Source organism: Lygodium microphyllum, chromosome 5 (genome assembly GCF_053477565.2).
Source record: "Lygodium microphyllum isolate KBCC chromosome 5, Lygodium_microphyllum_v1.1.10, whole genome shotgun sequence".
In the NCBI taxonomy this organism is placed as follows: Eukaryota; Viridiplantae; Streptophyta; class Polypodiopsida; order Schizaeales; family Lygodiaceae; genus Lygodium; species Lygodium microphyllum.
The window spans coordinates 120,599,982-120,672,070 of NC_141139.1; the positions used below are offsets into that span (position 1 = coordinate 120,599,982).

The following is a 72,089-nucleotide window of genomic DNA, read 5'->3' on the forward strand; positions in this document are numbered from 1 at the left end:
CTTCGGCTTTGCTCTGCGGGCTTGGAGCGCTGCGATGTCTTCTTAGCTTTCATAAACTCATCTTCTTCCTTCTTCTGCAACTATGTCGCCTTCCGTCACATCTTCTTCAGCTCACTGCGACATGTTGTCGATGCATCCCGTAGCATCTTCTTCTCTTCATCTATGATCTTTGTCTTCATCACCTTGTGCGTGCCACTCTGAATTTGCTATTGCCGTTGACTCCCTCCTTTACATCCTCCCTTGGCATCATGATTCCTATCGGCCTCCTGCAGCATTGTCTCTTCTTCTTCACTTTCAATCTGCGTCCTCTCGTCTTTACTCATGATCATCTTCGTCGAATTCTTGTTGAAGAAAGAGAACCGAGATATAAGTCACCTATACCTTTGACTTGACAAGTTGTGTTATCAATAATATAAATCAATTTCTTAATAAGACTAGAATGATAATAAAGTAACCATTGGGACTGATATGTCATGTTTCTCATAGCCTTAGAATCAATAATAAAAAGAGATCCATCATGAACATGAAGTATCCTTTCTGGAGAGATAGAATAACTTACACAATTTGTTTCTTCAGTAGTGTTGTCATATGTAGCAGCATATACTCTATTACGATCTGAATCAAAACACCTCTTGAAACATAGATGGGTTGGATGATCACCCTTTTTACAAGAGTCATCACAAGGAGAATAATATCTAGAAAAATGTGGTTGTTTATTTGTAATACTATGTTCTTCATCATATTGTTTTGCCCAACAATCATCTGTAGTGTGACCATTTCTATTGCAATAAGAACAATGTCTATTAGGAAACTTGAGACAAGAGAAGTTACTACCATGATGACTCCTACGTGTAAAGCGTGGAAAGGAATGCCTTCGAGCAAGTAAAGTGATGCCATGAGGCATATTTCACGGTGGATTCCATGCCACAGTGGATTCCGTGAGGTTTTACGGTGGATTCTGTAAACTTTGTTGACCGGGGCTCATACACAAAGTGGATTCTTTGTGCGAGAAGTTAATGGGGACGCCTATCCTTTTCGAGCGTTTCATTAATTTAGTATGTACATGGGTGATTCCATAGCGGGTGATTCCGCAAAATACATATTAAATTAATAAACGTTTATGAGTTTAGAGTGCGCACTCGTGATAAATTAAGGTTAGGATTAATTTCTAACCAGTTGATTTATTTATGTAGCTGAAGACTGCTAGGTATTCACTTTTGTCGGTTTAATTGTATTATTTTACTAACGATTGTGAATGCTTCAGTTGATGTATAGAGATAGCAGCAGTGGTGGAGGATAGCGTGTATTCGAGTTATCACTTATATTTTGATGGGCACATACCTTAGGCATGGCGCCTATTTATTGAGGCCTTGGATATTTATTTATTATTTTGTATGCGCATGGGCGCACGATTATTATATTTGTATTTGGACATTGTATTGGGTATGGTTGACTCTTTGGGCGCCCGTGGTGCGCAGATCGGTCGCAGATAGCTCACGTGGTGAATCCCGGAAGGTCCCCAAGAACAAAGAACTCTACCTTTTTGCACAAAAAACCATGTAAAAGCATGCACGACAAGAGGCAAGAGACAAATTGGGTTCAATCTCCCCCATGCCTTGTGTGAGCGCTTCACAAAGCATGTATTTAATGTATATTTCCAATCTTCATGCTCAATAATAGCCCAATTACAAAAATATGACAAGCTTTTAGCTTTTGAGTTTGCTTTCTACAAAAATAGGAAAATAAAGCTAATGGACGGTGCCCATAGAGTCTGGCACGCCCAATCTCAATGTCCAAATAGAAATAACATATCCGGCGCATAGACGCATACAAAATAATAATAAATAATCGATGTCTCAATAGACATAACAAAATATAGGCATGGCGCCTATCAAAATATAGTTCAAAAGTCGAATACCCGCTAAACTCCAATGCTTTCCTCCGCCACTGCTGCTATCTCTACACATCAACTGAAGCATTCACAATCGTTAGTAAAATAATACAATTAAACCAACAAAAGTGAATACCTAGCAGTCTTCAGCTACATAAATAAATCAAATAGTTAGAAATAAATCCTAACCTTAATTTATTACGAGTGCGCACTCTAAACTCATAAACATTTATTAATTTAATATGCATTTTGCGGAATCACCCCGCTATGGAATCACCCATGTACACACTAAATTAATGAAACTCCCGAAAAGGACAGGCGTCCCCATCAACTTCTCGCACAAAGAATCCTCTTTGTGTATGAGCCCCGATCATCTAAGTTTACGGAATCCACCGTAAAACCTCATGGAATCCACTGTGGAATATGCCTCCTGGCATCATACCCCCGGGGTGGGATAGCAATTGACCTCAATTGCTATTAGCTCAATGTGGAGCTAACAGAGTGGGGAAAGCATTTAAGTCTCTAGCATGCATCCATTGTGCTTCCTCTACAGGATGGTTCTTAAATTTTACTAAATATCTAGAATACCTTCGGCTAGTTCTAGTGGTCATGTAGTCAGTGTCTATGATGGCTTCTGGTTCAAGTATTTCAGTCTGTTCTTCTAGTAAAGGTGGGTTTTCATAAACAGGGTGGATAGGTAATTGGCCTCTAAATGGTCTCAATAAACTAATGTGAAATGTATTATGAATTTTCCAATGAGATGGCAATTCTAACTTGAAGGCATTGTCATTAATCTTATGAATAATTCTAAATGGTCCATAGAATCTAGGAGCTAATTTGACAACTGGATGTCTATCGACACTTTGCAGTCTATGTTTTTCTATTCTAAGCCAAACATAATCATCAACTTTGAAATTCATGGCTTGTCTTTTCTTATTGGCTTGTTTGGTATATGATTGTTGGGCTTTAGCAATCATATCCTTAACCTCATCAAAAATAGTGTTATGCATAACAGCAATATCATCAGCACTCTGAATTCTATTAGACAAAGATGCAACAGGTGTAGATAATCTATATCCATAAATGACTTCAAAAGGTGCTTTCTTTGTAGATGTGTGCGGTGTATTATTATATGCAAACTGTAATAAATGCAAATGAGTATCCCATGTCTGAGGTTTAGAGATAGTATATGCACGTAAAAGATCTAAAATGGTGCTATTTGTGGCTTCTGTTTGTCCATTTGTTTCTGGATAAAATGCAGATGAGAAATCAATCTTTGTGCCTAGATTTGCAAACAGTGTAATCCAAAAATTATTACAAAATCTAGAATCACGATCTGAAATAATCACTTTTGGCAATCTATGGTTAGTAAAAACAGTTTTCAAAAATAACTGTGCTGCTTGTGATGCTGTTAAAGTTTTCTTACATGCAATGAAATATGCTTGCTTACTAAATCTATCTACAATTGTCCAAATCATGTCATGGTTAGATTTAGTATTTGGTAAACCAGTAATGAAATCCATAGATATATGTTCCCAAGGTTTAGATGGAATAGACAAAGGCATTAATAATCCATACTGTTTACCATGATGTCTCTTTATTCTTTGACAAATCAAACATTCAGAAATGAAATTAGATACATCTGCATCCATATGCGACCAATAAAAATCTTCAGTTAACATGCGTAATGTAGAAATGATACCTCTATGACCTTGATATGGGGGACAATGAATTTCATTCAAAACAAAAGATCGGAATGGAATAGTAACACACAGTCTCTTTTCAAAAAATATAAATCCATCATTATATGACAATGAATCAACAGGAATGAAATTATTTTGAACTAATTTTTGCTAATCAGAATGAAAAGTAATATCCTGGTGATATGTGTCTTTCATAGCAATCAAAGAATCAAAAGATATGATGGAAATATTATGAATTGCAGGTCTTCTACTCAATGCATCAGCAACTACATTTTCTTTTCCAGGTTGGTATTGAATGATAGGATGAAAACTTTGAATGAAGGAAGCCCATTTGATATGACGGTCAGAAATTTGGGGTTGGCTAAGTAGATGTCTAATGCTTTGCTGGTCAGTCTTTATCATGAATTCTGAACCCATTAAATAATGCTTCCATTGTTTTAATGCTTGTACAACTGCTAATAGTTCTTTGTCATAAGTGGAATATTTGAGCTCAGAGGGTTTCAGCTTAGAACTAGAATATGCTATTGGATGGTTGTCTTGCATTAATACGGCTTCTATTCCTGATCTGCTAGCATCCGTCACAACTAGAAAGAATGGTCTATTAAAGTCAGGCAATTGTAAAACAGGGGCATTGGTTAATGCACGTTTCAGTAAATCAAAGGATTTCTGCTGAGTTTCAGTCCATTGATAAACAATTCCTTTCTTAAGAAGTTTGGTTAATGGTAAAGCAAGTAATAAAAAATTACGTACAAACTTCCTATAGAAACTAGCAAGACCAAGGAATGAGCGTAATTCATGTACATTTTTAGGAACAGGCCAATGCAATATTGCATCAATTTTCTTAGGATCAACTTTAATTCCTTCTTTTGATACAATATGACCTAAATATTCTATTTCTGTCTTAAAGAATTCACTCTTTTCAGGATTTGCAAACAATTGATTTTCTTTTAGTAATTGAAAAACTAATGATAAATGCTCATAATGCTCTTTTTCACTTTGACTGAACACTAAAATATCATCAAAGAAAACAATCACACAATATTGATATTTCAGAAAAATACGGTTCATCATTCTACTGAAAGTAGCAGGTGCATTAGTTAATCCGAATGGCATGACTAAGAATTCGTAATGGCCAAACTGTGTCCTGAATGCAGTCTTAAATATGTCGGATCTATCTAGCCTCACTTGATGATATCCAGACTTAAGGTCAATTTTGCTAAATATAGAAGATCCTTGCAGTTTGTCCATAAGGTCATCAACTCTAGGTATAGGATACCTATTCTTAACAGTGATCTTATTTAATGCTCGGTAGTCAATACACATACGATAGGTATTATTCTTTTTCTTGACTAAGAGCACAGGTGCACCGAATGGGGAACTGCTAGGTCGAATTAGGCCTCTATTTAGTAATTCTTCAACTTGACTCTGGATTTCTTTTTGCTCTATTTGATTGTGCCTATATGGTGCTTTGCAAGGTGGTTGTGTGCCAGGTATTAGATCAATCTTATGGTCTTCTGGACGTGATGATGGTAAACCTGGTGGTAGGTCTTCGGCAAAACAGTCCTTAAAATATGCAAGAAATTCCTTATGCCTAGGGTGCATATGATTTTCCTTTGCGTGCAATTCATTCACCCAAATGAGATATGATTTAGTATTCTTGCGTAGTGCACGTTTTGCTTGAGTATGTGAAAGCAGTGGAAAAATATGAGATGCATGCATACCATATAATGTAATAGATTTTCCTTGAAAATTAATATTCATTGTGTGCGTAGAATAATCTATATTTGGATTATGTTGGTGTCTCCATGGCATTCCTAAAATAATGTCGCTTGACTGTAATGGGACAACTAAGAAGTTTCTTCTTTCAATATATGGACCAATTTGAATTTCTAAATCTTGTACTTCTTGTGTGCCATTGTACCTAGTGCCTAAAAATGTAGCTTTTATGCGATAATGCGTAGGTACAGTATGCAATTTTAATTCCTTTACCAATTTTGCTGAAATAAAGTCATGGGTACTACCGTCATCATGCAAGATAGTTCTTTCTTTTCCATGCACCATACATTTCATAGTCAACAATGAATGTGAAGTAGGCATACCTGGTAAAGTGTCGGAAGTAGTAGAAGGATCATCCTCATCTTCAGTGAAATCCGGCATATCCTCATGCTCGTCTTCGTCCATAGCTCCAAGGTAGTTGATATGTGCTGATGGCTTCTTTGAATGACAATTTGCTGCGAGATGCCCTGGCTGGTGACACTTGTAGCATACTATTGGCTTGGCTTTGGTCACATTATTTGCAATGGCTGGGAGTCTGGGTACATTTGGATTTGCTTGTGGAATAGGCTTTGGATTTGGATTGACAGTGGATGGTAATGCAGGTGGTTTAGGCCAATTCTTGCGGAAAGATGGTGATGAGAAACAACCTGGATTAAACCTTCTAAAATTGGAATTGAATTGTTTAGATCCATAATTACCGTTAACTTGGAATGGCTGTGGTCGTCTATCTCTTCCGCGTAACTTATCTTCAGTGTCGTGAGCTAAGGAGATGGCGTCTTCAAGGGTAGCAGGCTTGAACATGTTCACTTCAGCGTAGTAATGTCCAAGAAGTCCAGACATATACTTCCGCTTATGTGTCGTCTCTGGTACGTCTTCAAGCATGCGTAACTGTAGGAGTGCATTCCAAAAACGCTCTGAATATTGTGGGATAGGCTCACGATCTCGCTGTTGAAGTAAATCCCATTGTTTGATAGCCTTCTCATGAAATTGCGGTGGGAGGAAATTTTGCATGAACTTCTTCTTGACATCTTCCCAAGTAGCAGGACATTCTATGCTCTTGCGGACTACAGTCCACCAAAGTGATGCTCTGTCTATCAGATGATTAGTAACACACTTGATTTTATCTTTTTCGGGATAAGTTTCCTCATGGAAATAGTCATCAAACTGGCTAATGAATGATAAAACAGTCTTTCCTTCTCTTATGCCATTGAAAGTGCGAAACTTGAAACTTTGTTTACTTATCTTGGATTCCTTGCGAATGGTTTGTGCTTCAAGAGTGGCGTCGATGGTACGTCGAATCAAATCTTCAGCTTGAAGTTCTTCTTTGTCGGTGGACGCTCTTTGAAGTTTTGTCAATTGCGCTTGCAATGCTTGCCTAGCTCTTCGCTCTTCTTCCAATTGTAGCATGATTAGATCCAACTTTTGTTCCATGGTAGGCTCAGGTAAGTCGTCTTCAGCCATAGGATCATCCATGTGTGGGGTAGTCATCCTGTAAAACTCAACAAACCTTTCTCACTCAAAATCAGGTTAGCAGGATGAGCGTAGCTCAAATTTGGGGTTACAAGGCTATGTATTTTTGGGTATTTCTTTGTATATTTTCTGAAAATCTGCAATATTTCTGTATCCATTTGCTGAAAGTACTTCAACGAACTTGTAGATAGGTAGAACAGCTTGCTGCGAACAACTTTCTAGTTCAGAGTTTTTGCATACGAACAAGTCTTCTAGGAGTTTTAAGCATTAGTCAGTTCTGATTTAGTCTGACTTGCAGAGTTGCAGACTTAGTAGACTTGCAGAGTTGTTGACTTGCTGAACTTAGGCCGACTTACAGAACTTGGAGAACTTGATTACCGTCGACTTGCAGAACTTAACTTCAGAAGTGCGAGACCTGGAGTATATCAACTTGTTTGACCTGTGTAACTTGCAGAAAGCCTTAAGCTTAAGTGATTAAGCTTAAGCTTATGAAGCTTAAGGAAGGAGTTACAGGCGGCATCGATTTCGTGAGGGGGGGGCCGTTTTTGATCACGCGGAAATTTCGGAGCCACTTCTTGATACCTCGAAGTGAGTTTTGAAGCACTAAGCTTCCTTAAGGCTTATAAAGCTTTGTAATTAAGCTTTTAATTGAGAAGATTAAGAATTGTCTCACTGTTTTTCAACGACTTATTGAAGAAGATGTATGCGTGGTCCTCCGCCTGCAGAGCCTGGTCCTTCGCGATCTGACAGTGGAAACAGGGGTTCTTGATCGCCAGAAGTCTGCCTGTATCGACGGTTCGCGACGAGATTGACTGTAGAGCCCGTTTGTTCCTGGAGCTCCGCCTTCGCCCGAGATTAGTAGCGATTGGAAGCTCTTGATCTCTGCTCCGCTCTGATACCACTGGTGCGTAGATCGGTCGCAGATAGCTCACGTGGTGAATCCCGGAAGGTCCCCAAGAACAAAGAACTCTACCTTTTTGCACAAAAAACCATGTAAAAGCATGCACGACAAGAGGCAAGAGACAAATTGGGTTCAATCTCCCCCATGCCTTGTGTGAGCACTTCACAAAGCATGTATTTAATGTATATTTCCAATCTTCATGCTCAATAATAGCCCAATTACAAAAATATGACAAGCTTTTAGCTTTTGAGTTTGCTTTCTACAAAAATAGGAAAATAAAGCTAATGGACGGTGCCCATAGAGTCTGGCACGCCCAATCTCAATGTCCAAATAGAAATAACATATCCGGCGCATAGGCGCATACAAAATAATAATAAATAATCGATGTCTCAATAGACATAACAAAATATAGGCGTGCGCCTATCAAAATATAGTTCAAAAGTCGAATACCCGCTAAACTCCAATGCTTTCCTCCGCCACTGCTGCTATCTCTACACATCAACTGAAGCATTCACAATCGTTAGTAAAATAATACAATTAAACCGACAAAAGTGAATACCTAGCAGTCTTCAGCTACATAAATAAATCAAATAGTTAGAAATAAATCCTAACCTTAATTTATTACGAGTGTGTACTCTAAACTCATAAACGTTTATTAATTTAATATGCATTTTGCGGAATCACCCACTATGGAATCACCCATGTACACACTAAATTAATGAAATGCCCGAAAAGGACAGGCGTCCCCATCAACTTCTCGCACAAAGAATCCTCTTTGTGTATGAGCCCCGGTCATCTAAGTTTACGGAATCCACCGTAAAACCTCACGGAATCCACCGTGGCACGGAATCCACCGTGGAATATGCCTCCTGGCATCAGCCCGCCCATTAGCTTTATTTCTATTTTGTGCTAAAGCAAACTCAAAAGCCAAAAGCATGCTATTTTGTAATTTGGGCTATTATTTGAGCTTGAAGATGATTGATACATAAAATACATGCTTTGTGGAGCGCTCACACAAGGCATGGGAGGAGATTGTATCCAATTGATCTCTTGTTCATGTCGTGCATGCTTTCTACCTTGAGTTTTGTGCAAAAAGTAGAGTTCTTTTGTTCTTGGGGACCTTTCGACGTTCACTACACGAGCATATAGCATCCGATCTATGCACCAATGGTATCAGAGCGAAGCTGAGATCGAGAGCTTCCAATTGCTATCCATCTTGTGCGAAGGTGAAGCTCCTGGAACGATCGAGCTCTACGGTCAGTCTCATCGTGAACGTTCGATACGGGTGGATTCTTGGCGGTCAAGAACCTCTGTTTATAGCCTCTGATCGCGAAGGACCGGCCTGTAAAGGCGGAGGACCCCTCCTATATCCTCTTCTCCAAGACGTTTTCTTACAGTCAACAGATAAGCCCATATCTTTCATAAAGCTTAAAAGCTTAAGTTAAAAGCTTAATAAGCTTACTTAAAAGCTTAATAAGCTTACTTGAAAGCTTAAAAGTCCAAATTTCATCGTTTGTTATCGCAGCATGTTGACGCCGTGATCAGCGGCGGCGCAAAAAACGCCCCCCCTAAAATTCGTCGTTTAATTCATACTAAGCTTTAATCTTAGTCAAGCAAGTCTTCAGTCACACAAATCTTCCAAGTTGATCAAGTTTCGTAAGTTTGCAACTCTGCGAGTCAGTCAAGACACTACAAGTCAAAACTGACTTGTGCCCAAAACTCCCATAAGGACTGTTCCTGCACAAAAGCACCGAGCTGCAAAGTTGTTCCCTGGAAGACTCTGTTCGCATATGCAGACTTACTGAACCAGTTTCAACACATGCAGAAGGACAAACGCAGATTTTACAAAGATTTCAAATCCCACAATTGCCAAAGACGAAGACCATGAAAGCCAAACAAAAATCTATAAGCCTTCTACACCCGATCTTGAGCTACGCTCATCCCACTAATTGGATTTTGAGAGTGTGAGGTCTTTTGAAGTTTTGCAGGATGACGGAACAAAATATAGATGATTTAATGGCTGAAGGCGATCTTCCTGAACCTACGGTGGAACAAAAGTTGGATTTAATTATGATGTAGTTGGACGAAGAACGAAGAGCCCGGCAAGCCTTGCAAGTTCAATTGGCCAATTTACAAAGATGGACCACAACCTGAAGATCTTATCCAACGAACCATTGATGCGACTCTCGAAGCTCAATCAATTCGCAAAGAAACAAAGATAAGTAAAAGAAATTTCAAATTCCATACTTTCAATGGCACTCAAGATGGAAAAACTGTTATTGCATTCATCAGTCAGTTTGATGATTACTTTCATGAGGAAACATACGCTGAAAAAGATAAAATCAAGTGTGTTGCTAATCATTTACTGGATAGAGCATCTCTTTGGTGGACAGTGGTTCGTAAGAGCATAGATTGTCCCACTACCTGGGAGAATTTCAAGAAGAAGTTTATGCAGAATTTCCTTCCTCCACAATTCCATGAAAAAGCCATAAAGCAATGGGACCTTCTTCAGCAAAAGATCGTGAGCCTATTTCTCAGTACACCAAACGCTTTTGGAATGCCTTACTTCAATTACGCATGCTTGAAGATGTACCTGAAGCGACTCACAAGTGCAAGTATATGTCTGGATTACTTGGGCATTACTATGCTGAAGTCAATATGTTCAAGCCTGCAACTCTTGAAGATGCAGTTTATTTAGCTCATCACACTGAAGACAAGCTTCGAGGAAGAGACAAACGTCCACAACAATTTCAAGCAAATGGTAACTAATGGTTCTAAGCAATTCAATTCAAATTTTAGAAGATTCAATCAAAGTCGATTTCCTTCATCATCTTTCCGTAAGTCTTCTACAAAACCACTTGCTTTGCCATCAAATACCAATCAAAACCCTAAGCCATCTTCACAGCCAAATCCTAATATTCCTAAGCTTCCTGCCATTGTAAACAATGTATCTAAAGCCAAACCTATAGTGTGTTACAAATGCCATCAACCTGGACATCTAGCACCCAATTGCCAATTGAAGAAGCCACCTGTCCATATCAACTATCTTGGAGCAATGGAAGATGAAGAACATGAGGAAATGCTCGACTTTACGGAAGATGAGGACGACATTACTACTCCTTTGGATACTTTACCAGGTATGCCAACTCCACATTCTTTGTTGACAATGAAATGTTTAGTGCATGGAAAAGAAAAGATTATTTTACATGATGATGGTAGTACACATGATTTTGTTTCTGCAAAGCTAGTGAAAGAATTGAAATTATAAATTGTTCCTACGCATTATCCTATTAAAGCAGCATTCTTAGGCACAAGGTATAATGGAACACAAGAGGTACATGATCTAGAAATTCAAATTGGTGAATATACTGAAAGAATGAATTTTCTAGTTGTACCATTACAGTCCAGTGATATTATTTTAGGTATGCCTTGGCATCATCAGCATAATCCTGATATAGATTATTCCATGCATTCAATTAATATTCATTTTCAAGGAAAACACATTACATTGTATGGTATGCATGCATCTAATGCTTTTCCACTACTTACTCATACTCAAGCTAAACGTGCATTACGCAAAAGTAGTAAATCTTATTTAATTTGGGTGAATGAACTGCAAGCTAAAGAAAAACATATGCACCCTAGGCATAAAGAATTCCTTGCATAATTTAAAGATTGTTTTGCTGAAGATCTACCACCTGGATTACCTCCTTCATGTCCTGAAGACCACAAAATAGATTTAATTCCTGGTACACAACCATCCTGTAAAGCACCATATAGGCATAACCAGATAGAGCAAAAAAAAAAAAATCAAGTTGAGGAATTATTAAACAGAGGATTGATTAGACCTAGTAGTTCTCCATTTGGCGCACCTGTTTTGTTGGTAAAGAAGAAGAATAATACTTATCGTATGTGCATTGATTATCATGCCCTAAATAAGATTACTGTAAAGAATAGATATCCAATTCCTAGGGTCGATGATCTTATGGATAAACTACAAGGTTCTGCCATATTTAGTAAAATAGATCTTAAATCTGGTTATCATCAGGTGAGATTAGATAAATCTGACATATTCAAGAGTGCATTTAGAACACAATTTGGTCATTATGAATTTTTAGTGATGCCTTTTGGATTAACTAACGCACCTGTTACATTTAGTAGAATGATGAATCGCATATTTTTGAAATATCAACATTGTGTTATAGTATTCTTTGATGATATCTTGGTATTCAGTAAAAATGAGAAAGAACATTATGAACATCTATCTTTGGTTTTCAAGTTGTTGAAAGATAATCAATTGTATGCTAATCCTGAAAAGAGTGAGTTCTTTCAAACAGAAATTGAATATCTAGGTCATATTGTGTCATCAAAAGGTATTAAAGTTGACCCTAAGAAGATAGAAGCAATATTGAACTGGCTAATACCTATTAATGTGCATGAGTTACGTTCTTTTCTAGGTCTTGCTAGTTTTTACAGGAAATTTGTGCGAAATTTTTCATTACTTGCTGGAATAAACTTTTAAAGAAAGGTATTGTTTATCATTGGTCTGATAATCAACAGAAATCTTTTGATTTATTGAAACATGCATTAACCCATGCTCTTGTATTACAACTACCTGATTTCAATAGACCATTCTTTTTAGTAGTTACTGATGCTAGCGGATCTGGAATAGGAGCCGTACTTATGCAAGATAATCATCCCATAGCCTATTCTAGTTGTAAACTGAAACCCTCCGAACTTAAATATTCCATATATGATAAAGAATTATTAGCCGTTGTACAAGCTTTAAGACAATGGAAACATTACTTAATGGGTTCTGAGTTTATGCTTAAGACTGATCAACAAAGTATTAGACATTTACTTAGTCAACCTCAAATATCTGACCGACATATCAAATGGGCAGCTTTTATTCAGAGTTTTCATCCCCTTATTCAATAGCAACCAGGTAAAGAAAATGTAGTGGTCGATGCATTAAGTAGAAGACCGACCATTCATAATATCTCTGTTATATCATTTGATTCTCTAACCCCTATGAAAGATACTTATCATCAGGACATTACTTTTCATGCTGATTGTAATAAATTAGTTGGAAATAACTGGATTCCTATTGATTCACTGTCTTACAATGATGGATTCATGTTATATGAAAAGAGATTATGTGTTACAGTTCCATTTAGATCTTTTGTTTTGAATGAGATTCATTGTCCTCCATATCAAGGTCATAGAGGTATCATATCTACTTTACGTACATTGACTGAAGATTTTTATTGGCCACATATGGACACTGATGTATCTAACTTTGTTTCTGAATGTTTGGTTTGTCAAAGAGTTAAGAGACATCACGGTAAACAGTATGGTTTACTTATGCCTTTATCTATTCCATCAAGACCATGGGAACAGATTTCTATAGATTTTATTACGAGTTTACTTAATACTAAAGCTAACCATGATATGATTTGGACTGTAGTAGACAGGTTTAGTAAACAAGCATATTTCATTCCATGTAAGAAAACTTTAACAGCATCTTAGGCAACACAATTGTTTTTTAAAACAGTTTTCACTAATCATGGATTACCAAAAGTTATTATTTCTGACCGTGATTCCAGATTTTGTAATAACTTTTGGATTACTTTGTTTGCTAACCTAGGAACAAAGATTGATTTTTCATCTGCATTTCATCCTAAAACTAATGGACAAACAGAAGCCACTAACAGTACTATTTTAGATCTTTTACGTGCTTACACTATTTCTAAACCACAAACATGGGACACACATTTGCATTTATTGCAATTTGCATATAATAATACACCACACACATCTACAAAGAAAGCACCGTTTGAAGTAATTTATGGTTATAGATTGTCTACACCTGTTGCATCTTTATCAAATAGAATTCAGAGTGCTGATGATATTGCCAATATGCACGCTACTATTTTTTATGAGATTAAAGACATGATTGCCAAAGTCCAGCAATCATATACAAAACAAGCCAATAAGAAAAGACATGCCATGAATTTCAAAGTTGATGACTATGTTTGGTTGAGAATAGAAAAACGTAGATTACAAAGTGTAGATAAACACCCAGTTGTGAAATTAGCACTTAGATTCTATGGACCATTTAAGATCATTCACAAAATCAATGACAATGCATTCAAGTTAGAACTACCACCTCACTGAAAAATTCACAACACATTTCACATTAGTTTATTACGATCCTTTAAAGGCCAATTACTTGTACACCCTGTTTATGAAAACCCACCTTTGTTAGATGAAGAGACAGAAATACTTGAACTTGAAGCTATCATAGATACTGATTTTATGGCCACTAGAACTGGCCGTAGATATTCTAGATATTTGGTCAAGTTTAAAAACCATCCTATTGAAGAAGCCTAATGGATGCACGCTAGAAACTTAAATGCTTTCCCCACTCTGTTAGCTCCACATTGAGCTAATAGCAACTAAGGACAATTGCTATCCCACCCCGGGGGTATGATGCCAGGAGGCATATTTCACGGTGGATTCCATGCCACGGTGGATTCCGTAAACTTTGTTGACCGGGGCTCATACACAAAGTGGATTCTTTGTGCGAGAAGTTGATGGGGACACATATCCTTTTCGGGCGTTTCATTAATTTAGTGTGTATATGGGTGATTCCATAGCAGGTGATTCCGCAAAATACATATGAAATTAATAAATGTTTATGAGTTTAGAGTGCCCACTAGTGATAAAATTAAGGTTAGGATTAATTTCTAACCAGTTGATTTATTTATGTAGCTGAAGACTGCTAGGTATTCACTTTTGTCGGTTTAATTGTATTATTTTACTAACGATTGTGAATACTTCAGTTGATGTGTAGAGATAGCAACAGTGGCGGAGGAAAGCATTGGAGGATAGCGTGTATTCGAGTTATCACTTATATTTTGATGTGTAGAGATAGCAGCAGTGGCGGAGGAAAGCATTGGAGGATAGCGTGTATTCGAGTTATCACTTATATTTTGATGGGCGTATACCTTAGGCATAGCGCCTATATTTTGTCGCGCCTATTTATTGAGGCGTTGGATATTTATTTATTATTTTGTATGTCCTCTTGTGAAATCATAGCTATTTTGTGATTTGTGTGTTGTCGTTCATATCGTTGTGAATATTCAATCAAAGATATACAAGCTTGATCAAAATTGATCCCGTCATTGTTTGATAATATGGTAACAATATTATCATAAGTAGGATCCTTTACAGTGTCAAGAAGCTATGTTACCAATTACTTTCGTGGAATGGCATCTCCAATTGTAGCAAGCTGATTGATAATGTTCTTGAATGATTCAATATCTATTGTCATAGAAGTTCCAATGTTGTATTGTAACTTAGTGAGCTGACTACAAAGATAAAGTATTTTTGTAGTAATAGATTTTTTCTCAAAATTTACTATCAAATACTCCCATATAGCTTGTGAGGTTGAACTATTACATATATCAAGCATAAGAGAGTCTTGACAAGAAGAAAGAATATACTGACGAGCTGCTTTGTCGCGTCTGACCCACTCATTATAAAGAGTTTACCATTTTTCAAAGATAGGCCCATCAATTATTACAAGGGTATTATCATGAGTCAAATCAATTGGTTGAGGTGGGCATTCATAATTACCAAGAACAATATCATGCAAGTCATCGCCTTCAAGGATTAGCAACATCTTGACTTTCCATCAAAGGAATCTTTGTCCTTGAAAGTGAGGGATAGAATATTGTCCAGAAGGAAACTCGTTGACGATGATAGAATTTGACATATCTGGTTGAGAAAATACGTACAATATGAGATCACAGAATTTTCACACTATATATGAAACGAGGATGAAAGTACAGCACAACAAGTCATACACAGAAGCTATGCTATAAAGAAAGAAATTTAGTTCAAAAAGCATACTTCAAAAGAAAGATATCCATGATAGAAAAAATGTGGGCAAGAGTAAAGTGACCTAGAATAGACGAAATGTGTGCAATAATAAATCAGCTCAACATAGATGAGAAATATGAAAAATGATCAAAACGTGGATAGATGTTGATCTCGCTAATTTTGACAAAAAGGCAAGAGTGAGTAATCATGATGAAACATGTGTCGTAGACGTCTGCACGAAAAGGTGTTGTCTTGTTTGTTTGCCTATTTCAAGTCTAGTTTACCTGAACTGACATAACTTTTGATATAGAACTCCAAATTTATCCTGGATTTGCTATGAAGAAAGCTTGTGAGTCATAGCACATCATGAAAACTGGTTTTCTTGAGAAAGGCATTTCCTCAAGAGTTTCCCAAATAGAAACGTTAAGGGTGTCCAAGCAAGGCATATCTATAATTCAACATATCTGCAATCTAAATGATGATCGATGATGATTGAGTGAACTTCTTCTATGCTTAAAATTCATAACATAGGATGCTCATAGCAAGGCATATCTACAATTCAACATGTCTGCAATCTAAATGATGATTGATGATGATTGAATGAACTTCTTCTATGCTTAAAATTCATAACATAGGATGCTCATAGCATACACAATACATCAAATTTAAGCATGAAAAGAACACAAATCAAGAATTGAAGAGATACTACATAAATATATTTTATGATTATCTTCTACAGGGAATTGGTTGTAGTTAATCATGATAGCTCTAATACCATGTTGAGATGTAGAGAGAGAATATATGTAAAGATGAGTGAGGGAGAGAAGAGACACATTATATACACTCCCAAAGACTATTTCATATTGATCACAATCTACATATATATAGGTGAGACCTAGTCTAGATAGGGTGAGCTACATATAGCTCCAACACCTCATCCCCATGGAAAGGTGGTCGAGCATGGATGCTCATGATATTTGGGCACTTGAACGCATTTAACTCACACTTAGAATCCTCCATAACAACTTTAAAGATTCTATTAACTTATTTACTAATGAGTAATCAGTTGATTCTACAGTTGCTTTGATGGATTGGTTTCTACAATCCTTCTCATTTCCAAATCAGAAGTTGATTTCTACAAACCTTCTCATGTCTCAATTCAATTCAATACATTGTACTTTGCCACCCAATTTTACACATGCCCCTTGAATGATATATATAATGCCATATATACCCACAATGTCTAGGAAAAAGTATGCTTTTTGGTAACTTTTAGCCAATCTCTATTCGTATCATCTTGAGAAATTTGCATTCTTATAGTAGGTTTTGGGTATCTCTTTGCAAATTGTCTAGAAAATAGTTACGTCTCATAGTTTTGGGCCCTAATTGTTGCATATATTGTTTGAAGTTATTTGCATACATAAGATGTGAAGTCTTATAGTTGAGTGCTTCACGAATCATTGCAACAATGCTTTTAAATATGAAGACTATAGGACTTGCACTTCCAATTGAATCACCTTAATGATTGTTGATGGGACTTGCATTGCATCACATGATTTGATAGATTTGAGATGATACAATTGAGGTGGAAAAAAATATTATATAGCTTTGGATACCATTATGAAACACCTAATGGGTATTTAATATAATCAATATACCCATGGGCCTTACAAAATATGGGGGTTTTTCTTGGCAATGTTTTCAAACAATGATGTTTCATAAAGGAAACATACATCAAGGTGAATCGTCATAATGATGGATTCTTGCACGAAGCTTACTTTACGATGAGGGGCCAATAGAGTGACACTAAAGGATGCATTGTTTGAATGTATTACAAAAATAAAGACATAGAAAGTGGGAATTCCTTATTTTGCATAAAACCTATCCTAAACCCTAAACTTACTTCTTGCAATATATAGAGAATATATATACTTCATGTTGTACATTGAAGTAGCTTTTAAAAATGCATCCAAATCTATTGCTCTCTTGCATCTACCTCTATCCTCACCTACCTCTTTGAATGCCTCTATGGCAACAACTTCCTTGACCTTAACACACTCTTCTTAGAGGGACATGATCTCATCTATGCCCTGACAACATTCTACATCTGGCCTCTTTTTTAGGAGCATGCAGATCTCAATGTATGAACACATGCATTAAGACCCCTATCAAGCATCATATGTGGCCTCCATGACGTGTCCACTTCTATTGTTAACAATGTAGCAAACTTGGTACAATATTCGTCCAAGTGAGTGAAGTGTTGAGTCTCTCACAAAACAATCTAGAAGTGAAGCCTCAAGGTATTAGAACACCTAGACTTGCAATTCAATGTGCTAATGTGGCCTTGTTGTGGGTGGCGTGGGGAGCTTGTCCATCATTGACATGAGTAGGAACCTTCTAGAGGGGATCATACAACCCTTGTTGGGTGGGGGCTTAGGATACATTTCAAATGGCTAGCTTTGTCGTGTTATGAGACAAGTGTCACTGGCTAGAACGTAGGGCAAGAGATATGATGATATTTAAAATCAGTACATCAAAAATTTTTATACATTCAAACATTCAAGCAATGGTGTCTTTAGTCACTTTGGCAAATATAGCATTGTCCGATGCTTCGATTCTCAGCTTCTTTGTATAGGGAAGATTAATGCTATTAGTTTTAGAATTAGAATGTGCATGCATTTGTCATGGTACTTATATTTACTCTTTAAAAGTGTTAATGACAAGTGACAATTTTTACGATTGGATAATCTTAGATATAAATGATTTTCATTAAGGTTGTTTTCATCGTTTATATATCTGAAGGATATGTGTGAAATTAAGATATGGGGCATTTTCCTCTCTCCCCTTTTATTAGTCCTCTCCTCATCCTCACAAAGCTTAACATATGCTTTACATTCAAGTCTTCCATCTATGATGAGTTGTGACTTGCCCTTTATCATATACATGTAATTGCTTGCCCAAATAGCACCAAAGATTCTTCATGGATAAAGATGGTGTGCACTTGACCTCTACATGTATCACGCATGCACACACACACACCAAATTACTATGCACACAGGTTTTTTCACACGTTAGATGTGAAGCACCTTGAATTTTGCATGGAAGAATGTGATTACTTCTTTAGTGAGCAAAGGGACCCCATGGCTGCTTCGCTTTGCTCACAAAAGTGCAAAGTGAATGAGGCAAAGCCTCATGAGAGCTTTGCAAGTTCACAAACCGTGCAACACGTAATTAACGGGCCTGGCCAATACCGTCAGCTAGATCGGCTTATTCTTTACTAGGCATTCTGTGCCCACATTGAATTTCTATGCTCTATGTCAAAACTAGCTAGGGCACTTCACATCCTAAAGCACCTTTAAAAATAGTTTGGAAATATTAAAGCTTAAAATTCATGCCTTTGTGCGTGCAACACGCCTTTAAAAAATAAGTGTATGGGAAAAAATTTGCAAAGCGAGCAAGACCATCACAATGATTCACACGGGCGAAGCGCATTAGCCGATGCCGGCTATGCCAGCTAGTTGTATTAAAGTATGAAAATGTTATTTACAGAAATAGGAACTTTACACTCACGTGATAATATATAGTATATATTCTCTCTTTTTTTTTCGTAATGGATGTTAATAGTTATATTTATAAAGTACTAAACGACAAAAGAGTTACAAAAGTCATGGCAAAGACACACACACACACACACTCTCTCTCTCTCTCTCTCCATATATAGAGATAATATATAGTAGAAACAGAAATACAGAGGCGTTGAGGTTCTATTAAGCCCAGTGGTCCCTTTGCAAATGGACATGCAAGGCATCGCGTCAATCGCACTTCTGCCTTCGGGTTCAATCTCGGGGCATTTTGTGGATTCCTGCACCTCCAAATGCTTCGGCCTCTTTGGAACTCGTAAGCTTTCTTTTTTATCCTTACAGAAACGGAGAGAGAGAGAGAGAGAGAGAGAGAGAGAGAGAGTGTGTGTGTGTGTGTGTGTGTTATATGAAGCTAGCTCTATGAAATCCTCCCTCATGTTGCTGAGATAGGGCGACAAATTGTTCATCTGAGGGGCAAGTCCTGGTTAAGGAGTATATCAGTTTCTTATTTAAGTGTTGCATATATAGAAATGTACATAAGGATGGCCCGCATAGCTTGCCTTATCCAAAAGCATTGTCAAAACAGTGCTAAAACACAACCCCAGACACATATGGACACCTTGCATGTTTGAAGCCCAAGTCGTAGTCAACGTGCACATGAATTGCTTTTTGAAGCACTGGGATAGGGGCAGATTGGATACTCGAGGAACAAGTCGTGGTGAAGGAGCACACGAATTTCTTTCTAAGTATTGAGATAGGTCCTAATTGCATCTTTGAGGAGCTAGTCGTGTTTAAGGACCTATGAATTCTACATGAATAAAAATGAGCACATACATGTTTAGACTCATACATATCCAATAGCCACAGGCTTAGGCAACTCAAAACAACATTGTGCTGAAGGGGGAAAAGAGTGCAAGATGGAGGAGGGTGACAAACCTGTAAACAGTGTAAATGTGAAACCAAGACCTTTAAGATGCCTGTTTTGCAAAACAAAGCATCCTTTGTGACTACGCAGGAGCTCATATTGGTGTGGCCTTTTAATGCACCTATCAAATGTGTATAACCTATGGTAACTCGTTAGAGGTTCTTGATAGTTATCTCGTGCTACACATCACCACAACCACAAAGATCTGGACAAGCAGGGATAGAGAAGAAAAATAAGGTGGGGATGGTCCATCCTTGGAATAAAGATGTTGGGTAGCTCATTTTTTATTTCTCAAGAATTAGTGAGGAGAAAGTGAAAGGATTTGGTGAAGCAAATCATGTTTGGTGGACTTTACCTCCCATAGACCAAAGTCCTCTTAAATGAGCTTTGAAGGCTTGATCTTTGAAGTAGGCATGAAATCCAATTCTATAGAGCTGAAAAAGATAATAAATGTGAGCCTTTGGACAGCTCCAATAACAAAACTGCTATAAACAATTGATTCAGAATGCTGAATCTGGCATAGTCACAAGTGACGGTCATTTTTGGACTTGAGGGTTGCGGGGATGGCAGCTTCCTTTTGTTCCATGTCCCATTCCATCTGACTATATAGTCACAAGTGATGGCCATTCCTCCCCATTCCTGCCATGTTTGCATCCCATGTGGCCATGGAATCTGGCCAGGTACAACCTCACCTAATGAAAATAAAATGAGAGAAAGAAATCTGTGCGACAGGTCAAATAGTCCAGCTTGGCTGGATCAAAACTGTAAGATATTACATAACCTTGTGCTTTGGGACAATCTTGCCATTGATGAAAATGTAGTAGTAGCTCTGCTGGTAAAAATAGTGTTGTTTATCCTTCGTCATCATAAGAAACTATGCAAAAGTTTTGTGTGATGGTACTAGATGACCTTCCTTGGTCTACTCAATCTTTGGAAATCTTTGCTTGGTGTGAAACACGGCTAGAAATGGCTGAGAGATCCATCAAGCCAGGAGATTTTAAGGCATTCCTCGTAGCTTAACACATGTCATGCTTTTCAGTTTTATGTTCAGCCCTTTCCTTTTTAGGGGATTTTCAGCTTTCCCCCAAACTTTTGGCTTTATTTTAGCATTTTTTGTATGCAAGAAGTTAGCAATTGTTTTATGCATCTTCCTTAGCTAGGATTTGTTAGTAGACATGGTTTACATTGTCTTCTTCTATGTGCATCTCCTGCTTGTGAGCCTCAGTTCGAGTTAGACGGGAACTTTGGGAGCTATATCACTGTCTTTGTATGTCATTGTTTCTCACAGTCACCTTCTACCCTTGCTTTGCATGTGTGCGCATGTTCTTGATTTTCCATTGTACACGTTCACGTGGTATCAGCATCAAATGAGAGGAATCGGACCTGCTATGAAGAGGAGACCTTCACAAAGTGCTGCTACTCGTCAGAGTGCAACATTTGGGAAATAGATTGCATGGACTTTGTGAGAGAGAGAGAGAGAGAGAGAGAGAGAGAGAGAGAGAGAGAGAGAGAGAGATGGTGTCGAAGAGATGATGGAGCCCCCGTCCCCGTCGCCTGAGCGCCCGTCGCTGGCCTGTGCCCCCGTCGTCCGTGCCCTCGTCGCCTGAGCCTCTCGGCCCCCGTCGCCTGGGCCCCCGTCGTTCTGGTCTGCGTCCCCGTCCGCCGTGCCTTCGTCGCCTGAGCTCCTCAGCCCGCGTCGCCTGGGCCCCCGTCGTCCGTCAAAGGCTCCGTCGTCTGCGCCTCCATCGCCTGAGCTCCCGCCCTCGGCCCGCGTTCCATCAGTTGCTCGTCTGAGACCACGGCTGTTCTGTCCGCCCCCTGCCCTACGCCTGCTGCCCGCGGGTGCCTGCCCTCTGCATCTTGCGGTGCCGTGACAGGGAAAGGAAACCCTAATCTGGCAGCGTGTGACAGCAACCCTGCTCGCCTCCGAGATCTGAGCTACTCTTGTACAGAGAGAGAGAGTGAGAGAGGGAGAGAGAGAGAGAAGAGAGAGAGAGAGAGCGAGCCCTCTGGGACTTGCACAGAGCGAAAAAGAGAGAGAGTGAGGGAGCGAGCGAAAGCGAGAAGACAGCAGTATGGCTGGCCTGGATATGGATTTTCTCGACTGGACGGTGGCAGCCCTTGGCCCTGATTCCGATACAGAGGAGCCGGAGGATATGGTGCCATGCACGGAGGAGCCGCCTCCGGGTTCTGAATTGCCGCCTGGAGGCAAACGCTCCAAGCACACTTCAGACGAGCCAGTGGGTCCTCAGGACCGTTCCTATGCGCAGGTTGCCTCTGAGCCTGTGGATTCGCAGGAAATTGACTGGGAACATCTGCGGGACTTTGCCAATACTCTGCTTGGCGATTATGTCCAGCATAACAATGATACTTTCTCTGCTGCGGCTGCGGATGATGTGCTGGAAGCCACGGTGGACCCAAAATCAGTCTTGCGGTCCTTCTCGGTGTTCTACGACCGTGCAGTTATACTTTTTTTCACCGGCAGGATCCCAGTGCTCTCACATATTCGCCAATGGATGCACCATTTACTGCAAGGGGAATGTGTTGAGGAGATATTCCTTGGACCTCGCGGTTTTTATGAGGTGCTGTTGAAATCGGAATCGCATCGAGCTAAGCTCCTGTCCAAGTTGCCACTATTCTTTGATCGCCGCTTAGTCCATGTGGTACCATGGCGCCCTATGGCTGACTTCCAGCGTCTGCTTCAACGAGAATGCCCGGTGTGGGTGGAAGTGGAAAACTGTCCAGCGGTATACTGGCCATTGTTGAAGGACGCGATGGCGGTTGTGGGCACAGTGTTGGTTCCCCCGAGCCTCAGGGCCATGAACCGCAACCGTTTATGCATGCTATGGGATACGGCCAGGAAAAGGCCTGCGTGGCTTCGCCTCAATTGTTCAGGCATGCATCCTTTGCATTTTCGCCTGAAATGGGGCAATTTTGCCGGACACTGCTTTTCATGTGGTAAACTAGGGCATTTTGTGGCCGAATGCCCGGAACGGCAACCGTCTTCTGAGGAGGCGCAGGTTGTGCAGCCCAAGGATGACATGGTGCTCGATGCCCCGGCACAGGAGACCCTTCAGCCACCTACTGTCATGGATAAAGGCAAACAACAGGTCCGGGGTTTGGATTCTCCTAACACTGACTGGATTGAGGCACGACAAAAAAAAGGTAAACAGTTGGACGCAGGCCTGGCTGATGCTGGGCCTAATGCTTCTCTGGATTCTGTGCGCACGTACACGCGCAGGAAAGACATGGTCACCCCACAGCAGGATGCGCGTACTATGGCCCCGTCCGCCCCCCGTTATCCGTCTTCAAGGAAAGGCTATTCAGCAGGCCCCAAGGGCCCACCTGCTAAGCTGGCATTTGATGCAAAAGGTAATGTGATTACACCTTGGGATAGGCGTTATCCCCGCCCTACTCCCAAGGCAGTGGATTTCCCTTCTACCTCTAAAGTAGGTCGCCCGAATTCGTTTGCAGTATTGGTTGATTTTCTGGATGAGGGTGTCCTGGATGCCCTCGCGGAAAAGGTGCACTCGAGGCAACAGGCGCCTCGTTCCTGACTTCCTTTTTTGAAAATATATGAAGATTGCCACGTGGAATGTGCGAGGCATTTGCTCTCGCCATAAGCAACATACCATGTGGTCTGTCTTGCATGAGAACCAGTGGGATGTATTGTGTGCAGTGGAGCACAAAAGTCATGGTGAGGCAGGAAAAGTTGTGGATTGCCATGGATTCCGTCTGTTTTATGCAGGGACACCTGCTAAGCACTACTCGGGCGTGCTGATGATTGTCCATGAGAAATACCAGCTTGTTCTTGTTAAAAACGATGTGCACGGCCGATTTCTGGTGATTGAAGTCTTATTTGAAGGAGAAATTTTCTGGTTGCTGGGGCTCTATGCTCCGAATGATCCCGCATCCCGACGGGATCTATGGTCGACTTTGCAGGGCTCCATGGCACTTGGTCGCAGGGGATTTTTGATGGGAGATTTCAATATGTGTATTGACTCTTCTCAGTCCACCTCAGGGCATTCGGTTATGGATACGCCAGAAAGCCGGGTGTGGAACTCCTTTGCTTTGCACGTACTTAAGCAAGATCTTTGGTCGTGGCTTCACCCTTCTGTTTCAGGTTTCACTTTTCATTCTGCACAATATGCGACCACCTGGTCGCGACTGGACAGAATGTATATCATGCAGGGGGATGATTTTCTTCCCGAGATGCTGGAGATGAAGGTCTTGCAGCAGTATGCGTTGTCAGATCATTTCCCCCTCCAGCTTGAGATGCGGGCTCAACCCATTGCACCTTTTAGGCAGTTGCTGAATAAGCTTCCTTTACGCTTCAATTCCTCTTATTTGAAGCATCCAATTTTTCAGGGTTATATGCAGCAATTGATTGAGAGGTTCTTATTGGACTTCGCCTCTGAGGGCTTGGCTTCGTTCGCACGCCTGCTCTCTAATGTGCAGCGGGTTGCTCGGCAGTATGGGATTCATAATGCCTCTCTTTGTCGCCGTCGTCGACATGCAGCAGAGGACTTATTGGCCTTGGTCCGTTCCTTGCTCCTGAGCTCCCCAGATGATGATTTTCTACTGTCCCTGGAGAGGCGTTTGGCCCATCTTATTCAAGTATTTAGCTTGAAATCTTATCAGCAAGCCAAGCTGCAAAACTTGACTGACACATTGCAAGATAGTGCCTGCCAGTCTCATAAGTTCTTTCGCCTTGCATGCTTCTCCGGCCCGCGAAAATATGACGCGACTCCAGGATTCGGAAGGTCGTATGGTCACTGATCCACAGACCATTATCGATATGTGCAGAAATTATTTTATGGATCTTTTTGGTTCCTCTTCCTTGCCGTCCAGCCAGGTTATGCATGCCCGCTCGGTCTTCTACCATCTGGTCCACCAGCAGGTCCCATTTGATATGCAAGCCACTTTGGAGGCGGATATTTGCGAAGAGGAGGTTATGGATGTCTTGTTGCACCTGCCTAAGGATAAAAGTCCTGGTTGGGATGGTCTCACTAATGAATTTTTTGAGCACTCGGCCACGCAGTTGGTAAAGCCTTTGGTGGTCATGTTTCAGCAGGTTTGGGAAACAGGGGTCATGCCTTCTTCATGGAAAGAAGGCCTTATCAAACTGATTCCCAAGGTCCCTTCGCCGTCAAAGCTGCAACACTGGAGACCAATTTCGTTGATGGGCGCGATGTATAAAATCTTTTCCAAAGTACTGGCAAATAGGCTTCACAAGCACCTTCCAGCTATTGTGCACCCTCTCCAGTATGGGTTCATTAAGGGCCGCAATATTTTGCATAATATCTTAAATGTGCAAATGGCTATTGACTATGCGCGGCACTCCAATCAGCAAGTGGTCTTGATTCAATTGGACCTGGAAAAGGCGTTTGATTGTGTGGACTGGTCTTTCCTTGCCGATCTTATGTCTGCTATGGGCTTTGGTATCCGGATGTCTCGATTGATTTACACCATCAGTACTGAGGCTTCTTCAAGAGTTATGCTTAATGGTGGGGTTACAGAGCCATTTGTCCTTGCACGCTCGGTCAGACAGGGTTGCCCTTTGAGCCCTCTCTTCTTTGCCCTCGCGACTCACCCGGTCCTTTCAATGCTATCCTCCATGGCGGCTTCTGCCCAGCTGGCAGGGTTATCTCTTCCTTTGGGGCAGCACTTCATTAGCCAATCTTTGGCTGACGACTCCTTTATGATTTTGCAGGCGGACAGGGACAACATTCGCAAGGCATTAGATGTTTGGACGCTCTTTGGTCAAGCCTCTGGTCTTCGCATCAATGCCTTTAAGTCGGCCATTCTCAGTTGCACGGAGCCGGATTTACAGTCGTTAGGTTGGCAGGGCCAGGTGGTTTCCCGTGGCTCCATTGTCAGGCATCTTGGATACCCATTGGGGGTGGATGTACGGCCAAAGGACCTGTTGGAGTGGATTTCACAAAAACTGGCCGCGAAGTTTATGTATTGGAAGTCGCAAGCCTGGCCGTTCCATGTCCGCCTCAAAGTGGCTCAGACAATTATGCTACCAATGCTGACGTATTTCCTGCCATTACTGCCATGGACGCCCACTACTTTGAAGGCTCTCACCCATCCCATTCGTTTCATGCTATGGAAGAAAGATTCACTACAGGCAGGCATTTCTTGGATTTCATGGTCACATGCATGTACCCCTAAGCGCATGGGTGGTGGAGCTATTTTGGATGCAGAAACTCATATGCTGGCTCTTCGTTGGTCTCTTTTTCGTGCCATGTGTGCGGATCATCACCCGTGGACCATCATAGCCCGTTATTTTCTTGAGGATAGCGGCCTCCGCCAGGGCAATACACGGCTTCGGGCCTCATGGTGGCATGTCCTTAATGCTGACTCTCGATTTTCCAGTCCCTCTTCCTTTTTGTTACAGCACTTGGTCGGATCTTGGAAAGTGGTGCTCCAAAAGACCCGTTGGCATCCAGTAGGGGATCGCTTGCAGACTAATTCTTTCCAGCTGGAATTGTTGGCAGTATCCAGATTACTTTCATGGGAAGATAAACATCAGCTCAGACCAAGATTTAATCGCATGGCCCGTTTGGGTGTGACTTCGATTGCGGATGCTACCCTTGCTACTCGCAATGTCCTCGCATCGTTTCGGACCGCTAGGAGACTTTTCAGGATCCCGCGCGGATACCGTGATTTATGGGAGAAGCTTTCGTCGGAACTTCAGGGTAGGCAACCCTTTCCTGCCCTGACTATGGATCGCCCTTGGCAGGATTGGGACCTTGCAGGCCGGTTGACTCTGGAAAAGGCCTCTACTAATCAGGTGTATCATCTTCTTATTAAAGATCACCAATGGCTGGGTGAGAAAGCTAATACTGTTTGGGGCCTGCGGAAATCCTTGTCATGGTGGCAGGCAACGCTGATGGAGGGGTGGCAGAATAGGGCACCTTTCAAATGCAAGGTCTTCTTGTGGCGGGTAATGATTGGTGGTCTTCCTCTTGCCTCGGCCCTTTCCAAGCGTCGAATCTCGAATGGCAATTGTTTCTTTTGTACCACTACGGAGGAATCGGCCAGACATCGTTTTCTTTCTTGCCCGCTCGCCAAGAATATCTGGTCTCTCTTGTCCCAAATCTGGCGCACAGTGGTGGGGCCCTCACTGACTCCTTTTGATTGGGTTTTTGTGCGCCCAAAGTATCCCACGCCGCCACAGTTACATATGAAGATCTTATTTCCCTTTTTCAGATACTGGGGATGCTGGCACATTTGGACCACCCGAAATGCTTTTCTCTTTGATTCGGCCTCGAATGTACCGTGACATATTGCAAGGCTTAAAGGGCTCTTGCATTGGCAGCTAGATCTCATCAGGCACTCTGACTTGCTCCCTCGGGAGGATTTGCATTCCTGGCATTTGGCAATTGCCTCTGGGTCCTTGCCATGATTGGTGTAGCTTTTCTAGTATACTAGTTTGGGGATTTCCCACACGTTGGCCTACGGCCCTCGTGTCTCTTGTACTCGTGTAATCATGTAATCTTGTACTTTTTCGTAATTAATACAATTACCTTTTACGAAAAAAAAAAGAGAGAGAGAGAGAATGCTGAAGACTGAAAATTGAAAGCAGAGTACCTGAATATGTACCCAGTGAGTGACAGAAGGATGCGCTCAGCTTGCCCTCACAATCTCTCAGACAAAGTGTACATGACTAACTATGAAGAGGAGACCTTCACAAAGTGCTGCTACTTGTCAAAGTGCAATATTTGGGAAATAGATTGCATGGACTGAGAGAGAGAGAGAGAGCTCGCTCTCGCAGTTCTCTCTGTCTCTCTCTTTCCTGAATGTTTCCTGAATAAGGCCATAGTGAGCCGTCTTTGGTTTGTACGCCTATGCATTGGTATTTGGTTGTGTGAACTTGGGAGGTTGCTCAACATAGATCTCCTTCAAGTCTCCATTCAAAAATGTAGGCTTCACATCGAGTTGATAGATTAGCCATTCCCTATGGCTAGCAAGGGCAAGAATAGTCTGAATGGTTGCCATCCCCGCATAGTGGTAAAGGTATCATCAAAATCTATGCCAGGTTTCTAAGCAAACCCTTTAGCCACCAATTCGGCATTGTGTTTGTCCAAAGAGCTGACACAGTGCTATTTTGTTTCAAATACCCACTTCACTCTAATAACTTTTTATTCGCTGGTCGAGGCACTAGCTCCCATATACCATTCTCTAAATGGCTTCATGTTTGTGCTCCATGGCCTTGTTAGCTTGCCTTATTTTGTCAAATTTTCATCTCTTGGTCGCGAGTCCGTTAGACTCTAACAGAGACATAGGGTCTCTAATTCAGTTTATGTGCATTTCTCAGGTGCTCCATCAAGTGGTTACAGTCTTCTCCTTCTCTGGTGTGGACAGCAAACTGCATACTCTCCATCTCCATCACCGTCACTATCTTCGTTATTGTTGACGGTGCTGTCATCAATTATTCAGCCTGATTTGGTGCCCTCATTGATGCCTGGGGCTCTATGTAGAGACTGATCAGTGTATTCAACCTTCTTCTTTGTTTAGTGCAGATCATTGTCATGCTATAAGGCTTCTCCAATTGATGTTGGGTCCTTGTTTGCCATAGCATGGGTCATCAATCCGTAGTTGGTGTAAAGAAACTCTCTTGAATGTTCTTGTGAAGAAATGCTCTAAAAGCAAAAAGCATGAGACTTATCGTATGCCAAAGTACAGATTGATAATCTCAGAACACAGTTAGGGTTAGGGTTAGGGTAACTCAGAGATAGTGAACGCTATGAATAATAAAGTGAATGAATAATGAATATACAGTGCTCATGTAGCAAACACACTATGTAGTGAATATTGAACCTTAGACTCTCGTATCTCTAGGATCAAGGCAAAGGTTATGAGCTATAGGGTGTGTCATACTCCAAACGGATCTCGAATTGCAGCAAGGGCAGCCTCGGAATCGGGTAGTCTCCGAATGTCGAATACCAGCAAATGCAACCAAGAAAGGCTGGATCTGATGCAGACGGTAGTGTAGGAGAGAGGAAGACTAAAAACGCAGGTACTTGAGGAGAGAGAAAATCTGCACAATAGTTGTTAGGTGCAAATGTAGCAGATAGTTGTGAGAGAATGTTAGGGTGAAAAACCAAAACGTAGTATTTAGAGGAGAGAGAAGATTTTGGTGACAGCTGACAGACTGTAGGCAGCAACACCCAACCGTAGGCGATAGCTCTTGGGACCTAGCGACAGTAGCAAATAGGCATAGAAGGCTAGAATCAAGCGCTAGATGGTAGCAGGTGGCTCGTGGAAGCTTTGACTGCGATGTCCTTCGTGAACGGGGTTTTGGTAGCAAAGACACAGCTCTTGAAATTTACAAAAACGAGATTTAGGGAGAGTGGTGGGCTACATGTATATTTATAGAAAGTTTGGGGGATCCAAATTAGGATTTTGCATGTGGGACACAGTAACTCTCTAGGATTGCGTTTCTTTTTAAAATAAGAGGTTTTTTTCATTAATTAAGTATGTTTTGGGGTTGTGTAAGTTAGGCTAACACATTTTTAGCTTAACATCCCCTCTCAGGCCCAAAACTGAGCCATGAGAAATAAGCCCTTGATATATATATTTTCTTCTATCCCAAGGTATCCCACCCCAAAGTAGCTAGGGCATTGGCAAAGGGTGTGCGTTAACTGTCTAGTGATCTACCAAGACTATAGAGGCGATGGTCATCTTACCAAGGTAGCCAAAGTGATCACCTCAGAGAGGCCAGGGCATTGGACCAAGTATGCTTGTCGGCTGTCTAGGGGCTTATCAAGTCCTGTAAAGACGGATGGAATCCACAATGGACTTTTTGTTTTGTTTTGTTTTGTTTTTTTTTCGAAGGGTTGTTAGTGTGATTTGTTCAAAAGATTTAGCATTAAGTGAAGGTTTCAAATCAATTTTCGTCCCATTGAGTCATTGTGCCTCAAAGTATGGGAATATAAGGATGGATTGCCCCATGACCTTCATACAACAAGCAAAACAATCCCACACACTACTAGGATAAGTGCCTAGAAGTTCCTAAGTGTGGTTTGTGTGTGCCAATCATATGGAGAGTATGTGGAGAGAAAGGCAAGACAGGTAAGCAAGCAAGACAAGCAAAGCCAACATGCAAATATAGAAAAAGATTACCTTCGGAGACTGCCATGTGCAATGCTACGATTATGGTGGATACAAAGTTGACCACTCCAAGGGTGACCGAAAAGGGATAAATATGCATAAATGCATGTTTACATGAAGAGAATGTCGATACATGAGATAATTCAAATATTCATGCTCATGTAGAATGTGATATAATAGTGCCACTTGGACAGTACCCTCATAGGGAAATTGTTCACTTGTCCAAGTGCCCTTTTATAATCATGTCATCTGACAGTACAGATGAAGTTACAAATGCCCATAATACATAATACATAATAAATAAATGTCTGAAAATATAAAGTTATAAACATCATCACTGTCACTATCAAGAGAAGGAAACCATCCCCTCTCAAACTGGAAGGAGAAGTAAGAGAGAAGCATCCTCTTTCCGTCAATCTGAAGAAGTAGAGGAGGGTGTATGAAACCAGCCTTCCTTCTGTGGATGGGTGGTAAATCCTTGATTACAACTTAATTACAGCAGCAAACAATAAATGTAGAGTCGAAGCGGAAGAAGATAGAAAAAGAGAGCTGAGAGGAGTTGAATGACTTAGAGCTAAACAATGTTTGACAGTGATAGAGTGAGAGTGAGTCGTCGGATAGGTGTGTACCAATGTGGTATACACAAAGAATAAAAGAATGTGTTTATACTTAGGGTATGGTACATTTACACACGTTAGGATGGGTTCACATGTATGAAGTAATATTAACACGGGAGAGCGCGTAAAGGGCCTTTACACACTACAACCTCCCACTTAAAGGTCCTAAGCGAACCTTTAACCAACTCCCACAAGTCTAATGCAATGCTTATGTTGAGCCTTTGCAAGACTTTTAGTGAGAACATCTGCAGGATTATCCTGTGATTTGATCTTAGTTAGGGTGACTAGACTATCATCCAGAACCTATCTGATAAAATGATACCGAACATCAATATGTTTGGTACGTGCATGAAACATGGCATTCTTAGCCAAGCATACAATGCTCTGGCTATCACATCTAAGTATAGGTGTTTTGGTGGGCAGCCCAAAATCCTTGACCAAACGACCAAGCCAAACTGCTTCTTTTGAAGCTTCAGTGGCTGAAATATATTCAGCCTCAGCGGTAGAGAGTGCTACTATTTTTTGCAATCTAGAGCACCAAGAAACCACCCCACCCGTCAAGGTAAAGATATATCCGCTAGTAGATGCAAATCCAATGTACCCTTGCCATAGCAAATACATTTTCTTTGTGTGCCCTTAAGGTACCGTAAGATACATTTCACTGCTTCCCAATGTGCTTTGCCAGGATTTGACATGAACTTGCTTACAACTCCCACTGCATAAGCAATGTCAGGTCTAGTAGCAACCATAGCATACATGAGTGAACCACAAGCTGAAGCATAAGGAACACCCTTCATAGTATTGGTTGCCTTACTATCTTTTGGGCAATCTGCTTTGCTAAGCTTAAGATAGGGTGGAAAAGGTACACCAAGAGGCTTAGCATTAGCTATGAAAAAATGATCAAGTACTTTGTTGATGTACTTTTATTGTGAGAGAAATAAGAGTTGTTGCTCTCTATCTCGTGTTATACGCATGCCCAAAATATGTTCAATTGCACCCAAATCCTTCATAGAAACGACTGAATTCAGCCGCCTTTTCAATGCATTAATTTGGCTTTTATGCATACCAGCAATAAGCATATCATCCATATAAAGCACAAGTATAATAAGGCTTCCATTATCAGCCTTCTTAATATATAAGTAGTGATTTGCACTACTCCTTTTAAAACCATGTGAGAGCATGAAGGCATCAAACTTTTTATACCACTGTCTAGGAGCTTGTTTCAAACCATACAAGCTTCTCTTAAGCTTACATACCAAATGCTCATTTCCATGTATAACAGAGCTTTCAGGCTGTTTCATGTACAACTCTTCTTCTAGATCACCATGCAAAAATGCAATTCTAACATTCATCTGATCAAGTTCAAGATCCATAGATGCTACAAAGGCAAATAACACTCAAAGAGTGCTCATTTTGACAACAGGAGAGAACACTTCCTGAAAATCACTGCCCTCCTTTTGTGTATAGCCCTTAGCCACAAGTCTGGCTTTGTATTTGGGTTTGCCATCCACACATTTGATTTTATAGACCCATTTGTTAGAAATGGCTTTTCTATCCTTGGGCAATGTAACCAAATCCCAAGTATCATTCTGATACAATGACTTCGTTTCTTCTTGCATAGCTAGCTCCCACTTTTTCTTTAACTCACATGATAAGGCCTCTTTATACGTAAGAGACTCACCTTCATCTGTGAGCAAAATGCAGTCCAAAGAAGGATCAAATCTTTCTATAGGTCTTCTGACACGGGTAGACCTTCTTACCCAATGATCTGTGTTATCAGGTAATGGATCCACATCCAAGGGAATGTCAATGACCTCATTGTTTGGCTGCTGAACTGCATGTTCAGGTTGCTGTAATACAATTTCAGGCTACTGTAATTCATTTTCAGCACGCTGATTTTGGTGCTCAAGCTGATGTTCAGCATCCCCTTGTTGTCCATTTTCATGTGGCTCAATAACGATACGTTGATTGCCATAATCAGCATCAAAAGGAGCTGAATTTTTAGTGGTTGATGGCTGCTCAAGTAATTGATCATGCTGAAATTTAACTTTCTTTTTGTCAGAGTCATTAGATGTGACATTTTTCAGTGACTCATTGAATACCACATCTCGGCTGCGGTGCACCTTTTTTATGCTTGGAACCCAAACTTGATAGCCCATTAGAGATAATACAGAGTCCCCTTTTTACCACCTGTAGTGACTAGCATAGATCCTTTCTGTATTTTCCACATACCACCACCAAAAGTAGTGAAGTAACCTTTGCTATCTAGCTATCCAACAGAAAGCAAGCTCTTCTTGATGCTAGGAACATACCTAATATCATGAAGAATCAATTCTTGACCATTTTCTAGAGCCAGGTGAATGGTGCCCATTCCTTCAATATTACATGCATGATTGTTGCCAAGGTAGACTTTTTCAAAATTACCTTTTGCATAAGTAGCAAAACACTCCAAAGATGGAGTTACTGAAAAGAAGCACTGCTGTCAACAATCCACGATTGTGACAAACCATCATGAGCTGACAACAAAGCATCTATCACATCTATATTAGTGATATACATGTCCTCCATTGTCATAGCAAGCGAATCTGAAAATGCAACCAGCAAATCAGCATCTTTATCATCTTCTATTTTCTCAATAACAACACTAGATACCACATTTGCTTTTTCTATCTCTTTAGGGGTAGAGCTGCCATCCTTGTCGTTCTTTTTGCCTTTTGCATTAGCCTGTTTCTTACGTTCTTGTGCCTTTTTAAAGTACCTGCAATCGGGCTTTTTATGGCCTTTGCGACCACATTGATAACAAGTTACATCTTGCTGTTTTTCCTTGTTTTTACTACGATTTTTGTTTTTATTTGCAGCATTATATCTTTTTTTAGGTCTTCCTTTTACATTGTAGATTGATCCACTGTTTTCCCCACTTGCCTTGCGCCTAATCTCTTCATTTAGAATAGAATCACGCACATCATCAAATGTCAAGTTGGAGTTATTGCTCAATGACACAACCAATGCTTCCCATGAATCAGGCAAGGTTATGAGCAAGAATATAGCCCTCAATTTAGGATCAAAAGCTGGCAAACCTGCATCCTGCAAAACTGACTCAAAATACCAGTGAACGCATTCGAATGCTTTGAGGTAGATTTGGACTCATCAAGCTTCAAGTTGACCAACTTCCGCATGAGATGTACCTGATTGACAGGAGTTGTATTCTCATAAGTAGCCTCGAGTTTCTCCCAAACTACATAGACAGTATCAAGCCCCTTTATATCAACCAAGATATCATCTGTGACGGCCATTTTAATGTAAGTAATGACCTTTTTATTCATTTTAGCCCAATCCTCATCTGACAAAGCAACAGACTTATGTTTTTCTAAATCATCATCACAATCCTTTAGAAAGAGTATACCCTACATACGATCTTTCCAAAGATCAAAGCCATTTCCGTCAAATTTATGAATCTCAAAGAGATTCTTTCTGTTAGATGTAGATGCACTGCCAGCCATCTTCAGCAATACACAATTGCAATAAAGGGCTGAATGGTTTCAGCCAATAGCAAGATTTCTGAATTGTAACAGCAAGTACACACTCTTGTACTTCCAAGGTGTCCAAGAAACAGATGTTTAGCTGCAAATTTCAGTCTCAAGTACTGATTACAGCATATGGACGAATCAAATTTGATACATTTGTATTAAGGATAACTCCCACTTCAGTAATACATCACCAAAATTCCCAAATGCAATGACCCAAATGTTGTATTAACCACTGTTTCACTGCATAAGGAGTATTCAGCAATACATGTACCAAGAGAAGCTGCCTTTTTTTCAACATTTGAAGCATCCAAAACTCTAAAGACTCCCACTTAGCAGTGAATCTGCTGCAAATTTCACTGTCCAGTCTCAAAACGACTCAAAAATACATCACCAATGTGAAAAGCCCCAAAATTTCTGTAGTGAATCTGCTCCAATTGCATAAATACATCTTTCCGAGCATTAAGTACGGGCTAATGTTGCAGAGATTTCACGATTTTTGCAAAAGCCCCAAATTTCGGGGTCCAAGAGTGCACAATTTCCAAGAAATTGGCTCAATTAAGCAAAAATTTCACACATTTGAGAATCCCTAAAATTTTTGAGGCATGTGTACTCAATGTCTGCAATTTATGGTTCAGAAGTCACTAGAATATGTGTCAGGCACCAAATTTGGGAAAAGCCCCAAATTTTAAGGGGGAAACTTGCACAGATTGGGGCTCTGTGCTTGCTCATGTGAATACTCGGAAGAGGGGGGAATAAATCAGATTGCCCGTCATCCGGCTCGTCATCCGTGTGGGTGCATGACGTTTGTTGTCTATGCAGCCTGACACCCTATCTCCGTCATGCGTGAGCCTTCGTCATGTCGCACGTCTCTAGTCCCGTTGCACAGTAGTCGTCTCCAGTCCCGTTAGTTGTCAGTTCATATGAGGCTCATTACGCTTGTACCCGACCAGTCGCCTGGCCCGTTACGCCTGTACCGTTTGATTGTTGACGCCTGTCCCGTTAGTTGCACCTGATCAATCACCTGACTAGTCAGTCGCCTGGCCTGTTAGCTGCACTTGACCAGTCAGTCGCCTGATACCTGCTCGTCTACTCCTCAATGGCCCGACAGACCGATTGCCTGCTTGCCTGAGCCATTGGCTCTGATACCAGTTTGCAGAGTCGAAGCGGAAGAATATAGAAAAAGAGAGTTGCGAGTAGGCACGTCAATCGAGGAGTTCAATGACTTAGAGTTGAATAGTGTTTGACAGTGATAGAGAGTGAGTGAGTCGTCGGATAGGTTTGTACCAATGTGGTACACACAAAGAATAAAAGAATGTATTTTTACTTAGGAGGTACGATACACTTACACCCGTTAGAGTGGGTTCACATGTGCGAAGTAATATATACATGGGAGAGCGCGTAAAGAGCCTTTACACTCAATAATAAATGCAAATCTGACAATACAAATTTACCTACCGATCTTGGACAATGCACATCCGATTGGCCCCAAAATTGGCGCCAGTTTCGGTATTTCTTTAGCTTTATTGAAAAAAAGTTGATTTAGAATGGGATTCTCCCGATCCCCTTTGCAATCCAAACTCCCCTTGCTGTCCAAAGTGGCTAGCAAGTCTTCAATTTGATTTGCCCCTTGATTCGGGCACTTAATTGGCCTTGATCCACTTCATAGACGATGGAAATGCCCCAAATTCAATGGTTGGCTAGTCCTCCACCTGAATTTAGCTAAAATTCAGTTTCAGCCCTGAAAAATCCAAGTCTTGGAGCTTCCAATTTTTGGCACGCTTCCCGAGGTTGCTGCTAAACCCAAATTTCTGTTGTAAATTAGGGTTTACAGCAGAGAAATTTGCAATTTCTCAGCCTCCAAGGGTCCAAATGCTGAGATCTTTGGAGCAAAGCTGTGAAATGGTTGGGAGATGAGAGAGAAAGCTGTAGAGAGAGAAAATTCAGAATTTTGTCGCGAAGAATGATTGAAAATCAGTCAAATGCAGCTGCTGCCCTGCCACAACAGCATTAAATGCTGTCGCCTACAATTGAGACATCCAAATTGGTTGTCAGCTTGTCCCTGGATGCAATCGCCCAGCTGTGGAGGGTCCGAATTTGCAATCGCCTCCTCAAAGCTCACTTGTGGCTGGTTGTTGCAATGGCTGAAAATAGGTTGGCCATGGCTACTTACAGCTCTTCACCTTTGCTACAGCAAGAATGATCTCGTATTTTCTTTTCTTCAGCCTTTTACCAGCCTGTATGGGCAAGTTTGCCAAGTGGCAGTCTTCCCAAATGGTTTTTCCAACATTATTCATCATTAAACATTAATTTTCAGCCTTTAATTACTGAAAATTAATCTAATAGTTATTTCGGTGCCCAGAAAAAAATCTGACCGGCCAATAATTAAATTTGCTAGGCATCTTTCACTCTCGAGTCTCTTTGTGCCATCTTTGATCATTAGATCGGCATTTAGTATCATTAAACGCCACATCTCTAGTGTCACCAACTGACACTTATGGCCAAATGAATGACCTAGGCCAACAATTGACACCAGATACCACCAAGTACATGTGCAACATAACTTATAGCAACTTTTGCCTTTGACATCCCGTGATTTTTTTGAGTATCGGGCTCGTAAATTTACTCTAACCGAGTTGCATCTCACATGTGTAACATTTACTCAATCATGTGATTAAAAATTAATCCACATGTTAAGCGAGATTTCAAAAATACATGCCCTCATGACAGTGTATCCAAGCCGATCTGCGGTAGTAGATACTAGAGAACCGGCTGGTTGACCACCTTGGTCAAAATATCCGTAAAATTGTCGCTTGATGGCACAAACTCTAGGCGAATGGTGCCTAGCTCAACCTACTATTTGGTGAAATAGTAGTGAACCGCCACGTGTCGTGTCCAAGGGGAGATGATAGGATTGCTTGCAAGGGCAATGGCACTTTGGTTGTCACAGTAGACAACTGTAGGCGATTCGCAAGGAATTGAAGTGGAGCCAGTAAGTTCCTCAGATAGATGGCCTCCGTAGTGCCATCGAAGAGAGCCCGATACTATGCCTTGGCCATGGGAGCTACCACCGTCTCCTGCTTATGATTGGCCCAAGAGATGGGGGCCATGCCCAAGGTGTAAAGGTAGCCGCCATGATAACGTTGGGTATCAGGATCTCTTGCCTTGTCAGAATCACTATACCCTTGCAAGCATAAACCATGACCATAAGTTAGTCCAAAATTATAGGTACACCTTAAATATCTTAACACACGAACACAAGCAGTCCAATGAGACATTGTAGGTGCATTAATTGAGAATGCAAGATTTGGCCTAGGATGAATTAACCAAAGTAATTTTCCTACAACAGAATGATAGGTATGAGTATCAAAAGGTTGACCCGAGGTATCCTTGTGCAAATGGACAATGGAATCTAGAGACATGGCCACAAAAATCAAGAGATCAACTCGAGGGGTGAGCTTTCCTATATTGTCATTAGAAGTGTGTATATAAGCAGGACTATCAAAAACTTTGAAGTGAGAAATAACAGGCTGAGAGCCATAGAATGCCTTGTATGGAGTCTTTTTAGGGACTGTTGGAGTCGGGCATCGATTGAGGATGTACATTGAAGTACCAATAGCCTCGACACAAAGGCACTTGGGGCTAGCCTCACCACTGCCCTTGCTGAGGGTTGCCATCACCTTACTTTCCTTGTTGGGGGTTACTCGATTGGAGGGTGGGGGTTTGATTCTTGGATTTGGGCTGTGTGCCTCTTGCCTTAGATCAACACTTGTCATCATAATGGCCAACCTTTTGATAATGTTGACGATACCTATTTTTTAAAGATACATTCTGCCATTCCGGTCTAAGTGTGGATTGATTGTTTCCTTGGGATTCACTAGCCCTATTTTGATTTTGATTTTGATTTTGATTTGAGTTTTGTGTGCCCTTGCCTTGTTGCCCCCTCTGAGAAGATCCAACAAGAGCACCCTCTATTGAGGACATGGTATGAAATTGATCAAACAACCATGTGTAATGTAACAACTAACACTCAAACTCACAAAATGTGGGTATCAAAGGTTGTGAAATCACCGGTTGCACAAAAATTGAAATATTTTCTTGGTAGCTTGTTAAGGAATAGGGTAACAGGGTAACTTGATCGTCAGAGGACTTGGTTCAGAACTCGGTGAGGAGACGTCGATACTGAGCCAAGTTGACTTTCAAGTCATCCTTGTTTGCGATTTTGAAATTTTGGAGCTTGTGATTCAAATTGATGCGACGGGTCCTATCTTGAGCCGCATAGTGGTCAATCAAGTGTGCCCAACGCTTGGATGCTAAGTCAAAATGTTAAAGTTGAGACTGAAACTTATGTGACAAGGCCAAGGATGGTGCTACTGTTTCCAAGAAACCCTCGATAGGAATGTTAAGACCAAAAGGTTTTTGGGCTTCCATGGCAAGCCCAGAAAAGGTTCTTACCAAGTTCATCACAACCAATAGAAAGCGCTACACAATGTATCAAAGACTACGAGGATGATAGAGTTGAAATGAGTCTTGTCATTAAAGGCATGCTTTGCGGATGAGGAATGAGAACCATGAGGTGTCTGGGGAGATGGATAGATGGGATAAGATCGTGGTGGATAAGAAGTAGGAGGGGGTAAAGGTGCATCGGCCAAAATAGGCCGTTGATGTCCAATGAGTGCCGATTGTTGCGGAGGTACTGAAACGGACATAGGTCCATATGATATCATAGGTGTAGGTGGAGGCGTTGGTACATGATAGCCTTGTCCAAATGTCGGCTGGGACAGTATAGAATGATTGGATGATCCACTAAGTAATGCCATTGAGGCAAAGTGTGGTATCAAACGATTCACACTCCAGTATGTTTGGGATGCACTCCCAGAGGGATAAATCGAAAGTGTGTGTGTGGGAGATTGAGCCTTTGTCATAGGTACATCACCCAGAAATGGGTATGTAGAGGAAGTGGAAAGGAAGGTGCAACGGAAGATGAGGGAGGGATGGGTGGGAGCCCAAATGGATTTGTGATGGATGTTGTTGTGGGAAACATCGCAGGTTCCTTTTGTCCATTAAATGCACTAGATGAAGATGCACCTACTCCATATTGACCATGAGAAATTATATCACCAAAGGAAGGGTAAGAATACTAACAAGTTTTTCTTTTAGCTTCTTACCTAGCTTTGACTTCACGAAGAAATACTTGTCTTCCTCATTACTCACAAACTAAAACTTGCTTTGAAAAGTCCTTGTTGATGAGCATCTCCCAATCCAATGGAAAATATAGAATCAATTGGCATAGAATCTGAAATATTTAGGTTCGTACTTGGCATTGGAGAAAAGAAGTACTGGGGAAGTGATGTGTAATCTGAGCCAGGTTCCACTTACGGATGGCCGGTCGTGTTGAGTTATGACAAATGATGTATGCTCCAAGAAGAGATGTGAATCCCATATGCACAATGAGGGGAGTGGAATAGCCCAACTACTATAAAGCATTGTACTTGACTATCACTTTCAACATCAGTAATGCAATATCATGATGCTGTGTACTTTTAGCTAGTGTCATTATCATCAGTCTCTTACACAAGATTGTGTTTATGAGTCCAAGCTTCCATCTTGGAACCTAATTCACTTGTGTAACATTTGGTTCGGTCATTATCCATGTCACTATGAACTTAGTCTTCATCTTTGAACCTCCATAGCTACCATGCTCTAGATCCGTGCTTTCAACATGATATCAGAGCCTAGTTGAGCATGGCACAGTTCCATACACTGCTTCTCTAGTCTCTCTTCACCTTTGGTCATCTCTGTCCAGCTCACATTGAGCTCATGACTTCATTTCTAACTTCACCTCCATTTTGACCTTGTGTTTGCTATAGCCAGCCTGCATCCACCTCTGTTTGAGCTCTTGGATCTCCTCAACTAGAGCTTATCTCAGGTAGCTCTCTTCTAGAGACTTGTTCTCTTGCTTAGGGCGCAACTACTTGGCACATTAGAGCCCCGACATTGGCGACGTGTAGCTCCAACATTGACGAAATTAGAGCTTGCTGCTGAAACTGCATTTGCTGATCGTCTGTACACCTGCTCTCCCTGCACGCTGTCGGAGGGTTTTTGTCGAAAGGTCGAATCCACCAGGGATCAGAAGTAGAAGGAAGTAGAGATAGGAGATGGAAGAGAAGATAGAGAATACCCAAGTGGTAAACACGGCAAAAACAAATTACAATGAATTGAATCAATATGTATTGAAAGAACTTGGAATCTTCACACTACTCAGAAGCAATCTCCGGGCATTAGTTCTCTTGGAGCTCCTTCGTAGACCAAAAACGTGGATTAGAAAAATCAGCTCTTTCTCTGCTGCCCGGAACCTAAATCTGATGGCTCCATTGGCTCCGAAAGGGGGTAAAACCCTAGGATGTCTGGTCACGGGTCTCCCAGATCACTCATTCTCATTTCAGTTTAATCTGCAGTTTTCAGCCTGTTTACAACAATCGCGACGCATGCGATTTTATCAATCTGTCTTTTTTATGAAAAATCTCCTAATTGGCTGAAAAAGCAACTAGTTTTTCATGCCATCCTAATCTAGAAGCTTTTTCTAACTTTTTCAGATTTTTACAATAAATAATATAAAAAATAGACTAAAATTATCCAAGAATCTAGTATTTTCGGATAATCCATGCAACTCACACTAGTACTAATGGCTTAGATCACATTGACTCTCTAGATCAATAGAGAAGTCGGATGATGATGCATTCCATACTTTTTCACACTATGTCCTCATAACATCACGACATCCACTCCCTCTAAACCTGCACATTCTCCGGTATGTGCCAAAATCCTAGTTGTCACCGGATTCTGAGTCCTCCTCATCCTCTATAACCATATCCTTTACTTCTTCATCTTCCATATCTTCTTGGCTAGCCCCTGTATCATGGCCACTATTTTCTTTCAATTTTGGCAACTCATAGGCAGTAGATTCTCGCCTTTTGAATAATTTGATTCTTTTCCTTGCTACCGGAAGTTTTATGGCTGTCCCATCCAGCTCATTTAATGCATAAGTAGCATTATCAAACACCTGTCTTACCACATAGGGTCCAAACCATCTTTTGGAAACTTTACGCATGGCACTATGCTGGTTATCTAAACTGCTATCATAAACCAATACCCAATCCCCCATCTTGTATGGTTCTTGGTCTCAGTCTATGTCTTTTGTCAAACCGTTTCTTGTTCTGTATCCTTGCTGCCCTTAACTTTGTAGTTGCTGCCTCTATGTCTTCTGACTTTCTTTCCAATTGTCTAATGCGTAAGGCCAACAACTCCTCTCGATTCAACTCCTCCTCCCAAGGTAACACACTCCATGTGACTGTCATCTCTTCTATCGGTATGATAGGTTTTTGACCATACATCAATTTTGCAGGCATATATCCTGTAACAGCACTATGAGTTGTTCTGTCAGCCCACAAAGCATAAGGGAGCAATCATGGCTACTCTTTTATCTTCTCTCCACATGCTTTTGCCAATGCCTTCACAATAGGTGGATGACCTCTTTCACTTTTGCCATTTCCTTCAGGGTTATAGGCTGAAGTTAAAGCAAGCTTTATCCCCAACTGTGCAAAGAAATCATGAGCTTCATCTGCATCCAACTCACCCCTATCTGTTGTAATTTTTCCCACACAGCCATATTGACAAAAGATCTCTTCTAAGAGAAAAGTACATACAACATGTGTCGTCTTAGTACGTAGAGCTCTCCCTTCCACTTGATTAGTCAAGTCTTCACGAGCAAGCACAAGATACCTCATTTGCCAAAGACCTGTAGGCATTGTGACCAAATCTACCATCCACTTAAAATGAAGAGACAATGGATATATGGGTTGCAATCCATCCCGATGTCTCACAGTTGAATACATTTGACATGTCGTACATGTTTCCACAAAGTGAGCAACATTCTTATACATATCCTGCCACCAATATCTTTCTTTGATCTTTGTAAAAGTACCCCAAACACCTCTATGACCAGCCCACAAGCGTTTATGAAATTCTTGCATTACTTTTACTTGTGAAGCTCTGTCACCCAAAACTCGCAATGGCATACCCTGTTTCTTTTTAGTATGTTTCCATAAGTATCCATCTTTTAAGAAAAATCCATAGGCTTTCCTCTTGATTTTCTTAAACTCCTCATCTGACCATTCATCTCTCTTTGTTAATGTATTGAGATATTGACCAATTCTCAGCCACTCTCCTGCATATTTGTCTTCCAAAAACACTTATACATAATATGCAAAACATCTGTCAATGTGTTGGGATGCCAAAGAGATAAGATTCAATTAGATATCTAGACTTTGCAATTTTGAAAATGTTTAATGGTGTAGCAATTGTGCCTAAATAACTTATTTTCCTTGATCATTGGAGATCTTGAATTTGCTTGCACCAATACTATGCCACTGTTGAGCAAATTTTCTTTCTTGACTTTGTTTTTGGTGATCTTGCATTGGTGCCGTGATCCCTTTCTTTGCTTTCTTTTTTGTACCTCTTTGCAGCCAAGTAACCACAAATGCGAGCTTGGTTTCTGAGTGATACGAGATTGCGTTGTTGCTTGGACCAATATCCATGGCATGCATAGATGGTGGCTTGGAGTCATCAAAGCTTATGAAGCACTATAAATCAAGATTCTCCACACACACACACAAGTGTCTTCTCTTTGTTGTCCAAGCTTCTGTTAATACTGTAGCAACACCTTGCATTACTAAATTCACTCTTGCAACATCATTTTCAGCCATAAGAAAGTCATCTTCTTCCTCCTTATCCATCATCCCATCTTCATTCTCATAATGTGCTCGAGATAACATGTCTGCCACTGGGTTATCTCTTCCTGCAATATGCTGAAATTCAGGGTTCAAAGATTTAATGTATGCAATCCACCAGAGCATAGCAATGTCCGGAGTAGCACAACTAGTAATCATACCCAATACCGGCAAACAATCGGTCTTAATGACTACATGAGTACCCATAAAATACTCCTTATCACATTTAAGGGATGTCACAATTCCCCATAATTCTCTTTTAACCTGTGGACATCTTCTTTGTCATTCAGTCAATACTTTACCACCAAAGCGAGCTGCATAGCTTTGTCCTTCCTCATCATCATGCCCAATTGCCCATCCAATCCCGATTGGGCTTGTATCAACAGTAATAATGATAGGCTTTCCATGTGAATAGTCAGCCTTTCTCAATGTAGAAGCAAATTTTAAGAATTGCTTTAATTTCTTCATTGCTTTCTGATGCTTCATTTCCCAATGAAATTTTTGACCTTTCCTTAGAAGCTGATAAAAAACATCGGCTACATGTGCAAAGTGAGGAATCCATATCAAATAGAACACACATGAACCCAAGAATCTACGCATCTCTGATACATTCGTGCATACATTTTGCATTCTATCAATCCCATCTATTTTTGTTGGTGATGGCCTTCGCCCATAAGGCCCACACATATGCCCAACAATCAAAACCTCTTCAACTCCAAAGACAGATTTTTTTTCAAAAAGAGTTAAATGCATCTCTTCTAGACGTGTCAAAATCCTCTCATAATCCACAATATGATCTACAACAAACTGTCTGCATCCATGAGCATCCATCTCTTCATTCTTTTCATCCACTGCACGCCCTTTGATTGGAACATCATCCAAGAAGGGCATAGTCAATTGTGGTATAAAATCCTTGAGTACCCTATTCATAGCATTTGTCATGTGTGCCACTGAGTTTGTTGCACCGTGTGGGAGAGTACACATCCGTACTAACCCCAAAGGAGTCTTCATGGTTGTGATATCTCTGCTTTCAATTGCAAGCTGAAACTGATCATACCCCGAGTAAAGATTACCCAAAGAATAGATCGCTCTGCTTGCAAAAGCCTTTGCAAATTCATCAACCACAGGACCTGCACCCACATTTCTTATGGTCACTTTATTGACCGGTTGCATGTCTTGAATAAATCTCAAAGCCCCATTCTTTTTGGGCACAGTAAACCAACGATTTGAGTACGGGGCTGAAGAAGGCTCCAAGATCTTCATGCGAATCTTTTCATTTAGCAAATCCATCAGCTTTGGCAAGTAAGCTTTAGGCACTGGAATAGGCCTCAAGTTCCATGGTACATGTGGCACAGTAAATATGATCATAGGAGAGACAACATTTGGATCCACACAACCTATTTCACTAGGTTGAAATGCAAATGCCTTCCCATTTCTAGCCAACATCTGCATAAAACAGTTTCTCTCAGCAGGCAAAAGAAACCCTTCTGCACCAACTTTCAATTCCTGTAATGTTTTCAGATGTAAACTGATGACCTATATCTTTAGGATCCCGTAAGCTTGGCTGTCTTGACACTTTTTCATACAAACCCTCACTCTCTGGTGGAAGTGGCAAAGCAATTGGTTTCACCTTTTTGTGAACTGTCTTATACTTTGTCTCCACAAGTGCTTCAGCCCATTGTAATCCTTCCTGCTGAGCAAACAATACTATAACATCATACATATCCAAAGAACATACTGACAACACTCTGTTTCAGCCTCATTTTCTGCATATATAGTTGCTGAAATTTCAGCCATAGTGTCAGTAATATTCAGCCCATAAAAGATGCCTGAAATGCCATCATTTTCAGCAAACAGTCCCAATGATCTCAGTTTCTTAATAGCCCGTTTCATAGATATGTGTTCAGCCCTACACATAGCTTCCATAGGCTTAAACCAACATGAACTGTTTGCTGTAAACTGAGAATTACCAATAGTAAATACATGCTTCATTTCATCAAGAGGCGAGTACACCCCCTGAACAGCACTATTGTAGCCCCGTATTACAGCAGTGCTTAATGAAAATCCAGGTCTTTGAATTCCCTTGCATTTGGAACCAAAGGAGACTCTCGAAGCGTATCACGATTTCTAGGATGATTTACACAAACAATAAGAAATTGGACTGCTTTCCTCCCATCTTTACTTCTGACTTTTGTATAAGCAGAACCATCATCAAGTACCTTTGTTTCCATACGCACTCTTGTAATATAGGGCTGTCTCAAAATCATTGCATATGAGGAATTATCTTGCACAAAGAAGTGTTGCTCTTTTTGTACATCACCAATTATCACTTTTACATTAGGACATGCAGCATAGAGCTTCCCTGAAGAATTGTTTGCAGCCCTCATACGCCAACCATGATCACTGTCCACAAGCCATGCACCATTTTCATACAATCCTCGCTCAATGACATTTATCTCAGACCCATGGTCAAGGAAAGCAACACAAGGAGTTTCACGCTCCCCTATTTTTACTACCATTTCAATGGTAGCTCTAGCCTAATGATTTCTTGTGTAGTGACTTCGAGGAATAAATCCTAAAGTCTCTTCTCCATATTATTGCATTTGCCTTATTCCACCATGCATATTGCTACAAGACAATGCATTTTTAGCCACTTTCTTCTCTTTTTCACATGCTGTTCACCGATTAGTAGCATCCTGCATATATAATCCAATGCTTACTTCATGCTCATATTCAGCCCGAATACCCAACAAACCAGTTTCCTCTTCAAATTGCAGCAATGCACTAGTGGTATTACCAAGAAACTGACGCTTCCTTTTAATTATTTCAATGATCTCATCATGAAATTCTCACTTGGCAAAGCCAAGCACCTCTCCCAGGGTAAATTCCACCCGACTGTTTAAGATCCGTTCTTTAAGAACCTTCTTAAGATCTGTGGTTGTCTCAATGTCAGATTGCAACTTATATCCTGGCTGCTTGCCTTTCTTTTTGCCCTCTTGTTTGTTATCCTATTTTTGCTTCTGACTGACCTCTTCCATAACATGCTCAGGAGGTGGCTGATTTGCAGCTTTAGGCTAATCCACACTTCTTCTTGTTATTCTTTTAGATGTCCCTGCAATATCTTAATCTCTTTTTCGTTTTTCTTCCACAAGTATATCCGTGTTTTGTACCTTTGCTAAATATGCATCCACTGAATATGCATCTACTGGTGATTCCCAACCGGTTATGCTACGAATGCCTTGCCCTGCATGAGACATTTCACTATCAGTGACCTTTCTCTTTTTCAGCTGCATGTAAAGCATGTATCCATATTTCAGCCTTTGGACCAACCATCACTTGGCCATGCATTCTATCCAACCGTAGACTAAAAGTAGAAGCATGTATCGCCGCATAAGCATTTCGGACAGCCAAGTCTTTCAATAACTTCTGCATACCTCCCTTTCCAAAATTCAAAGCAAGAGGCAATCCCGTTTCTTGTGCATGGATCTTGCCATCTTTCCAAAGATAAGCTGTCGTGCCAAGGCCTCTTGATAGGCAGCATAATCTTTTCTCTCGTGCTGTAAACTGTCACACCACATACATCTTTTTCTAGGCTTAGGGGCTGCTTTCCATTCCCCTTCCACTTGTTCTTTTTCATCCAATTTTGCAACCTTCAATTGAAGATCCTGCATCCCTTTGATCAATTCATCCAAGACATCTTCCCTAACAGAGGGAATAATAGCAGGTACAGCCATAGGGTTAGCCACAGAAGTAGGTGGCTTACTGGATACTTCAACTGTCTTGCCCGTAACAGTGGGCAAGCTAGAGACATGCAATCTTTCTCTTCTTCTATGCTTCTTCACAAGTGCAGTAACAGCTTCCTTGACATGTCTCCACTCTGTTTTCAAACTTGTCTCTGTAGTCTGATCCTCCAGCAAATCATCAAGCTTCTCTTGAAGCTCAGGATCAGCTGCCTGTAGAAACAATTCAATTTTCTGACTTGCAAGAGCTTGCTGTTCTGCAAGATTCAACTGCTCAAATCGACTTTCAAATTCTCTTAACAATTCCGTAGCCACAAGACCCTTATTGGGTTGTATAACCCACTCCTGAAAAGTCTTGCGCGTAATCAAACTGGTGTCCTCAATGTAAAATTCTTCCCTGAGTGTCTTCTTGAAGGCTACCAAGTCAGCATCTTGCAAGTATAATTCAGTAATCCATGCTTTCAGTTCATGAACAGTAACACGTATAAAATACCGGCTCCATGCAGATTGAGCCACTCCAAAGAGTTTTATCTTCCGAGCATAGGTATGTACATATGCAGATACATTCCTGCCATTGAATAACTTCACCTCACACTCAACTGCTTGCAAAGCATCCATCACAACACTTTCTGTTTGAGCTGAAGCTTGTATCACTTGTCATTGTTGTTGTACCTGCATAAGCATATTCATATTTTGCACCAATTGTTGCAAAACATCACTGGAGATTGTATTCGAAGGTTCTCCCATATTATCTTTCCTTCTTCTGTGACGACCTTTTACGTTGGGTTCACCAATGTCGGAGGGGTTTTTGTCGAAAGGTCGAATCCACCGGGGATCAGAAGTAGAAGGAAGTAGAGATAGGAGATGGAAGAGAAGATAGAGAATACCCAAGTGGTAAACACGACAAAAACAAATCACAATGAATTGAATCAATATGTATTGAAAGAACCTGGAATCTTCGTACTACTCAGAAGCAATCTCCAGGCATTAGTTCTCCTGGAGCTCCTTCGTAGACCAAAAACGTGGATCAGAAAAATCAGCTCTTTCTCTGCTGCCCGGAATCCACATCTGATGGCTTTGTTGGCTCCGAAAGGGGGGTAAAACTTGGTCACGGATCTCCCAGATCACTCCTCCTCCTTTTAGTTCAATCTGCAGTTTTCAGTCTGTTTACAACGATTGCGACCCGCATGATTTCGTCAATCTGTCTTTTTTATGAAAAATCTCCTAATTGGCTGAAAAAGCAATTAGTTTTTTGCATGCCATCCTAATCTAGAAGCTTTTTTTAACTTTTTCGGATATTTACAATAAATAATATAGAAAATAGACTAAAATTATAAAAAAATCTAGTATTTTCGGATAATCCATGCAACTCACACTAGTACTAATGGCTCAGATCACATTGACTCTCTAGATCAATAGAGAAGTCGGATGATGATGCATTCCATACTTTTTCACACTGTGTCCTCATAACATCATGACAACGCGACGCAATCTTTGTTGCCACCATAGGGCTTTGGTAGCCCCCCAAGTGGGCTAACCTCACCCAAGAGGGTTTCTCGAAATTCTTCCTCTGCTGCTCATAGAGCAAAACCCTAGCTGTTTGTCTGTTGGCAGTCAAAAAACTGAGAGCTTGACTTTGTCTTACTATTATCATCAACAATGATTTTAATCACTGAGCTACACTCTCTGGAGCTCACTGCAAATTTGAAAGTGTTCGAGTAAGCTGAGAAGGTATCCACAAAGATTCAAGAGAAGACCAAGACTCCATATCCATTTTACCTCAAGCTTTCTTTTCACTTCATTTTCACACCTCTCTTAGCTTAAGAAAGTTCTTGCAACTTTGATTTGGTGATTCACTCAGCTTCCAGTAAGTTCTTTTCCATCAAATCAGAAAGAAGGGAGAAATCACCAGCAATATCAAGCTCAACATAAAGATCTTAAATCCTCAAGCATAGTATCTATTGACACTCAATTAGTGATATTTGGCACTAATCTACTTGTGTTCTTGGGCAACTCACCTTCTGGCATTATCTTAGCTATTTGAAGCTAATCAACACGGCAAAACTCGAACAAATAGCCAAGTTCAATGGAGAAGGCTTCCATGCGTGGAAGGAGAAGACCATGTATCACCTTATGCGGAAGGACTTATGGGACCTGTTTGAGGATGATGCAGATAGCGAGAAGGAAGATGATGAAGAAGGGTTCGTTGAAGAAGACCAGCTCAAGACAAAGGGGTGAAAAAAGATGAACAACAAGACTCTAGGCATCATTGTCTGGGGACTATTTGATGATGTATTGCACCATATCTCTGGTATCAAGATGCTAATAAGGCTTGGGATGAGCTTGACAAGATCTTTAGAAGTCAAGCCAAAACTCTTAAGGTCAAGTTGTTAATGTAGTTCTATAAGCTTGACATAAAAAACAATACTTCAATGACTATTAACTCAACTTGCCACTTTGAAAAAAACAATAGATAAAGATGAAGCCATTGCTGTACTCCTTGCTAGTGTTAACCAGGATTCTTGTGAAAATCTTGTCTCTACTCTCAGCAATGTACCTAATTTGTCATAGAAAGATATTGAGTACTCTCTTCTTAATGAAGAGAATAAACAGAAGAACAAGAATGCAAAAGATGGTGTCCCATCATCTAGGGAAAATCTCTTATACACCAAAGGAGCTGTTGGAGCAAAAGGTTGAGGCTGAGGATTCAACTCCGACAACAAAGATTGGATGATATGTCATTATTGTGGTAAGACTGGCTATATAGCCAGCGAATGTTTCCACTGTAAAAGAGCACAACAGGTGCAGAATGGTAACCACCGGAATCGGTTCATGAATGAAAGAGAAGAAGAAGAAGATGCTTCTGCCATCAACAACTTTGATAGATTGTTTTGAAGAAATTATATTTCCCATAGTGGATCTTATGTTTTCCCATAGTGGATTTTGTTTCTCTTAGTGGATTTGCTTTATAAAACAAAACCCTTACCAAAGATGTAAAGTTTTAAGCTTTAACTTTACTAGGTTGCCTATGAGCTAGTCTCCCGGGCCATATTATCATGTAAGGGGGGCAAAAGGCAGTAAGTGTAGGAACTCATTATTTGAGGGGGATGTTTAGAAATGACAAATGATGTATGCTCCAAAAAGAGATGTCCTGAATCCCATATGCACAGTGAGGAGAGTGGAACAACCCAACTATTATAAAGCATTGTACTTGACTATTAATTTCAACATGAGTAATGCAATATCATGATGCTGTGTACTTTTAGTTAGTGTCATTGTCATTATCAGTCTCTTACACAAGATTGTGTTTATGAGTCCAAGCTTTCATCTTGGAACCTAATTCACTTGTGTAACATTTGGTCTAGTCATTATCCATGTCACTATGAACTTAGTCTTCATCTTCCAACTTCCATAGCTGCCATGCTCTAGATCCGTGTTTTCAACAGGTCGGTAGTGGAGATTTCGAAGGTCTTGCAAGATCACTAGTTCTGTGCACCGAATCTAAAGGAGAAAACTCAAGCTTATCTTCAACCTCTTGTTGAGCCCTATGCATAAAGATGAAATCATACTTAGCGGTAGAAATCTGATATGGTTTGTGGACTCCATGGTAGTTCGATGGTTCTCCGCCCATGTCAGATCGGGTAGTAGTAAGTTGGGAAGTCCACTCCTGATTGTTTTTATCCATGTTTGGATGTGGAGATTGGAGCAGTGTTGTGAATGTGTTCGAAGTCATCTAGCCCTTCTGTTCTTCTTACTGTTGCGAATGAGTTTTTTGATCAAAGGCCAATGTTTCTTAGAGAGTATCTAGCTTTGATACCATGTGAAGAAATGCTCTAATCACAAAAACTATGAAACCAATTGTACGACAAAGTACAGATGATAAACTTAGAATAGAGCTAGGGTTAGGGTTAGGGTAACTCAGAGACAATGAATGCTATGAATAATAAAGTAAATGAATAATGAATATACAGTGCTCATGCAACAAACACACTATGTAGTGAATATTGAGCCTTGAACTCTCATATCTCTAGGATCAAGGCAGAGGTTATGAGCTATAGAGTGTGTCGTACTTTGAACGGATCCTAAATTGCAGCAAGGACAGTCTTCAAATGCCGAATACTAGCAAACATAGCCAAGGAAGGTTGGATATGATGCAGACAGCAATGCAAGAGAGAGGAAGACTAAAAACTTAGGTACTTGAGGAGAGAGAAGATCCCGGTGACAGCTAACAGCTGATGGGCAACAATAACCAACTGTAGGCAACAACACCCAATTGTAGGTGACAACTCTTGGGACCTGGCGACAATAGAGCAAATATGCATAGGAGGTTGGAGTTAGGTGCCAGATGATAGTAGGGTGGAAGCTCTGACCGTGATGTCCTCTGCGAATGGGGTGTGAGTAGCAGAGATATGGCTTTTGAAATCTGCAAGAACGAGATTAAGGGAGAGTAGTGGGCTGCATGCATATTCATAGAAAGTTTGGGGCACCCAAATTAGGATTTTGCATGTGGGACACTAACTCTTTAGGATCGTGTTTTTCAAAAAAATAAGAGATTTTCTTCATTAATTAAGCATGTTTTCGAACTGTTTAAGTCAAGCTAATGAATTTTCAGCTCAATAGGGCTTCATGTCAAGAAATAGTTTAGGATATGTGGGAGAAACATAGAGTGTTCGGCAAACATTGTGACAAAGAAAACTCAAAACATAGAAGAAGAATGAAGAATAATGAACACTGATTTGGATGGTTCAGTGAACAATAGAAAACATTCGGCGGTAGCATTTGGAAGGGATTTGTACTATGAAGGGATCGAAATGCAGTCCTTCAAGTAGAGGTATCGATGATGAAGAAAATAGCTCCTCTATGGAGGGAGCAAAGCACAATCCTTCAGGCAGGTAGTGGAACATCGGAGTAAACATTGGAAGATGGACAATAGTAGACAGCAGTAGAGGGAGAGAAACATAGTCCTTAGGAGCTATCAAATATGAAGCATATGCTAAAATTTATATGGGATGATGGTTGCTATCAAGACAACTACTGGAGAAGAAAACACAAGAATGGTAGTGAAGACCTCTTTTGTAAGTGGGTGCAGACGTGGGCAACCCTTCAGGAGAGGAGAAAATGCAAAAACACATGTATTTGATGTTGGGCTGATAAAGAGGGTGTGGCCTATTGTAGACGATCAAAATCTGTTGCAAAAGAGTTGAGAAAATTATTAGCCAAAATCATGTTGCTCATGCAAGGAAAGCAAACAGCCCAAAAGGATATTTTTCATGATTTTTGAGCATAAAATCTAAGAAATACAAATCCATAAACAGATGCATGAGGGAGGTACACACTCAAGAATGAGGGGAGATTGTATCCATTCTCTTGTTGTGCAGTGTTGTCTCTACTTTCTCTCTTGTACGATTTGTGATCTCTCACATGACTTCTTATGCAAGGTATAACATTGTCAACAGGGGTAGAGTTTAAGCAAGTGTTCGCACTTGCATGGTTGATGAATACTTTGAAGTTGATGCAATGATTGCATGGCACAAACTTGATGCTTCTTAGTGCAAGAATTTGGAACAATATAATGAAAAGTTTTGCGAGGCATTGTTGCTTGTTTCTTCCTATCATGCTGAGTACTTTGAAGTTGATGCAATGATTGCATGGCACAAACTTGATGCTTCTTAGTGCAAGAATTTGGAGCAATATAATGAAAAGTTTTGCAAGGCATTGCTGCTTGTTTCTTCCTATCATGCTGTCCTAATTTTGAAATAGATAGAGAAATATTATTGTGGGTTGTGTTGAGCTAAAAATGCATTATAAACTGATTAGCTCTTTAACATAGCCCCATCAAGGCAATTATCAATATCCTTACCACTTGCATGGGCAAGATGATCCTTCACTCATGTAACACTCCTTGTGCGTATTATATGGCGATAGTTGCATTCCCACTGCTTTGAGCTACCGGTACCTTCATAGTTGCTAATGATGCATGTGTGACTCCAAAATGTGTCCTTCACTATGGCTGTACCTTGCTGAAAATAGAGAAAATCAGCAGCAAATGAGGGGGAAACCAGCTTTAAAGAATGTGGTTAGTGAAGGATGAAGAGAGGAGATTGATAGCTTTCTTGAAACAATGAAAAACAGCTGCAAATCAGAGAAAAAAGCTACAAATAGTGTGGACAGTCAAGCTAAAATAGTAGGGAGCTGAAGGATGAGGGATGAGGGTGAAATAGGCTGTGGACAGCAGTAGATCTGAAGTAGGAGAAGCAGCAAATGAGTAAAAGAGAGTGAGCAGCAGGTGAGATGAGCCAAGGAGCTGAGGGGAGTAGGCGGAAACAAATGTGCATGCAGGAAAATGAAAAACACTGCCCAAAACTCGACATGTAGCTGCCTGTCTCGGAAACGTTTCTGGCATTTCCTTGTTTCTGTTTTGGACCCCCAAAACAGGGTTTTGGGCAACAATACTTGGAGTGATGGATGCCTTTTTTAGTTTCGATAGTTTAGTCATGACTCATGGATGATGGATTATGGACCATGGTTCAGTGAAACAATTTTGTACTAACTGTTCAGTCTTGAATGCTGTTTATATGTTTGGAAAGTTAAGACTTTAAGTCAGAACGGTTCCTTTTTTTTCCAGAAGAGTATCTTACATGTACAATATTTTATTGTGTATATGTTTTGCCCGTTTTAATAGTTTGTGTGCCTTACGAACTTTGCTCACCCTAAAATCTGTAACTATACAAAAACCTCACATACTGGACATGGTACCAAACACTGAATTGTACCACCTTGGGCAAGCACTCAGAGATGTAGGTAGAAGGGGATAAGGTGCAGGAGCAGGACCCCAGTCTTGTGTTTCCATTTTTGCTATTGATGTTCAGAAGTCACACATCCTCACATTTGTTTACCAACAAGAAGGTTAAATTTCAGCTGCATTAGTGAGGACCTCAAATTTCTTATGATGTTTTCATCATGCTAGCCATGGTACTAGAATGTTTCATTAATTCCATTAACACATTTATTTCAGAGTACTTTGAGACAATGCATTTGTTTTTATAAAGGGCTTCACCTGTGTGGGTGATTGGGAGGCCCCAGCTAGGCAGGAAGGATAGCTCAATTTTATTTATAGGAGCACTTACGCCATTTTACTCTTTTATGTGGACTTGCATATGTAAGAGTGCATTAGACTTTACCAGATTCTGCTCATACATTGCAGAGATAGCTTGCGAAAGAGAATGTAGCCGAGGAGAGGATTACAGGCTTATAAAACTTTCAATCTTTGATTACACAGTGAGTGTCATTTTCTAAATCTGTCTGTTTGGTTGGATGTGATGATCTTGATTTGTAATGTTTGAGCTTTCGCTTTTGTAATCATGGACAGAGTAAAAGGGAGAAACAGATCATAGTGGAGTCACATGGACAAGATGCAGCAAGGTTTCAAAATGCAAGAGATGCTCATGGGTAAGCAGAATCCGTCTGCAGAAGGAAGATCATGGAATGTATATGTATTACAATTTACTGAGGCCTCTGGACAGGTGGGAAGAGGATGTGGTGCAAGCTCTTAGAAGCAAAGAAAGCAATGTGAGGGTGCCCACCGTGAAATTTGATTGCGAGGTTCTGAAAGCTGATGAAGATGCAGAAAGGCACATAGAGAAGTACTTGCCTTCCCTTGTAGGTCGAGATGCTGTTGGTGAGTGTGAGGTTCTGGCAGATGACCTATCTTGGTTTAAAGAAAACAGAGGTTAATCTGTATTGAGTTTGAGGCGGTTTATTTTATTCAAACATACTAAATGCTGGTTTGTAATTTTTTATGTTGTAGAACTAGCTAGACAATGTAGAGAATCGAATTTTCAAGTTTGGGATACTTATTTTGTGTCATTGTTTTGTTGAACATTTGGAAGTCAATATCGGCAAAATGGAGATTAAAGGGCTGAAGTTTGAGACACCTGATGACTTAGAGGATGCAGATTGTAAAAAATCTTGCCCAAGAGATGAATGTGAAAATGAGTCTTAAAGATGGTACTGAGGAAATCGGTGGAGAGGACATCTCTATGGACTGTTCAACAAGTACGTCTGAGGTTGGGGGCAATGTGTAAATCTTGTTTCATCCAATGAGGAGCTTGAGCTAATTTTCCAACAGGAGCTACACATGAAGGGAAAACCTGAAGATGGTTCCTAGATGCTGCCTATGCACTGAGTAAGGATTTGGTGCAGGGTTTAGATAAACATTCTCCAATATGATCAAGACCATGATCTCTTTATTTGAGGAAAATGGATTTGATGCAGGCTGGTTACAGAATCCGATGTTGCATGAACATGGTGGAAACATACAAGATTTGAGTTCAAAAGGCATCTTGAAATGGTGATAATGCACAGAGACATCATGAGGGCTAGCGTACACAGTTGCTTTGGATTCAAAGGAAGTGTTGAATAAGCAGAATGCCAGGCACTTTTGGACTGTCGTCAAATGGTTCCAGCTCATATACTTGCTTCATTCTATGTATGTTTTTTTGTAGATTTACAACACACTTTCCTCCACACACTAAAAACATACCTGATAATATCTAGAAATTTACAACAATGGTTTTCTTCCAAGAGCGGATATAATTTAGATAAAATATTAACCACGATGAAATTCCTTCTCTGTGGCTCTTCTCCACCCATCCAATGTGGAAACGATCTTCAACTTGAAAAGCATACTATGAACCCTGAGAATGATATATCTGGAAACTCTGAAGTGTGATCAAAATTCCAACTTGATGTAAAAAAATATGTATCTACTGTGCTTCCAAAATTTGATTTGGATAGTACTTTGTATGTACTGCTGTATGATGATTTGTACATAATTAAGGATACTTTACCCTATAGTGCCAGTGGTTTGCAAAATTAGTGTCACTATCTCATGAAAAACTAACAACTAAAACAATGATTAGTTTTTATGTGGGGTTATATCAGTTCCTTTTGTTGTCATAGTAGAGTATGATGTTCTTCACTTACCATACACCAAGCTTTGCATGTCATTTGGATTGTGGATTGTGATTAATAGACACAGTAGCATCATATATTGCATAAGGTGAATTTAATATTCCTCTTACACAATGTACTTTTGAGTATTTTGATCGTGCTGTTTTCTTTTATACTGCACTGCATTTGATGATTGTGAGCTAAAGACAATTGAGGGCAGTACAATCAATGGCTATGTATAGCAAGTGTTCTTTTTTTGGGGTTAAATAACGTTTTTCCTTTAAAATGACCTGGTTACAAAACTTAAAACTACCAACTTGATGCCGTACTATTTGCTCTTAATAGACTTAAGACCTAGTTACAAAACTTGTCAAACTTTCGATAAAAGCCAAGGTTTCCATGCAAAAATAGGCATGTTTTTACCTTTCCAGATCTTCAAGTAACAGTGGTCCTTACCACATGTCAAAACTCCGTGCACAGTTGGCGACAGCCGCTTTGTCACAAAATTGACTTATAAGCTAATAGCTCGCACCTTGGCCAAGTATATTAAAGCCCTCCAAAGCATGAGATTCAATCTAGAGAAAGGTGTATCCTTTTAGGTCTGCAACATCTGACTTGAGCTTCCTAATGGGTATGAGTCTTGATAATCCAACAAGGTTGTTGCTAGATTCTTGACTTTGGATACTTGATAGTCATTCATAATGAAGTGATCTTGAGAGAACACTAATTAGACTCTAGGGGATGTTGGTGAAGTGCCTTTGATTTTAGGGAAGATCAAAATCAACCAATCTTTTTCTTTCCTTTGATAAGGAAAATTTTTGTTGAGCCTCCTCAATATTGATCTAGTTGAGGTTTTGGGAATCCCATAAGTCAACCTAGATAGAAATGCTTTTGTTAAATAGTTTAAGGGCCTTTTGAGGGCTTAGCCAATAGAGTTTTTGTCATCATCTATAACTATAGATGTAAATCAAATCGACATGTTCATGGAGGAATCTTCTTTGTCAGTGGGCTTAATAGGGCAATATTCTTTCTCGAGAGAGAACAATTAGGTGAGGAGTGTTTGAATTTGTAATCCTAACCTTTTCTTTAATAAGGAGAACTTTGTGGAAACCATTCAATACCTTTCCACACTCTCGTCTTGATGGGGGATATTTCCACCTAATTTCTCAAGAGGATTGCCCAAGGCTAAGTGGATCTTGAAGCTTCTGTAGCCCTTTCACACTAAACTCAGTGACCCTATCAGCTAAGGAGAGGATACCCATCCCTCCATATCTCTTTGGAGAAGTAATTTGTTGCCAATAATTTAATGCCAAGTCTGCTAGGAGTCAAACTTCTAGAGAAAGTCTTTGGAAATCATTTCTACTTGGTCCCATGAAGCTTTGCCAAGGGAAAAACCATAACAAAAAGATTGTCTACGATTGAAGGACATGCTTGAGGATTACCATTTTACTCGAAAAGTATACAAGTAATTGAACTCATTATTCATTTTGTTAACTCATTTTTTGAAGAAGTTGGCTAAAGCGTTGCTTCATAGACATCCCTACGTCCAATTGGGCAGTCTAGGTGTCTAAAGACACTACTCAACCCAATGTCTTTAAGGTTAAATGAGTGAAGAATACTCGGATCTTCATTGTGAAAGAGCCTCATAACTTTAGTTTTGCCGTTGCTAAATTTAGAGCCAGACACATTAGTGGTTGATCATACAAGTCAAATAGAGCTTGAATACTACCTTGATCTTCTTGTATAATATTGTTATCATCAGTGAACATTTTCCCAGCAAAATAGGCACCATTAGGGAGGGGCCAATATTTAATGCATTTCAACGAAATCACCAAGTTGAGAGTCTGCATGAGAGGATTAGAGACCACTACAAATAGAAAAGGAGCCACTAGGCAACCTTGTCAAATAGATCTACACAAGAAAAAGCTATCCCATATATAACCATTAACATGCATTTCGGAAGAAGCTATGTTGAAGAGAATTCTAATCATCCTGCAAAAAATTGAGCCAAATTTTATCTTTGAAGAGTGAGTATAAAATCCCAGCTCACTTGATCATAAGCTTCATCCATGTCAAGGTAAATCATAACAAAATCTTTGTCCAAGGACAATGCATAGTCCAAAGAAAAGGTGAAGTTAAGAATGGCCTTGTGAATGTTTCTCTTATGGACAAACCCAAATTTCTTGCTGTGGATAATTCAATCAACACATGTTTGATTATTTCATGTAAAGCCTTTGCCAAAATTTTACAGGAAGTATTTCAACAATGTAATTGGTCACCAATCTCTGCAAGACCACCTTTTGGGGTTCTTGGGGATCAATTTGATACCCCCATTCATGAATTTAGAAGACAATTTCCATTTTTTGATGAAGTTGAGCAAATCACATACATCCTTTTTGTAGTAGTCCTAGAATGTTTGGAAAAACTCGATCGGGAAGCCATTGCTACTAGGGTATTTACCTTTTTTCATCTTGAACACAATGAACTTGATTTCCTCTTCCAAGAAATGGAGATCTAGATTAATGGATTTGTTAATAGCACAAATCAAAGGGGGAATTTGAGTAAGAAATTGGGCCACTCGATTATTAACCTTAGGGAGCTCAGCCACAAATGCTTGAGAAGTAGTCAATAAATACTTTAGTTATTTCCTTGTTTGTGTTGGGGGTAAAGGTGCATGTGCCTAGCCGCTCGTGTATTACTATACTGATAGTACCTGCACATGTATACACTATAGGTGGCGGGTGCCTATCACTGACATTTCATTCTTTATTCTTTTAGTGGCATTTGAATAAAGGGAAGACTGGTCACACATTGTGATTGTTGGAGCTCCCACATATTGTGTGTGTGTCTCTCTCTTGCTCTTGCTCCTTCCACTATAGCTCTTACTTCCGCTTGTGTGCTTCCACTCTCCGGGCTCACTCTCGGCAACTAGTATCATAGGAAACTATTTGAGGAGCTTCTTCATCCTTTGCTTCAGCCTAGATTCAAAGCTTCAACTCAAGGTTTCATGGCAACCATTGTTTCTTCTCTCGAGGTATGCATTGAGTCTTTCCTTCTTCCAACTTGTTCCAGCTTGCTCCACACTTGTTGAGGAGCTTCCCAAGGCTTAGCTGAGCCTTGTTGAGTGCCTATTGAGCTAAGGAGCAGCCATTTTATCCATTTTGAGTGGATATAGAGCATGTTGTAGAAGTCGTGGACAACTATGGTAGCTTGACAACACTGTCGTATTTTGGCCATAACTTTTGCATACGATATCATATTTAGGTGTTCTATAATCTCGGCACTCAAAGAGTTGATTCTATGCAATTTTCGGTTCTTTGTTTCACACAAAACAAAATTATTTTGGTTTGGACAACAAACAATAAATTCCATAATGCATCTTTGATGCTTTAGGGATGCTATTTTGGTGCCCCGATGGTATGGGTATGCTTTTGGGCTGATTTGAGCACACATTTGGCTCAAATTTCTTAGAGATTTCATTATTGTTATAGCAAGGTTGAATGCAATTTATATGGGAAAAGCATATGTCTCTTGTCACTTGATACTTTCGAGGCTTGGTATTAATGCTTGACTATTCGCTTGTTGACACTTAGGGATGCTTGACACATGTCTTAGAATGATTTTGGGCTTCAATTGAGCTCGCATTCACTTAGTTTTGATTGTCATATCCCTGCTATTCATAGTGAAAAGCAATCAGTTGTCTAATAAAGATTATGCTTCTTATGCTTTGAAGTTACTCGAGTACCACATATTGAATGTACCGGCACTTTGGTTGTTATGTATGCCTATGGATATGTTTATGACATTCTCTTAAGTTGAGATTGGAGCTTGGATGCTTTGACATTGGTTGCCATTCCTGTCCTTGGATGCTAATTAAACGTTACAATTAGAGTCTTGTAGACTACTTGGATTCAATGCTTCTGGATGTATGCTCTATGGATCTTGGATACTCGGATGCTTTGACATTGGTTGTCATTCCTGTCCTTGGATGCTACGGTTAGAGTATTGAAAAATACTTGGGTTCAATGCTTCTGGATGTATGCTCTATGGATCTTGGATACTCGGATGTTATTCACACGATGTTTTGAGCTTTGCTTGCTCATTTGACATTCAACTTTTTCTTTAGTGAAAGCTACTCGGTTTTATGTACTGAGCCACATTGGCACTTGGATGTACTAAAGAGCATTTGGTTTATGTAGTTAAGCTTGAGTTTATTACAGTGAGATAGTGGGACTCATTGTGACATATACATGCTCTCTTGATATTTATTGAATGTAGTTACCCTATCATGGGCTTATTTGATCTCTTGGCTTGGACCTAGTACTTATATCTATTGTTAGGATGTTGTCAGTGGTATTTATGTGCTTCTGGGTTATATATTGAGCTTTTTACTGGGTTATGCATCTAACAGTTCTCTTCATTTACCTTCGAGACCTACCCTATGCATGATGTCTATGCCTATTGCATGTATGGTTTCTAATACACTGCAGTCGTGACAGTCTTCAGTGTCAGTTGTTCTTGGCTTCTTCCTTCTTGGTTGCTTATAGTTGGTTGTTGGCATATTGCTATAATTTGCTATAGCAACTTGTCATTTCAATTCTATGCATTCTATTTGAGGGCAGTCACCTAGACTTGACAATGTTTTGCTTACAGTTTGTGGACAACTCATTACTTTGGCAGTATCTCTTGTCTCCCACTCCATTTAGTAGTGGTTTTGGGGCTGATTTGTAGGGTATTATAGCAGCCCATATGTTTGCAACAATGCTATATTCAATATTGAGAAATTGGATGGGACCAATTATAGCTATTGAAAGACCTCGATATGACATATTTTAGTGTAGAAATTGTAGGTTCGACCACTCAAAAATGGGGGTGCCAAACCTGAAAACATTGTAGCTAAGGATGAGATGAACTAGATGAGCTATGATGCAAGTCCATAATCATTTTATCACTCTTTAAGTAGGTTTACTACAATGTTGTAATTAGAAATCATACTGCATATGAGCTTTGGACATAGATTAAGAATCTTTATGACAAGGAGTCTTGCATCTCAAATGTATTGACTGAAATAGTTGATGGACCTTCGCATGAAGGAAGGGACTTCTATGTATGCACACTTGAATGAGTTTCACTCCATCATCAATCATTTAGCTTCGTAGGAGATTGAGCTCAAGAATACTTTGCATCTTTTATTTCTGTTTGGTACTCTACCTGAGTCGCGGGACACTTTCTGTATGGCTCTCTATGCTAAGGATGGGCTGAAATTGTAGGATGTTGAGAGTGTCCTCTTACAGAAGAGGTGAAAGAAAAGAACGTGGATGCCTCTTGTATGTCCCATGCATTGACTATGAGAGACCAGCAAGATGGAAATGGTCGTGGTAGAGACTCTAACAGGTCTCAATCTAGGACACGTGGATAGTCTCGCTGTAAGTCACGTAGCCATAAGTTCAGTCTTACTTGTCATTATTGTGTGAAAGCAAGTCATATTCAGTCATAGTGCCATAAAATGTGCGAAGGCAAGAACAAGGAAAAGGAAAAGGGTAAAGTGTAGGACAAGAATGATGATTGCAACATTGTGCATAGAAAGTCTAGTATCAAGATTGAGGAGATTAATGTGGTGCAACATGATGTATCTAATGATATTATCTTGGCAGCTTCTTCTTTGGATGCATCACAACTAAAACTAATCCTTTGTCAAGTTATACTAAGTGTTGGTTGATAGATTCAGGGGCTTCCTTTCATGTGACCCCTCATAGAGTGTGGTTTCACTCCTATCATAGTATGACGGGATTCGTCCATTTGGGTAATGACATGGCATTGGAGATAGTTGGCATTGGTGATGTCTAGCTACGTTTTGGTTCATGCAACATGTTCACTCTTTATGATGTACGCCATGTACCGGCTCTCATGAAGAGCCTTATCTTGTTGGCACCTCAGATGATGCAGGTAATGTTGTCTCTTTTGGTGATTCCTCATGGAAGCTTAGCCGTGGTAATCTTGTTATTGCATGTGTGGTGCTAAGTCTAGTACCCTCTATCATTTACTTGTATCTAGGTCAGTTGACCACGTTTTGGGTGTGACTGCAGTACCACATGTATCTCTTTGGCATCATCACTTTGGGCACATGTATTTGAAAGGAATAAAAATGCTTACTAGTTTGTAGTATCTTCCGTCCCTTGACTATAAGTGTTTTGAGTCTTGTAATAATTGTTTACATGGCAAGTAGACACGTAGTACGCATAAAAAGTTTGGCATGAAGTGCATGGGTGAGACTTTGTCTCTTGTTTATTCGAATGTATGTGGTTCCATGTCATATCAATCACTAGATGGTGTGAAGTACTTTGTCACATTTATTGATGATTACTCACATAAGGTCTAGGCTTTCCCTATCAAGCAAAAATCGGATGTCTTGTCTACCTTTCAGCATTGGCTTGCTCTTGTTGAGAACTAGTCTAGGTATAGGCTAAAATGCCCAAGGTTAGATAATGGGGGTAAGTATGTATCAAAATATTTTGAGCTGTTTTGCGATGAGTAGGGTATTAAACGTCACTTTACCGCCCCCTACACCCGTCCGCAGAATGGTATTGCCAAACGCATGAATAAGATGATTTAAGAGAGAGTCTATAGTATACTTAGCCAGGAAGGCTTACCACAATAATTTTGGACTGAGACAGTTACTATTTCCACTTAATTAACTGATCCCCTTGAGGCATTCTACCATATTTCCAAGGACAAGCGCAATAAGTTGGATCTTAAGTCTATGAAATGCATCTTTCTTGGTTATGGGGATGTAGATGAAATGGGCTATTGCCTATGGGATCCGTAGGCTCGCAAGCTTATTCGTAGCCATGATGTCATTTTCCATGAGACAAAGATGTATAAGCAGCCTGAGCAGGTGTTTGAGGTATGTAGGGTGATCTTTCAAGAGGAGCCTCCTACTCCCATATAGCAAGCTAGATAGCTTGCAGCAATTAATGCTTGAGTGGCCCAGGCCCCGCCTATTGTGCAATATCAGCTTGCTTTGAAACGCTCTACTAGATGTCTGCATGAGCAATTTACACCCTATGGATTATGTTATGGTGATAGATGTAGGTGAGCCTCTCTCTTATGATGAGGCCATGCACAAAGATGATAGTCACTAATAGAATAGGGCTATGTAGTTAGAGTTTGACTCCTTACAGACTAAACATACGTAGGATTTGGTTCCTTTGCCTAGTAGCAAGAAGGCACTTCCATGCAAGTGGGTAAACAAGCTAAGAAGTATCCATGGACGCCCGAAGCATGCTTATAAGGCTAGATTGATAGCTAAGGGTTTCAAGCAGGAATATAGTGTTGACTTCGATGAAGTCTTTTTTCTTGTGGTCAAAATGAAAACCCTATGATTGGTACTAGCATTGATTACTGAGCTAGATCTGGACCTTTATCAAATGGATCTAAAGACAACTATTTTAGATGGGAACTTGCATGATGAGATCTATATGCAACAACCTAAGGGCTTCGAAGAAAAAGGTAGGGAACACCTAGTGTGCAAGTTGAGAAAGAGCCTTTATGGCCTTAAGTAGGCACCTAGGGAATGGTACCACAAGTTTGATGCTTTTATTGATGGTTGTCTTATGATTTTGGTACTCTATGTGGACGATATGCTTATTGCTAGGAGAGCTCATGATGAGTTAGATGCCTTGAAAACTCAGCTCAAGAAGAGCTTTGAGATGAAGAACATGGGACCCCTTTCATATTGGTTGGATGTGCATCACACGTGATCACTCTAAGGGGATTCTTTATCTGTCACACATAAGAAACATATCTAGAAAGTCCTTGAGTGGTTTCATATGCAAGATGGTAAGCATATTGGCTATCCTTTACCTTCTCACATGAAGGTTAGTCATGCCAATTGTCCATAGTCTGATTGAGATGGCTAAGATTCCTTATGCATCTACCATGGGTGGTTTGATGTATGCCATGATAGCCACTCGTCCTAACATAGCATTTGCAGTGGGAGTTGTGGCAGGCTGTATGGCTACACCTTCCAGACAACATTGGGATACTGTCAAGGGTATCATGAGGTACATGAAGGGTACAAATGGGGTACACTGACTTTGATTATGCAGGACATATAGATAATAGAAAGTCCACCTCCTTTGGCTATGTCTTCACACTTACTGGAGGTGCTGTTTCTTGGATGTCTAGGGTGTAGAAATGCATGACCCTCTCTACTATCGAGGCCGAGTTTGTTGCAGCCACCACTGAGGCTTACAACAAGGAGGCTCTTTGGCTTAGACCACCTTGGTATTACTGATGTGGTCCCTACATTGTATTCATATTCTATGAGTGCTATCCGGTTAGCCAAGAATCCGATCTTCAATCATGTGAAGACGAAACAAATTGAGGTGTGTTATCACTTCATCAGATGAGGACAAGTCTAATGACCTTGTTAAGATCTCAACTAACCAAAATCCTATAGATCTTCTCATGAAAAATCTCTCAACAGAGTGTTTTTCCTTCCTTAGGAAGTTAATGGGTATTGGATGAGATGATGTATCCTCCTCATTCTATTGTACTTATGTACATTTGTACATTGTCACTTTTTTCTTGTTCTCTCCTCACACTAGGGATACGTTTGCCTTTAAGTGGGAGATTGTTGGAGGTAAAGACATCTGTGCCTACCCACCTATGTATTACTATACTAACAGTACCTGTACACCTATACACTGTAGGTGGTGGACACCCATTACTATCACTTCATTCTTTATTCTTTCATTGACATTTGAATAAAGAGAAGGTCGGTTATACATTGTGACTGTTGGAGTTCCCACATCTTTTATATATATATATATATATATATATCTCTCTCTCTCTCTCTCTCTCTCTTTTGCTTCTTCCACCATAGCTCTTGCTTTTGCTCATGTGTTTCCACTCCGGGCTTACTCCCTTTACTTTGAAGTATGTTTGACCCCATCCATGTTTGTCACCTGCACTATGTCTTGAAATATTTTATACATTAAAGAAAAACGTGGATGGATAGTGGTCCTCGATCTTGATCTATCTAACTCTAGGTTGAACTCTAGTACCCTCCATTTTCTCTTCTTATTGATTTTGTAGGCAATTGTTAGTTGTGGCAAGTTAGAAACAATAGCAATCAATCCATCTCCATAAAAAGAAAGTGTTCAACTTGAAAGGAGGGGGCTCAACTTGTTAAAGTATACAAGCTCGCACCATCTCTTCACTAAGGTGTGAACAATATTTTTGGGATAGAAAATGTCAAGTATGATATTATGATATAAAAGCATGTGCCTAAGCTCATACAATTAACCTATAAATGCACTTTTTGGTTGTACCAACACATGAGCATGAATAGCAGAAAAGTATCATTCAATCAAGGAGAAAATTTTGGTTACCACCTTTATAGGAAGCCAGAGTTGTCCTTCTATTGTGAATAAATAGCTCAATGCTATTATCAATCTTGTATTCTCTAGAGTTTATGAAGACTTGTAGATTGTACTAGTGCTTTACTCTCATCTCAACACATTTCACCATCATTATTTACCAAATTGTTGATTATGTCAAAAGTTCCTATGTATCTGTGAATGTGCTTTCGTATTTGGAAAAGCACTTTTGTCTCAATGTAAAAGCACTTTTTATTTGTGGAAAAATTACTTTTTCGTAGTACTGTTATCACTATTTTTTCTTATTGATTGAACCTCATCTCTTCTCCTATTCCTCATCCCCCTTTTTCACATAGCTTTTCTAGTAGAGTCATACAAAACACCATACAAAGCCCAAATAGAAAAATGGTTAGATAGAGAGCAATCCTTGAATACACTAAAGGAGAAGGATGGATGAACAAGGTCACATTGACAATTGTGAAAATTGAATAGAAGGTTGAAGCATGAATGGAAGCAAGAAAGAAAGCAAGAGCTATAAAGGTTCAAGCAAGAAGAATAGAGACTAGTGTGTGGAAACTCCAATAGTCACAATGTGTGACATGCCTTCCCTTATTCTATTTATCACTAAAAGAATAAAGAATAAAGTGGCAGTGATGGGTGCCCGTCACCTTAGTGTGTAGGTGTGCAGGTCTATATACAATAAATGTAGGCGGCTAGACACATGTAGCCTTTAATCCCTAACAACTTCCTACTTAAAGGAAAATGTACCTTAGTGAGGAGTAAAAGAAAGGAGAAAGGTACAAAATGTACATAGAGTAGAATGGGATGAGGAAAGACATAATCTCATCCTATGCCCATCAACCTCCTAAGGAAGGCATATCGTTCCACTCGGAGACTTTTAGTGAGGGGATCTACAAGATTCATATCCATAGGGATCTTGATAAATTCAATGGACTTGTCCTCTACCACCTCCCTAATAAAGTGATAGCACACCTCATTGTACTTTATCTTCACATGGAAGACTGGTTTATAGGCCAATTGAATGGCACTCATTGAATCCAAATGCAATATATGAGTCATAGCCATACCAAGATTTATAACCAAATGGCCTAACCATAGGGCCTCCTTCTAAGCCTCAGTGGTAGCTACAATGTACTTAGTCTTAGTGGTAGATAAGGCCACACAGTTTTGCACCCTAGACATACAAGAAATAGCACTTCTAGCATAGGTAAAGATATAGCCAAAGGTGGGGACTTTCTACTATCTGAATGTCTCACATAATCTGTATCAATATAACCCACATATCTTGTATCTTGGCTACCATAGCAAATGCACATATCTCTTGTGACTTTTAGGTGTCTCATGATACCCTTCATGATGTCCCAATGTTTCCTAGTAGATGTAGCCATATAACATGCCACAAATTCCACTCCAAATGCTGTGTCAAGATGAGTGGCTATCATGTCATACATAAAACTGCCCACTATAGATGCATACCTAACCTTGGCCATCTAGGCCCTCTCATTATCTGACTATGAGAGCAATCGGCTTGATTAACTTCCACATGAGAAGGTAAAGGATAGCCAATAGGCCTACCATCCTACATATGAAATTGCTCAAGTACTTAGTATATGTACTCCTTTTGGGACAAGTAAAGAAGTCCCTTAAAGTGATGGTGCGTAATGTACATACCAAGTAAATGTGAGGCATATCCCATGCCCTTCATCTCAAAGCTCTTCTTGAGCTGAATCTTTAAGGTATCCAACTCAGCATGAGCATTCTGATATCGTGATGCTGCGCGTTCACCACTGCAAACCTGAGGGTGGAATTTTTCACTAGGAATTTGAACTCATTAGTCAGCGTCATTAGGATTTTGTTTTTCATTGTGTGTGTCTTTTCGTTTGCCCTTTAGCTTGAACTGTCAGTTTAAAAATTTGATTGCTTGGTTTCATCCTAAATTTTTTGTATTCGCTGAGTAGTACTCAAGCGGCGCAAATATCTCGTGTGTATGTCTGTGTGTGTGGTAGCTCATATTAGTGCTTGTTTGTTCTATTGTTGAGGATCTAGTCTGAAGTTGGTCACATTGATAGTCATATTTTGGATAAGGATAAAGAAGGTGGATTAGAAAGTGTTAATTTATTACCCATTATGATTAGGCTACTCAGTGTATTGCCGGAGGATTCCACTTCGAAGAAGGGATGAAAATGCGTATCTTGCCGAGGATGTTTGAGAGGGAAGCTTATCTCAATTGGAATTTTGGGAGTAAACAAAGGTTAGAGAAGGCTGTTATTAGATGGGAAAAAGGAAGCGCTGATGGATAGTGGGGGAGTTAAAGGTAGCCTTATGTTAAGGCTAATTTTGGGGCAACATGATGTGCTTTTTGGGAGGACAGAAGTTGACAAGAAGATCGTGATGCAAAAAAAAGCCAATTGGAGAGAGTAGCCGTGGAACACTTGATGTGTGGTTGAGGGAGGAGATGATTAGCTTTTGGGGCACTACAGGGTGGAGGAAGAGGCATTAGTTCTTGTGATTATTTGGAAATATGCAGAAGTAAGGAAGGAAGTGTATGGTGATGTCTCACTAGCAAGGAAACCAAAGCTTATGCCAGATTCTCTAGTATAGCCAAATCTGGATCCAAAGTATCGAAAAACATATCAATGATAGCATGTAGATCTATTGCTTCTGTCTTCCTCCATGTACGTGATTCTGAGTTTATCTAGAAGAAAAAGTTGGCAGTGTAGATCCCAGTGCCGAATTAGCAAAGAGACATGAATTCTGTAACATTTGTAACGGTGATGACACTATGGAATGAGCTATAATCGGGATCAAGTCGGGGCCAGATGAAAAACTCAAGTGGCGAGATGACACACCAATCTCGTTGGACTTTGAGGTGCCAAATTGGACACCAAAGGAGGTCTCGAAGCTGTAGGAGCAGTTAATGTGCTAGTATGAGTGCGAAGCCTGCAAAGAGAATTGCAGTTTAAGGCACCCTCAATTTGGAGGGCCAACTGTGAGAATAGAGCCATTCTGTTTGAATTGACCATGGAAATTTCGAAGAAAGAATAGTCACAATGTTCTTCTGACAGGCAACTGAAGTCTACCTGGCGCAGAATGCAAAAAGGAGTACTCAGAGGCGAACAATCAATGTTGATCTTGGATGAGAAAGTCAGGTGGCTATAGATTGTGCAGATTGATTGATGGGGAAACTATTGCCATGGCGATGCTGAACTACCCATATTAAGCATTGTTTGAAGCAAAATTGAATGACCTGATTCAGATCATGAAGATATTAGAGCTATTGGGAGTTGTATTGATGAAACAATGATATAATCGGGTTGCTCTAGAGAAGATTTCGATTGAGTGGATGCTGTTTCTACAGGAAAGAAGCTACAATGATGATGTTATGTATTGGATCAACTGAGTACTTTGTTTTTAACAACATGAAGTCAATACTTGCTTAGAATATGTAGAGAATGCAGGAACTAATCAGGCTATGTATGCAAAGTTTACATGAAGACAAACCTATTGTTGGAGGTATATTTCAAGAAGCATTTGCTGATGCAACTGAGTTCTAGACATGGTAACTTAACAGGCTTTGGGCTGGAACTCTTGTGCTGATATTGAGAGAGCTTCTTCTATCATCGAAGAGAACTTTGGGACTTTTCATGTATTGCTACAATATGGAATTAAGGTTGCAAAGAGGTATGTATATGCTTTGATTTGATTGGGCTTTGGATTTTACTTGGAATAAAACTGTAATATACTAGACATTTGTCATCAAATCTGTTGTCTTGAATCGATCTTGATCTTACTTCTATCTCACATAGCATCCCTGCAATGAGTGACTTTCACACGTATTTCGTGTGACATTTGGTGAACCCGACGTGAAAGTGTCACTTCTGTTCTCATCATTGAGATGGGAGACCCTTTGAACAATCCACCTTCATCATCGACTCTTTCTTCCTTTTCGAACCGATGAGATGAAGAATTTGTTACAAACTCTTTCTTCAGCCATTATCAAGCAAAATCAATAGATGCAATTATCTATGCACCAGCAGCACCAATTGCATTAGCAGTAGTTGGATCAAGAATGTTTCATCAAGAAAAGGAGCATATGCTTGGTGTGACCAGGGCGATCAAGGTTGTGGTTAGTGAGTGAAAATTAGTTGATGGCGAGAATGTTTCAGCCTACATTAAGGCCTTTGAAAGCTAGATATGATTCTTTGAGTTCCGACCAACTGGGGCAACTATTTCTTACGGCTTATCACGCCTCCTTTTTGGGTTAGAGTGATAGATATGTTTGTACATGACTCTAACTGGGATACTTTCAAGAAAGCGCTCAAAGATGAATATTTTCTGGAGGATTACGGTATTACTACGCGAAAGACATTCAAAGAGTGGGTTTATCAGCCCAACAAAGGACTTGTTGCCTTTGAATTGTTATGGAAGTTTGAAGAGTGATACAACTAGTTGGATGCACTAGAGCAAAGAGCTTTGAACTCAGAGAAAGTGGAGTTATTCTTATAGAGGAGGCTGATCCTGCACTTCAGGATGAGTTGGGAGAGCTACTAGAGGATCGTACGCAACCTATGGGATTGAAGACGGATTGGCAAGACGCTGTTGATGTGGTTTCTACACTAACACAGAGACGGAGATGGAAGGCTTTCTTGCAAAACGGGATGTAGTCACCACTAGCGATGTCTTCTCCTACCACGACTTCTCCTACTTCTCCTATTGCACCATCCACTACTTCTATTTCTCAACATGTGTCTATGCCTACGCCTATTCCTATTGTAATTGTCAGACCAACTACAAAATTGACTATTGAAGATATGGTGGAGGAGATATCAAAGAGCTTAAAAGACCTACAAATCAAGATGACAAGAATGGAGCAACAACCGCTTAGTCCAGCTCTGGTTTTAGCCCCAACTTCTTTTACTCTTGAAAATTCTTCTAGGAGTGATCATGTCCGTCTTTGCATGTGGTGTGATAGTCTAGATCATGAGTAGAAGGACTATCAAGATTTTGAAGAGGTGAGAAGGCTGAAGTTGGTAGTTTGGAAAGACAAGATGATATGTTTTGGAGATATAGAGTAGCTGATCAAACCAAATTTCGGTAAAGGTGGTATGAAGAAATTGTTAGAGGAGTCTCTCTTGCACTCTTCTTATGTGATGCGAGAGGTGGCAAGAGAAGCTACTGCCTATGGCCTTTAGTTAGAGTAGTTGTTGCCGAAGGACAAATATTCTTTATGGTCTTATGCACTGCATGCACAGAATAAGGTGAAAGCTTCAACATTCAAACTTTCAGCCATAGGTGATGAGATCAGGAAGGGATTGGATGGGATGATCGAGTTGATGTCTTTTCTATCCATATCTATATGGCAAAATCTCAGGGATTCAAAGTGCTTGTTGAGGAGAAGAGGAAAAGAGATGATGATCAGCCCTGAAGGTTCGAAAAGGGTGACTAGGAGGAGTGATCCAGTTTCTTAGCCTTCTTCTTCAGGACCAGAGCAGAGTATGGTTGATATTCAGAAGCCAAAAGTACAAGAAGATCAGAAAGCCCCAAAGACAAAGGATTCGAAGCCAAAAAAGAAACATGGATTCAAGCTACTTTCTGACATTGAGACGATTACAGACTTGAAGAAGGTGCTTGAGGATCGGATTCTTAACAGAAAAATTGAATTCACTCTTGGTGAAGTCTTGGGAATTGCCAAAAGAGAATTTCATGGTATTATCATTGACATCATTAAAAGAAAACATCAAATTATTGAAGAGGTGACACATGATATGATCCATTGAGAGGCTTTAGCAGTTGCTGAGGCTATTATCTTTGGCTTGCAGATTGAGGAGATTGATTCTGATGAGGAGATAATTGAGGAGTCTACAGATGGAGCTTTATGTATGCAGTCTGAGAAGACTCTTTAGCCTTTACTTCAGCGCGTACAGTATGTGGAGAATGATGACACACCTAGATTGGTGTCTTGTAGCCATTTTTCTCACAGTCACTGGGCTTGTGCGACTATGGAGACGATAGTCAAGCTTGGTGAGGCGAAGACCCCTTGTGTTGATCTTTTGGATCATGGCTCTGAGATTAATATCATAGTACATGAATTGTATGGTATCGGTAGATGGCCAGTTGATGTGGATCATGGTTGGTGCATTTCTATTGGAGATTTGTATGTTGCTTGTCCGAACTTGAAGATTTCTATTGGAGATGTGGATAAGACTTATCATTTATTTGTGCAGAAATCTTGTTCCTATCCTATTAGTTTGGGGTAGCCATTCATTGCTGAGTCTTGGATGGAGACTAAGGTTCTGGACGATGGGTCTGCCTATGCACAGATCCAAAGCAAGGATGGAAAGAGTGTTGTCCAGTTCATGAAAGTTTGTGTCAACCATCAACAGAATAAGGATTCTTTGAGGGATTCTCCTCTTCTAGTACAGCACGAGAGCTGTATTTTTGTTAGGTACCACTGTCTTGTGAGATGATACTAGTACGAGATAGGGAAAGCTCTCACCTCCTAGCAGCGATGGCAGTTTTTCCTCAGGAGTTATGGTGTGTCTCTGCTACTGTTGGTGAAATTACTTTGTGTTTTCAGCGTATTACGGACATGCCTAGAGCTACCAGACATTACTTGAAGAGAAAAGAAAAATAATTGAAGCTTGTAGGTCTTTTACAGGATAAAGACAAGGTAGACAGTCTCTATGACGAGTTGTCATCCTTGGATACTATGGAGGATCTTTTAGCATTGTTGAAACTGAAAATCAAGAGCTATCATATGTCTAAAAGGTCCATTCTCTGGTGATGTATTGCAAATTTTTTGATTTC

At 40.3% G+C, this 72,089-nt stretch overlaps 1 protein-coding gene across 1 annotated transcript; it reads left to right on the top strand.

Annotated features, from left to right (window-relative positions):
• The first annotated feature begins 19,329 nt into the window (after nucleotides 1-19,329).
• Nucleotides 19,330-55,785, top strand: LOC148036337 (uncharacterized). The gene is made up of 5 exons (XM_087678335.1): nucleotides 19,330-19,525; nucleotides 54,131-54,204; nucleotides 54,296-54,375; nucleotides 54,450-54,604; nucleotides 54,816-55,785. Exons 1-5 carry the CDS (start codon nucleotides 19,420-19,422, stop codon nucleotides 54,926-54,928), a joined length of 528 nt encoding a protein of 175 aa, XP_087534461.1. The 5' UTR covers nucleotides 19,330-19,419; the 3' UTR covers nucleotides 54,929-55,785.
• Nucleotides 55,786-72,089: the final 16,304 nt, after the last annotated feature.

Coding starts and splice junctions, on each gene's coding strand:
- LOC148036337 (XM_087678335.1), top strand. CDS start 19,420: ATGGACATGCAAGGCATCGCGTCAATCGCACTTCTGCCTTCGGGTTCA. Junction 54,376..54,449: donor AATGCAAGAGATGCTCATGG/GTAAGCAGAATC, acceptor GCCTCTGGACAG/GTGGGAAGAGGATGTGGTGC. Junction 54,605..54,815: donor TGTAGGTCGAGATGCTGTTG/GTGAGTGTGAGG, acceptor AACATTTGGAAG/TCAATATCGGCAAAATGGAG.